This window comes from Antedon mediterranea, chromosome 1 (assembly GCF_964355755.1).
Source record: "Antedon mediterranea chromosome 1, ecAntMedi1.1, whole genome shotgun sequence".
NCBI lineage: Eukaryota > Metazoa > Echinodermata > Crinoidea > Comatulida > Antedonidae > Antedon > Antedon mediterranea.
The window spans coordinates 27529260-27601348 of NC_092670.1; positions in this window are offsets into that span (position 1 = coordinate 27529260).

Genomic DNA, 72089 nt, shown 5'->3' on the forward strand with positions numbered 1-72089 from the left:
ACAAGTTTTTTCGAAAATCACAAAATGGTCTAAAACGTCTCCAAATGCGATTTGAAGCTATTCTGTACACTTTGATGTCTTTTTGTTAACAAGTTTTTTCGAAAGTCACAAAATGGTCTAAAAAGTCTCCAAATGCGATTTTAAGGTATTCTAAGCACTTTGGTGTTTTTATGTTAACAAGTTTTATCGAAAATTACAAAATGGTGTAAAACGTCTCCAAATGCGATTTGAAGCTATTCTAAGCACTTTGGTGTTTTTATGTTAACAAGTTTTTTCGAAAATCACAAAATGGTGTAAAACGTCTCCAAATGCGATTTTAAGCTATTCTAAGCAATTTGGTGTTTTTATGTTAACAAGTTTTTTCGAAAATCACAAAATGGTCTAAAACGTCTCCAAATGCGATTTGAAGCTATTCTGTACACTTTGCTGTTTTGTGAGAATAATTTTTGTCGAAATGCTCAAAATGGTCAAAAACGTTTTTAAATACGATATTAAGCTATTTTGTGCTCTTTGATGTTTTTGTGTGAAAAGTTTTATCGAAATGCTCAAAATGGTCTAAAACGGTTTCTAATGTGATTTTAAGCACTTTGATGTTTTTATGTTAACAACTTTTTTAGAAATTTACAAAATGGTGTAAAACGTCTCCAAATGCGATTTGAAGCTATTCTAAGCAATTTCGTGTTTTTATGTTAACAAGTTTTTTCGAAAATCACAAAATGGTCTAAAACGTCTCCAAATGCGATTTGAAGCTATTCTAAGCACGTTTGTGTTTTTATGTTAACAAGTTTTTTCGAAAATCACAAAATGGTCTAAAATGTCTCCAAATGCGATTTTAAGGTATTCTAAGCACTTTGGTGTTTTTATGTTAACAAGTTTTTTCGAAAATCACAAAATGGTCTAAAACGTCTACAAATGCGATTTGAAGCTATTCTAAGCACTTTGGTGTTTTTATGTTAACAAGTTTTTTCGAAAATCACAAAATGGTATAAAACGTCTCCAAATGCGATTTGAAGATTTTCTAAGCACTTTGGTTTTTTTATGTTTACAAGTTTTTTCGAAAATCACAAAATGGTCTAAAACGTCTCCAAATGCGATTTGAAGCTATTCTGTACACTTTGCTGTTTTGTGTGAATAATTTTGTCAAAATGCTCAAAATCGTCAAAAACGTTTTTAAATACTATATTAAGCTATTTTGTGTTCTTTGATGTTTTTGTGTGAAAAGTTTTATCGAAATGCTCAAAATGGTCTAAAACGGTTTCTAATGAAATGATTTTAAGAACTTTGATGTTTTTATGTTAACAACTTTTTTAGAAAATCACAAAATGGTCTAAAACGTCTCCAAATGCGATTTGAAGCAATTCTAAGCACTTTGGTGTTTTTATGTTAACAAGTTTTTTCGAAAATCACAAAATGGTATAAAACCTCTCCAAATGCGATTTTAAGGTATTCTAAGCACTTTGGTGTTTTTATGTTAACAAGTTTTTTCGAAAATCACAAAATGGTCTAAAACGTCTACAAATGCGATTTGAAGCTATTCTAAGCACTTTGGTGTTTTTATGTTAACAAGTTTTTTCGAAAATCACAAAATGGTATAAAACGTCTCCAAATGCGATTTTAAGCTATTCTAAGCAATTTGGTGTTTTTATGTTAACAAGTTTTTTCGAAAATCACAAAATGGTCGAAAATGTCACAAAATGCGATTTGAAGCTATTCTAAGCACTTTGGTGTTATTATGTTAACAAGTTTTTTCGAAAATCACAAATTGGTCTAAAACGTCTCCAAATGCGATTTGAAGCTATTTTAAGCACTTTGGTGTTTTTGTGTAACCAAGTTTTTTCGAAAATCACAAAAGGGTCTAAAATGTCTCAAAATGCGATTTGAAGCTATTCTGTACACTTTGATGTTTTTTTGTTAACAAGTTTTTTCGAAAGTCACAAAATGGTCTAAAACGTCTCCAAATGCGATTTGAAGCTATTCTAAGCACTTTGGTGTTTTTATGTTAACAAGTTTTTTCGAAAATCACAAAATGGTGTAAAACGTCTCCAAATGCGATTTGAAGCTATTCTAAGCACTTTGGTGTTTTTATGTTAACAAGTTTTTTCGAAAATCACAAAATGGTGTAAAACTTCTCAGAATACGATTTTAAGCTATTCTAAGCAATTTCGTATTTTTATGTTAACAAGTTTTTTCAAAAATCACAAAATGGTCTAAAACGTCTCCAAATGCGATTTGAAGTTATTCTGTACACTTTGCTGTTTTGTGAGAATAATTTTTGTCGAAATGCTCAAAATGGTCAAAAACGTTTTTAAATACGATATTAAGCTATTTTGTGCTCTTTGATGTTTTTGTGTGAAAAGTTTTATCGAAATGCTCAAAATGGTCTAAAACGGTTTCTAATGTGATTTTAAGCACTTTGATGTTTTTATGTTAACAACTTTTTTAGAAAATTACAAAATGGTGTAAAACGTCTCCAAATGCGATTTGAAGCTATTCTAAGCAATTTCGTGTTTTTATGTTAACAAGTTTTTTCGAAAATCACAAAATGGTCTAAAACGTCTCCAAATGCGATTTGAAGCTATTCTAAGCACTTTTGTGTTTTTATGTTAACAAGTTTTTTCGAAAATCACAAAATGGTCTAAAATGTCTCCAAATGCGATTTTAAGGTATTCTAAGCACTTTGGTGTTTTTATGTTAACAAGTTTTTTCGAAAATCACAAAATGGTCTAAAACGTCTACAAATGCGATTTGAAGCTATTCTAAGCACTTTGGTGTTTTTATGTTAACAAGTTTTTTCGAAAATCACAAAATGGTATAAAACGTCTCCAAATGCGATTTGAAGATTTTCTAAGCACTTTGGTGTTTTTATGTTTACAAGTTTTTTCGAAAATCACAAAATGGTCTAAAACGTCTCCAAATGCGATTTTAAGGTATTCTAAGCACTTTGGTGTTTTTATGTTAACAAGTTTTTTCGAAAATCACAAAATGGTCTAAAACGTCTACAAATGCGATTTGAAGCTATTCTAAGCAATTTGGTGTTTTTATGTTAACAAGTTTTTTCGAAAATCACAAAATGGTCGAAAATGTCACAAAATGCGATTTTAAGCTATTGTAAGCACTTTGTTGTTTTTATGTTAACAAGTTTTTTTCGAAAATCACAAAATGGTCTAAAACCTCTCCAAATGCGATTTGAAGCTATTCTGTACACTTTGCTGTTTTGTGTGAATAATTTTTGTCGAAATGCTCAAAATGGTCAAAAACGTTTTTAAATACGATATTAAGCTATTTTGTGCTCTTTGATGTTTTTGTGTGAAAAGTTTTATCGAAATGCTCAAAATGGTCTAAAACGGTTTCTAATGTGATTTTAAGCACTTTGGTGTTTTTATGTTAACAAGTTTTTTCGAAAATCACAAAATGGTCTAAAACGTCTCCAAATGTGATTTGAAGCTATTCTAAACACTTTGGTGTTTTTATGTTAACAAGTTTTTTCGAAAATCACAAATTGGTCTAAAACGTCTCCAAATGCGATTTGAAGCTATTTTAAGCACTTTGGTGTTTTTGTGTAACCAAGTTTTTTCGAAAATCACAAAAGGGTCTAAAATGTCTCAAAATGCGATTTGAAGCTATTCTGTACACTTTGATGTTTTTTTGTTAACAAGTTTTTTCGAAAGTCACAAAATGCTCTAAAACGTCTCCAAATGCGATTTGAAGCTATTCTAAGCACTTTGCTGTTTTGTGTGAATAATTTTTGTCGAAATGCTCAAAATGGTCAAAAACGTTTTTAAATACGATATTAAGCTATTTTGTGCTCTTTGATGTTTTTGTGTGAAAAGTTTTATCGAAATGCTCAAAATGGTCTAAAACGGTTTCTAATGTGATTTTAAGCACTTTGATGTTTTTATGTTAACAACTTTTTTAGAAAATCACAAAATGGTCTAAAACGTCTCCAAATGCGATTTGAAGCAATTCTAAGCACTTTGGTGTTTTTATGGTAACGAGTTTTTTTGAATATCACAAAATGGTCTAAAATATCTCCAAATGCGATTTGAAGCTTTTCTAAGCACTTTGGTGTTTTTATGTTAACAAGTTTTTTCGAAAATCACAAAATGGTCTAAAACGTCTCCAAATGCGATTTGAAGCTTTTCTAAGCACTTTGGTGTTTTTATGTTAACAAGTTTTTTCGAAAATCACAAAATGGTCTAAAACGTCTCCAAATGCGATTTGAAGCTATTCTGTACACTTTGCTGTTTTGTGTGAATAATTTTTGTCGAAATGCTCAAAATGGTCAAAAACGTTTTTAAATACGATATTAAGCTATTTTGTGCTCTTTGATGTTTTTGTGTGAAAAGTTTTATCGAAATGCTCAAAATGGTCTAAAACGGTTTCTAATGTGATTTTAAGCACTTTGATGTTTTTATGTTAACAACTTTTTTAGAAAATCACAAAATGGTCTAAAACGTCTCCAAATGCGATTTGAAGCAATTCTAAGCACTTTGGTGTTTTTATGGTAACGAGTTTTTTTGAATATCACAAAATGGTCTAAAATGTCTCCAAATGCGATTTGAAGCTTTTCTAAGCACTTTGGTGTTTTTATGTTAACAAGTTTTTTCGAAAATCACAAAATGGTCTAAAACGTCTCCAAATGCGATTTGAAGCTATTCTGTACACTTTGCTGTTTTGTGTGAATAATTTTTGTCGAAATGCTCAAAATGGTCAAAAACGTTTTTAAATACGATATTAAGCTATTTTGTGCTCTTTGATGTTTTTGTGTGAAAAGTTTTATCGAAATGCTCAAAATGGTCTAAAACGGTTTCTAATGTGATTTTAAGCACTTTGATGTTTTTATGTTAACAACTTTTTTAGAAAATCACAAAATGGTCTAAAACGTCTCCAAATGCGATTTGAAGCAATTCTAAGCACTTTGGTGTTTTTATGGTAACGAGTTTTTTTGAATATCACAAAATGGTCTAAAATGTCTCCAAATGCGATTTGAAGCTTTTCTAAGCACTTTGGTGTTTTTATGTTTACAAGTTTTTTCGAAAATCACAAAATGGTCTAAAACGGCTCCAAATACGATTTGAAGCTATTCTAAGCACTTTGGTGTTTTTATGTTAACAAGTTTTTTCGAAAATCACAAAATGGTCTAAAACGTTTCCAAATGCGATTTGAAGCTATTCTAAGCACTTTGGTGTTTTTATGTTAACAAGTTTTTTCGAAAATCACAAAATGGTGTAAAACGTCTCCAAATGCGATTTGAAGCTATTCTAAGTAATTTTGTGTTTTTATGTTAACAAGTTTTTTCGAAAATCACAAAATAGTCTAAAACGTCTCCAAATGCGATTTGAAGCTATTCTAAGCACTTTTGTGTTTTTATGTTAACAAGTTTTTTCGAAAATCACAAAATGGTCTAAAATGTCTCAAAATGCGATTTGAAGCTATTCTGTACACTTTGCTGTTTTGTGTGAATAATTTTTGTCAAAATGCTCAAAATGGTCAAAAACGTTTTTAAATACTTTATTAAGCTATTTTGTGTTCTTTGATGTTTTTGTGTGAAAAGTTTTTTCGAAATGCTCAAAATGGTCTAAAACGGTTTCTAATGTGATTTTAAGCACTTTGATGTTTTTATGTTAACAACTTTTTTAGAAAATTACAAAATGGTCTAAAACGTCTCCAAATGCGATTTGAAGCAATTCTAAGCACTTTGGTGTTTTTATGTTAACAAGTTTTTTCGAAAATCACAAAATGGTCTAAAACGTCTCCAAATGCGATTTGAAGCTATTCTGTACACTTTGCTGTTTTGTGTGAATAATTTTTGTTGAAATGCTCAAAATGGTCAAAAACGTTTTTAAATACGATATTAAGCTATTTTGTGCTCTTTGATGTTTTTGTGTGAAAAGTTTTATCGAAATGCTAAAAATGGTCTAAAACGGTTTCTAATGTGATTTTAAGCACTTTGGTGTTTTTATGTTAACAAGTTTTTTCGAAAATCACAAAATGGTCTAAAATGTCTCCAAATGCGATTTGAAGCTTTTCTAAGCACTTTGGTGTTTTTATGTTAACAAGTTTTTTCGAAAATCACAAAATGGTCTAAAACGTCTCCAAATGTGATTTGAAGCTATTCTAAACACTTTGGTGTTTTTATGTTAACAAGTTTTTTCGAAAATCACAAATTGGTCTAAAACGTCTCCAAATGCGATTTGAAGCTATTTTAAGCACTTTGGTGTTTTTGTGTAACCAAGTTTTTTCGAAAATCACAAAAGGGTCTAAAATGTCTCAAAATGCGATTTGAAGCTATTCTGTACACTTTGATGTTTTTTTGTTAACAAGTTTTTTCGAAAGTCACAAAATGGTCTAAAAAGTCTCCAAATGCGATTTGAAGCTATTCTAAGCACTTTGGTGTTTTTATGTTAACAAGTTTTTTTGAAAATCACAAAATGGTCTAAAACGTCTACAAATGCGATTTGAAGCTATTCTAAGCACTTTGGTGTTTTTATGTTAACAAGTTTTTTCGAAAATCACAAAATGGTATAAAACGTCTCCAAATGCGATTTGAAGATTTTCTAAGCACTTTGGTGTTTTTATGTTTACAAGTTTTTTCGAAAATCACAAAATGGTCTAAAACGTCTCCAAATGCGATTTGAAGCTATTCTGTACACTTTGCTGTTTTGTTTGAATAATTTTGTCAAAATGCTCAAAATGGTCAAAAACGTTTTTAAATACTATATTAAGCTATTTTGTGTTCTTTGATGTTTTTGTGTGAAAAGTTTTATCGAAATGCTCAAAATGGTCTAAAACGGTTTCTAATGAAATGATTTTAAGAACTTTGATGTTTTTATGTTAACAACTTTTTTAGAAAATCACAAAATGGTCTAAAACGTCTCCAAATGCGATTTGAAGCAATTCTAAGCACTTTGGTGTTTTTATGTTAACAAGTTTTTTCGAAAATCACAAAATGGTATAAAACCTCTCCAAATGCGATTTTAAGGTATTCTAAGCACTTTGGTGTTTTTATGTTAACAAGTTTTTTCGAAAATCACAAAATGGTCTAAAACGTCTACAAATGCGATTTGAAGCTATTCTAAGCACTTTGGTGTTTTTATGTTAACAAGTTTTTTCGAAAATCACAAAATGGTATAAAACGTCTCCAAATGCGATTTTAAGGTATTCTAAGCACTTTGGTGTTTTTATGTTAACAAGTTTTTTCGAAAATCACAAAATGGTCGAAAATGTCACAAAATGCGATTTGAAGCTATTCTAAGCACTTTGGTGTTATTATGTTAACAAGTTTTTTCGAAAATCACAAATTGGTCTAAAACGTCTCCAAATGCGATTTGAAGCTATTTTAAGCACTTTGGTGTTTTTGTGTAACCAAGTTTTTTCGAAAATCACAAAAGGGTCTAAAATGTCTCAAAATGCGATTTGAAGCTATTCTGTACACTTTGATGTTTTTTTGTTAACAAGTTTTTTCGAAAGTTACAAAATGGACTAAAACGTCTCCAAATGCGATTTGAAGCTATTCTAAGCACTTTGGTGTTTTTATGTTAACAAGTTTTTTCGAAAATCACAAAATGGTGTAAAACGTCTCCAAATGCGATTTGAAGCTATTCTAAGCACTTTGGTGTTTTTATGTTAACAAGTTTTTTCGAAAATCACAAAATGGTGTAAAACTTCTCCAAATACGATTTTAAGCTATTCTAAGCAATTTGGTGTTTTTATGTTAACAAGTTTTTTTCGAAAATCACAAATGGTCTAAAACGTCTCCAAATGCGATTTGAAGTTATTCTGTACACTTTGCTGTTTTGTGAGAATAATTTTTGTCGAAATGCTCAAAATGGTCAAAAACGTTTTTAAATACGATATTAAGCTATTTTGTGCTCTTTGATGTTTTTGTGTGAAAAGTTTTATCGAAATGCTCAAAATGGTCTAAAACGGTTTCTAATGTGATTTTAAGCACTTTGATGTTTTTATGTTAACAACTTTTTTAGAAAATTACAAAATGGTGTAAAACGTCTCCAAATGCGATTTGAAGCTATTCTATGCAATTTGGTGTTTTTATGTTAACAAGTTTTTTCGAAATTCACAAAAGGGTCTAAAACGTCTCCAAATGCGATTTGAAGCTATTCTAAGCACTTTTGTGTTTTTATGTTAACAAGTTTTTTCGAAAATCACAAAATGGTCTAAAATGTCTCCAAATGCGATTTTAAGGTATTCTAAGCACTTTGGTGTTTTTATGTTAATAATTTTTGTCAAAATGCTCAAAATGGTCAAAAACGTTTTTAAATACTATATTAAGCTATTTTGTGTTCTTTGATGTTTTTGTGTGAAAAGTTTTATCGAAATGCTCAAAATGGTCTAAAACGGTTTCTAATGAAATGATTTTAAGAACTTTGATGTTTTTATGTTAACAACTTTTTTAGAAAATCACAAAATGGTCTAAAACGTCTCCAAATGCGATTTGAAGCAATTCTAAGCACTTTGGTGTTTTTATGTTAACAAGTTTTTTCGAAAATCACAAAATGGTATAAAACGTCTCCAAATGCGATTTTAAGGTATTCTAAGCACTTTGGTGTTTTTATGTTAACAAGTTTTTTCGAAAATCACAAAATGGTCTAAAACGTCTACAAATGCGATTTGAAGCTATTCTAAGCACTTTGGTGTTTTTATGTTAACAAGTTTTTTCGAAAATCACAAAATGGTCTAAAACGTCTCCAAATGCGATTTGAAGCTATTCTGTACACTTTGCTGTTTTGTGTGAATAATTTTTGTCGAAATGCTCAAAATGGTCAAAAACGTTTTTAAATACGATATTAAGCTATTTTGTGCTCTTTGATGTTTTTGTGTGAAAAGTTTTATCGAAATGCTCAAAATGGTCTAAAACGGTTTCTAATGTTAACAAGTTTTTTCGAAAATCACAAAATGGTCGAAAATGTCACAAAATGCGATTTTAAGCTATTCTAAGCACTTTGTTGTTTTTATGTTAACAAGTTTTTTTCGAAAATCACAAAATGGTCTAAAACCTCTCCAAATGCGATTTGAAGCTATTCTGTACACTTTGCTGTTTTGTGTGAATAATTTTTGTCGAAATGCTCAAAATGGTCAAAAACGTTTTTAAATACGATATTAAGCTATTTTGTGCTCTTTGATGTTTTTGTGTGAAAAGTTTTATCGAAATGCTCAAAATGGTCTAAAACGGTTTCTAATGTGATTTTAAGCACTTTGGTGTTTTTATGTTAACAAGTTTTTTTCGAAAATCACAAAATGGTCTAAAACGTCTCCAAATGTGATTTGAAGCTATTCTAAACACTTTGGTGTTTTTATGTTAACAAGTTTTTTCGAAAATCACAAATTGGTCTAAAACGTCTCCAAATGCGATTTGAAGCTATTTTAAGCACTTTGGTGTTTTTGTGTAACCAAGTTTTTTCGAAAATCACAAAAGGGTCTAAAATGTCTCAAAATGCGATTTGAAGCTATTCTGTACACTTTGATGTTTTTTTGTTAACAAGTTTTTTCGAAAGTCACAAAATGGTCTAAAACGTCTCCAAATGCGATTTGAAGCTATTCTAAGCACTTTGCTGTTTTGTGTGAATAATTTTTGTCGAAATGCTCAAAATGGTCAAAAACGTTTTTAAATACGATATTAAGCTATTTTGTGCTCTTTGATGTTTTTGTGTGAAAAGTTTTACCGAAATGCTCAAAATGGTCTAAAACGGTTTCTAATGTGATTTTAAGCACTTTGATGTTTTTATGTTAACAACTTTTTTAGAAAATCACAAAATGGTCTAAAACGTCTCCAAATGCGATTTGAAGCAATTCTAAGCACTTTGGTGTTTTTATGGTAACGAGTTTTTTTGAATATCACAAAATGGTCTAAAATGTCTCCAAATGCGATTTGAAGCTTTTCTAAGCACTTTGGTGTTTTTATGTTAACAAGTTTTTTCGAAAACCACAAAATGGTCTAAAACGTCTCCAAATGCGATTTGAAGCTTTTCTAAGCACTTTGGTGTTTTTATGTTAACAAGTTTTTTCGAAAATCACAAAATGGTCTAAAACGTCTCCAAATGCGATTTGAAGCTATTCTGTACACTTTGCTGTTTTGTGTGAATAATTTTTGTCGAAATGCTCAAAATGGTCAAAAACGTTTTTAAATACGATATTAAGCTATTTTGTGCTCTTTGATGTTTTTGTGTGAAAAGTTTTATCGAAATGCTCAAAATGGTCTAAAACGGTTTCTAATGTGATTTTAAGCACTTTGATGTTTTTATGTTAACAACTTTTTTAGAAAATCACAAAATGGTCTAAAACGTCTCCAAATGCGATTTGAAGCAATTCTAAGCACTTTGGTGTTTTTATGGTAACGAGTTTTTTTGAATATCACAAAATGGTCTAAAATGTCTCCAAATGCGATTTGAAGCTTTTCTAAGCACTTTGGTGTTTTTATGGTAACGAGTTATTTCGAAAATCACAAAATGGTCTAAAACGTCTCCAAATGCGATTTGAAGCTATTCTGTACACTTTGCTGTTTTGTGTGAATAATTTTTGTCAAAATGCTCAAAATGGTCAAAAACGTTTTTAAATACTATATTAAGCTATTTTGTGCTCTTTGATGTTTTTGTGTGAAAAGTTTTATCGAAATGCTCAAAATGGTCTAAAACGGTTTCTAATGTGATTTTAAGCACTTTGATGTTTTTATGTTAACAACTTTTTTAGAAAATTACAAAATGGTGTAAAACGTCTCCAAATGCGATTTGAAGCTATTCTAAGCAATTTGGTGTTTTTATGTTAACAAGTTTTTTCGAAAATCACAAAATGGTCTAAAACGTCTCCAAATGCGATTTGAAGCTATTCTAAGCACTTTTGTGTTTTTATGTTAACAAGTTTTTTCGAAAATCACAAAATGGTCTAAAATGTCTCCAATTGCGATTTGAAGCTTTTCTAAGCACTTTTGTGTTTTTATGTTTACAAGTTTTTTCGAAAATCACAAAATGGTCTAAAACGTCTCCAAATGCGATTTGAAGCTATTCTAAGCACTTTGGTGTTTTTATGTTAACAAGTTTTTTCGAAAATCACAAAATGGTCTAAAACGTCTCCAAATGTGATTTGAAGCTATTCTAAACACTTTGGTGTTTTTATGTTAACAAGTTTTTTCGAAAATCACAAATTGGTCTAAAACGTCTCCATATGCGATTTGAAGCTATTCTAAGCACTTTGCTGTTTTGTGTGAATAATTTTTGTCGAAATGCTCAAAATGGTCAAAAACGTTTTTAAATACGATATTAAGCTATTTTGTGCTCTTTGATGTTTTTGTGTGAAAAGTTTTATCGAAATACTCAAAATGGTCTAAAACGGTTTCTAATGTGATTTTAAGCACTTTGATGTTTTTATGTTAACAACTTTTTTAGAAAATCACAAAATGGTCTAAAACGTCTCCAAATGCGATTTGAAGCAATTCTAAGCACTTTGGTGTTTTTATGGTAACGAGTTTTTTTGAATATCACAAAATGGTCTAAAATGTCTCCAAATGCGATTTGAAGCTTTTCTAAGCACTTTGGTGTTTTTATGTTAACAAGTTTTTTCGAAAACCACAAAATGGTCTAAAACGTCTCCAAATGCGATTTGAAGCTTTTCTAAGCACTTTGGTGTTTTTATGTTAACAAGTTTTTTCGAAAATCACAAAATGGTCTAAAACGTCTCCAAATGCGATTTGAAGCTATTCTGTACACTTTGCTGTTTTGTGTGAATAATTTTTGTCGAAATGCTCAAAATGGTCAAAAACGTTTTTAAATACGATATTAAGCTATTTTGTGCTCTTTGATGTTTTTGTGTGAAAAGTTTTATCGAAATGCTCAAAATGGTCTAAAACGGTTTCTAATGTGATTTTAAGCACTTTGATGTTTTTATGTTAACAACTTTTTTAGAAAATCACAAAATGGTCTAAAACGTCTCCAAATGCGATTTGAAGCAATTCTAAGCACTTTGGTGTTTTTATGGTAACGAGTTTTTTTGAATATCACAAAATGGTCTAAAATGTCTCCAAATGCGATTTGAAGCTTTTCTAAGCACTTTGGTGTTTTTATGGTAACGAGTTATTTCGAAAATCACAAAATGGTCTAAAACGTCTCCAAATGCGATTTGAAGCTATTCTGTACACTTTGCTGTTTTGTGTGAATAATTTTTGTCAAAATGCTCAAAATGGTCAAAAACGTTTTTAAATACTATATTAAGCTATTTTGTGCTCTTTGATGTTTTTGTGTGAAAAGTTTTATCGAAATGCTCAAAATGGTCTAAAACGGTTTCTAATGTGATTTTAAGCACTTTGATGTTTTTATGTTAACAACTTTTTTAGAAAATTACAAAATGGTGTAAAACGTCTCCAAATGCGATTTGAAGCTATTCTAAGCAATTTGGTGTTTTTATGTTAACAAGTTTTTTCGAAAATCACAAAATGGTCTAAAACGTCTCCAAATGCGATTTGAAGCTATTCTAAGCACTTTTGTGTTTTTATGTTAACAAGTTTTTTCGAAAATCACAAAATGGTCTAAAATGTCTCCAATTGCGATTTGAAGCTTTTCTAAGCACTTTTGTGTTTTTATGTTTACAAGTTTTTTCGAAAATCACAAAATGGTCTAAAACGTCTCCAAATGCGATTTGAAGCTATTCTAAGCACTTTGGTGTTTTTATGTTAACAAGTTTTTTCGAAAATCACAAAATGGTCTAAAACGTCTCCAAATGTGATTTGAAGCTATTCTAAACACTTTGGTGTTTTTATGTTAACAAGTTTTTTCGAAAATCACAAATTGGTCTAAAACGTCTCCATATGCGATTTGAAGCTATTCTAAGCACTTTGCTGTTTTGTGTGAATAATTTTTGTCGAAATGCTCAAAATGGTCAAAAACGTTTTTAAATACGATATTAAGCTATTTTGTGCTCTTTGATGTTTTTGTGTGAAAAGTTTTATCGAAATGCTCAAAATGGTCTAAAACGGTTTCTAATGTGATTTTAAGCACTTTGATGTTTTTATGTTAACAACTTTTTTAGAAAATCACAAAATGGTCTAAAACGTCTCCAAATGCGATTTGAAGCAATTCTAAGCACTTTGGTGTTTTTATGGTAACGAGTTTTTTTGAATATCACAAAATGGTCTAAAATGTCTCCAAATGCGATTTGAAGCTTTTCTAAGCACTTTGGTGTTTTTATGTTAACAAGTTTTTTCGAAAACCACAAAATGGTCTAAAACGTCTCCAAATGCGATTTGAAGCTTTTCTAAGCACTTTGGTGTTTTTATGTTAACAAGTTTTTTCGAAAATCACAAAATGGTCTAAAACGTCTCCAAATGCGATTTGAAGCTATTCTGTACACTTTGCTGTTTTGTGTGAATAATTTTTGTCGAAATGCTCAAAATGGTCAAAAACGTTTTTAAATACGATATTAAGCTATTTTGTGCTCTTTGATGTTTTTGTGTGAAAAGTTTTATCGAAATGCTCAAAATGGTCTAAAACGGTTTCTAATGTGATTTTAAGCACTTTGATGTTTTTATGTTAACAACTTTTTTAGAAAATCACAAAATGGTCTAAAACGTCTCCAAATGCGATTTGAAGCAATTCTAAGCACTTTGGTGTTTTTATGGTAACGAGTTTTTTTGAATATCACAAAATGGTCTAAAATGTCTCCAAATGCGATTTGAAGCTTTTCTAAGCACTTTGGTGTTTTTATGGTAACGAGTTATTTCGAAAATCACAAAATGGTCTAAAACGTCTCCAAATGCGATTTGAAGCTATTCTGTACACTTTGCTGTTTTGTGTGAATAATTTTTGTCAAAATGCTCAAAATGGTCAAAAACGTTTTTAAATACTATATTAAGCTATTTTGTGCTCTTTGATGTTTTTGTGTGAAAAGTTTTATCGAAATGCTCAAAATGGTCTAAAACGGTTTCTAATGTGATTTTAAGCACTTTGATATTTTTATGTTAACAACTTTTTTAGAAAATTACAAAATGGTGTAAAACGTCTCCAAATGCGATTTGAAGCTATTCTAAGCAATTTGGTGTTTTTATGTTAACAAGTTTTTTCGAAAATCACAAAATGGTCTAAAACGTCTCCAAATGCGATTTGAAGCTATTCTAAGCACTTTTGTGTTTTTATGTTAACAAGTTTTTTCGAAAATCACAAAATGGTCTAAAATGTCTCCAATTGCGATTTGAAGCTTTTCTAAGCACTTTTGTGTTTTTATGTTTACAAGTTTTTTCGAAAATCACAAAATGGTCTAAAACGTCTCCAAATGCGATTTGAAGCTATTCTAAGCACTTTGGTGTTTTTATGTTAACAAGTTTTTTCGAAAATCACAAAATGGTCTAAAACGTCTCCAAATGTGATTTGAAGCTATTCTAAACACTTTGGTGTTTTTATGTTAACAAGTTTTTTCGAAAATCACAAATTGGTCTAAAACGTCTCCATATGCGATTTGAAGCTATTTTAAGCACTTTGGTGTTTTTGTGTAACCAAGTTTTTTCGAAAATCACAAAAGGGTCTAAAATGTCTCAAAATGCGATTTGAAGCTATTCTGTACACTTTGATGTTTTTATGTTAACAACTTTTTTAGAAAATCACAAAATGGTCTAAAACGTCTCCAAATGCGATTTGAAGCAATTCTAAGCACTTTGGTGTTTTTATGGTAACGAGTTTTTTTGAATATCACAAAATGGTCTAAAATGTCTCCAAATGCGATTTGAAGCTTTTCTAAGCACTTTGGTGTTTTTATGTTAACAAGTTTTTTCGAAAATCACAAAATGGTCTAAAACGTCTCCAAATGCGATTTGAAGCTATTCTGTACACTTTGCTGTTTTGTGTGAATAATTTTTGTCGAAATGCTCAAAATGGTCAAAAACGTTTTTAAATACGATATTAAGCTATTTTGTGCTCTTTGATGTTTTTGTGTGAAAAGTTTTATCGAAATGCTCAAAATGGTCTAAAACGGTTTCTAATGTGATTTTAAGCACTTTGATGTTTTTATGTTAACAACTTTTTTAGAAAATCACAAAATGGTCTAAAACGTCTCCAAATGCGATTTGAAGCAATTCTAAGCACTTTGGTGTTTTTATGGTAACGAGTTTTTTTGAATATCACAAAATGGTCTAAAACGTCTCCAAATGCGATTTGAAGCTATTCTGTACACTTTGCTGTTTTGTGTGAATAATTTTTGTCGAAATGCTCAAAATGGTCAAAAACGTTTTTAAATACGATATTAAGCTATTTTGTGCTCTTTGATGTTTTTGTGTGAAAAGTTTTATCGAAATGCTCAAAATGGTCTAAAACGGTTTCTAATGTGATTTTAAGCACTTTGATGTTTTTATGTTAACAACTTTTTTAGAAAATCACAAAATGGTCTAAAACGTCTCCAAATGCGATTTGAAGCAATTCTAAGCACTTTGGTGTTTTTATGGTAACGAGTTTTTTTGAATATCACAAAATGGTCTAAAATGTCTCCAAATGCGATTTGAAGCTTTTCTAAGCACTTTGGTGTTTTTATGGTAACGAGTTATTTCGAAAATCACAAAATGGTCTAAAACGTCTCCAAATGCGATTTGAAGCTATTCTGTACACTTTGCTGTTTTGTGTGAATAATTTTTGTCAAAATGCTCAAAATGGTCAAAAACGTTTTTAAATACTATATTAAGCTATTTTGTGCTCTTTGATGTTTTTGTGTGAAAAGTTTTATCGAAATGCTCAAAATGGTCTAAAACGGTTTCTAATGTGATTTTAAGCACTTTGATGTTTTTATGTTAACAACTTTTTTAGAAAATTACAAAATGGTGTAAAACGTCTCCAAATGCGATTTGAAGCTATTCTAAGCAATTTGGTGTTTTTATGTTAACAAGTTTTTTCGAAAATCACAAAATGGTCTAAAACGTCTCCAAATGCGATTTGAAGCTATTCTAAGCACTTTTGTGTTTTTATGTTAACAAGTTTTTTCGAAAATCACAAAATGGTCTAAAATGTCTCCAATTGCGATTTGAAGCTTTTCTAAGCACTTTTGTGTTTTTATGTTTACAAGTTTTTTCGAAAATCACAAAATGGTCTAAAACGTCTCCAAATGCGATTTGAAGCTATTCTAAGCACTTTGGTGTTTTTATGTTAACAAGTTTTTTCGAAAATCACAAAATGGTCTAAAACGTCTCCAAATGTGATTTGAAGCTATTCTAAACACTTTGGTGTTTTTATGTTAACAAGTTTTTTCGAAAATCACAAATTGGTCTAAAACGTCTCCATATGCGATTTGAAGCTATTTTAAGCACTTTGGTGTTTTTGTGTAACCAAGTTTTTTCGAAAATCACAAAAGGGTCTAAAATGTCTCAAAATGCGATTTGAAGCTATTCTGTACACTTTGATGTTTTTATGTTAACAACTTTTTTAGAAAATCACAAAATGGTCTAAAACGTCTCCAAATGCGATTTGAAGCAATTCTAAGCACTTTGGTGTTTTTATGGTAACGAGTTTTTTTGAATATCACAAAATGGTCTAAAATGTCTCCAAATGCGATTTGAAGCTTTTCTAAGCACTTTGGTGTTTTTATGTTAACAAGTTTTTTCGAAAATCACAAAATGGTCTAAAACGTCTCCAAATGCGATTTGAAGCTATTCTGTACACTTTGCTGTTTTGTGTGAATAATTTTTGTCGAAATGCTCAAAATGGTCAAAAACGTTTTTAAATACGATATTAAGCTATTTTGTGCTCTTTGATGTTTTTGTGTGAAAAGTTTTATCGAAATGCTCAAAATGGTCTAAAACGGTTTCTAATGTGATTTTAAGCACTTTGATGTTTTTATGTTAACAACTTTTTTAGAAAATCACAAAATGGTCTAAAACGTCTCCAAATGCGATTTGAAGCAATTCTAAGCACTTTGGTGTTTTTATGGTAACGAGTTTTTTTGAATATCACAAAATGGTCTAAAATGTCTCCAAATGCGATTTGAAGCTTTTCTAAGCACTTTGGTGTTTTTATGTTTACAAGTTTTTTCGAAAATCACAAAATGGTCTAAAACGGTTTCTAATGTGATTTTAAGCACTTTGGTGTTTTTATGTTAACAAGTTTTTTCGAAAATCACAAAATGGTCTAAAATGTCTCAAAATGCGATTTGAAGCTATTCTGTACACTTTGATGTTTTTATGTTAACAACTTTTTTAGAAAATCACAAAATGGTCTAAAACGTCTCCAAATGCGATTTGAAGCAATTCTAAGCACTTTGGTGTTTTTATGGTAACGAGTTTTTTTGAATATCACAAAATGGTCTAAAATGTCTCCAAATGCGATTTGAAGCTTTTCTAAGCACTTTGGTGTTTTTATGTTAACAAGTTTTTTCGAAAATCACAAAATGGTCTAAAACGTCTCCAAATGCGATTTGAAGCTATTCTGTACACTTTGCTATTTTGTGTGAATAATTTTTGTCGAAATGCTCAAAATGGTCAAAAACGTTTTTAAATACGATATTAAGCTATTTTGTGCTCTTTGATGTTTTTGTGTGAAAAGTTTTATCGAAATGCTCAAAATGGTCTAAAACGGTTTCTAATGTGATTTTAAGCACTTTGATGTTTTTATGTTAACAACTTTTTTAGAAAATCACAAAATGGTCTAAAACGTCTCCAAATGCGATTTGAAGCAATTCTAAGCACTTTGGTGTTTTTATGGTAACGAGTTTTTTTGAATATCACAAAATGGTCTAAAACGTCTCCAAATGCGATTTGAAGCTATTCTGTACACTTTGCTGTTTTGTGTGAATAATTTTTGTCAAAATGCTCAAAATGGTCAAAAACGTTTTTAAATACTATATTAAGCTATTTTGTGCTCTTTGATGTTTTTGTGTGAAAAGTTTTATCGAAATGCTCAAAATGGTCTAAAACGGTTTCTAATGTGATTTTAAGCACTTTGATGTTTTTATGTTAACAACTTTTTTAGAAAATCACAAAATGGTCTAAAACGTCTCCAAATGCGATTTGAAGCAATTCTAAGCACTTTGGTGTTTTTATGGTAACGAGTTTTTTTGAATATCACAAAATGGTCTAAAATGTCTCCAAATGCGATTTGAAGCTTTTCTAAGCACTTTGGTTTTTTTATGGTAACGAGTTATTTCGAAAATCACAAAATGGTCTAAAACGTCTCCAAATGCGATTTGAAGCTATTCTGTACACTTTGCTGTTTTGTGTGAATAATTTTTGTCAAAATGCTCAAAATGGTCAAAAACGTTTTTAAATACTATATTAAGCTATTTTGTGCTCTTTGATGTTTTTGTGTGAAAAGTTTTATCGAAATGCTCAAAATGGTCTAAAACGGTTTCTAATGTGATTTTAAGCACTTTGATGTTTTTATGTTAACAACTTTTTTAGAAAATTACAAAATGGTGTAAAACGTCTCCAAATGCGATTTGAAGCTATTCTAAGCAATTTGGTGTTTTTATGTTAACAAGTTTTTTCGAAAATCACAAAATGGTCTAAAACGTCTCCAAATGCGATTTGAAGCTATTCTAAGCACTTTTGTGTTTTTATGTTAACAAGTTTTTTCGAAAATCACAAAATGGTCTAAAATGTCTCCAAATGCGATTTGAAGCTTTTCTAAGCACTTTTGTGTTTTTATGTTTACAAGTTTTTTCGAAAATCACAAAATGGTCTAAAACGTCTCCAAATGCGATTTGAAGCTATTCTGTACACTTTGCTGTTTTGTGTGAATAATTTTTGTCAAAATGCTCAAAATGGTCAAAAACGTTTTTAAATACTATATTAAGCTATTTTGTGTTCTTTGATGTTTTTATGTGAAAAGTTTTATCGAAATGCTCAAAATGGTCTAAAACGGTTTCTAATGTGATTTTAAGAACTTTGATGTTTTTATGTTAAAAACTTTTTTAGAAAATCACAAAATGGTCTAAAACGTCTCCAAATGCGATTTGAAGCAATTCTAAGCACTTTGGTGTTTTTATGTTAACACGTTTTTTCGAAAATCACAAAATGGTCTACAACGTCTCCAAATGCGATTTGAAGCTATTCTAAGCACTTTGGTGTTTTTATGTTAACAAGTTTTTTCGAAAATCACAAAGTGGTATAAAACGTCTCCAAATGCGATTTTAAGGTATTCTAAGCACTTTGGTGTTTTTATGTTAACAAGTTTTTTCGAAAATCACAAAATGGTCTAAAACGTCTCCAAATGTGATTTGAAGCTATTCTAAACACTTTGGTGTTTTTATGTTAACAAGTTTTTTCGAAAATCACAAATTTGTCTAAAACGTCTCCAAATGCGATTTGAAGCTATTTTAAGCACTTTGGTGTTTTTGTGTAACCAAGTTTTTTCGAAAATCACAAAAGGGTCTAAAATGTCTCAAAATGCGATTTGAAGCTATTCTGTACACTTTGATGTTTTTATGTTAACAACTTTTTTAGAAAATCACAAAATGGTCTAAAACGTCTCCAAATGCGATTTGAAGCAATTCTAAGCACTTTGGTGTTTTTATGGTAACGAGTTTTTTTGAATATCACAAAATGGTCTAAAATGTCTCCAAATGCGATTTGAAGCTTTTCTAAGCACTTTGGTGTTTTTATGTTAACAAGTTTTTTCGAAAATCACAAAATGGTCTAAAACGTCTCCAAATGCGATTTGAAGCTATTCTGTACACTTTGCTGTTTTGTGTGAATAATTTTTGTCGAAATGCTCAAAATGGTCAAAAACGTTTTTAAATACGATATTAAGCTATTTTGTGCTCTTTGATGTTTTTGTGTGAAAAGTTTTATCGAAATGCTCAAAATGGTCTAAAACGGTTTCTAATGTGATTTTAAGCACTTTGATGTTTTTATGTTAACAACTTTTTTAGAAAATCACAAAATGGTCTAAAACGTCTCCAAATGCGATTTGAAGCAATTCTAAGCACTTTGGTGTTTTTATGGTAACGAGTTTTTTTGAATATCACAAAATGGTCTAAAATGTCTCCAAATGCGATTTGAAGCTTTTCTAAGCACTTTGGTGTTTTTATGTTTACAAGTTTTTTCGAAAATCACAAAATGGTCTAAAACGGCTCCAAATACGATTTGAAGCTATTCTAAGCACTTTGGTGTTTTTATGTTAACAAGTTTTTTCGAAAATCACAAAATGGTCTAAAACGTCTCCAAATGCGATTTGAAGCTATTCTAAGCACTTTGGTGTTTTTATGTTAACAAGTTTTTTCGAAAATCACAAAATGGTGTAAAACGTCTCCAAATGCGATTTGAAGCTATTCTAAGCAATTTTGTGTTTTTATGTTAACAAGTTTTTTCGAAAATCACAAAATGGTCTAAAACGTCTCCAAATGCGATTTGAAGCTATTCTAAGCACTTTTGTGTTTTTATGTTAACAAGTTTTTTCGAAAATCACAAAATGGTCTAAAATGTCTCAAAATGCGATTTGAAGCTATTCTGTACACTTTGCTGTTTTGTGTGAATAATTTTTGTCAAAATGCTCAAAATGGTCAAAAACGTTTTTAAATACTATATTAAGCTATTTTGTGTTCTTTGATGTTTTTGTGTGAAAAGTTTTTTCGAAATGCTCAAAATGGTCTAAAACGGTTTCTAATGTGATTTTAAGAACTTTGATGTTTTTATGTTAACAACTTTTTTAGAAAATCACAAAATGGTCTAAAACGTCTCCAAATGCGATTTGAAGCAATTCTAAGCACTTTGGTGTTTTTATGGTAACGAGTTTTTTTGAATATCACAAAATGGTCTAAAATGTCTCCAAATGCGATTTGAAGCTTTTCTAAGCACTTTGGTGTTTTTATGTTAACAAGTTTTTTCGAAAATCACAAAATGGTCTAAAACGTCTCCAAATGCGATTTGAAGCTATTCTGTACACTTTGCTGTTTTGTGTGAATAATTTTTGTCGAAATGCTCAAAATGGTCAAAAACGTTTTTAAATACGATATTAAGCTATTTTGTGCTCTTTGATGTTTTTGTGTGAAAAGTTTTATCGAAATGCTCAAAATGGTCTAAAACGGTTTCTAATGTGATTTTAAGCACTTTGATGTTTTTATGTTAACAACTTTTTTAGAAAATCACAAAATGGTCTAAAACGTCTCCAAATGCGATTTGAAGCAATTCTAAGCACTTTGGTGTTTTTATGGTAACGAGTTTTTTTGAATATCACAAAATGGTCTAAAACGTCTCCAAATGCGATTTGAAGCTATTCTGTACACTTTGCTGTTTTGTGTGAATAATTTTTGTCAAAATGCTCAAAATGGTCAAAAACGTTTTTAAATACTATATTAAGCTATTTTGTGCTCTTTGATGTTTTTGTGTGAAAAGTTTTATCGAAATGCTCAAAATGGTCTAAAACGGTTTCTAATGTGATTTTAAGCACTTTGATGTTTTTATGTTAACAACTTTTTTAGAAAATCACAAAATGGTCTAAAACGTCTCCAAATGCGATTTGAAGCAATTCTAAGCACTTTGGTGTTTTTATGGTAACGAGTTTTTTTGAATATCACAAAATGGTCTAAAATGTCTCCAAATGCGATTTGAAGCTTTTCTAAGCACTTTGGTTTTTTTATGGTAACGAGTTATTTCGAAAATCACAAAATGGTCTAAAACGTCTCCAAATGCGATTTGAAGCTATTCTGTACACTTTGCTGTTTTGTGTGAATAATTTTTGTCAAAATGCTCAAAATGGTCAAAAACGTTTTTAAATACTATATTAAGCTATTTTGTGCTCTTTGATGTTTTTGTGTGAAAAGTTTTATCGAAATGCTCAAAATGGTCTAAAACGGTTTCTAATGTGATTTTAAGCACTTTGATGTTTTTATGTTAACAACTTTTTTAGAAAATTACAAAATGGTGTAAAACGTCTCCAAATGCGATTTGAAGCTATTCTAAGCAATTTGGTGTTTTTATGTTAACAAGTTTTTTCGAAAATCACAAAATGGTCTAAAACGTCTCCAAATGCGATTTGAAGCTATTCTAAGCACTTTTGTGTTTTTATGTTAACAAGTTTTTTCGAAAATCACAAAATGGTCTAAAATGTCTCCAAATGCGATTTGAAGCTTTTCTAAGCACTTTTGTGTTTTTATGTTTACAAGTTTTTTCGAAAATCACAAAATGGTCTAAAACGTCTCCAAATGCGATTTGAAGCTATTCTGTACACTTTGCTGTTTTGTGTGAATAATTTTTGTCAAAATGCTCAAAATGGTCAAAAACGTTTTTAAATACTATATTAAGCTATTTTGTGTTCTTTGATGTTTTTATGTGAAAAGTTTTATCGAAATGCTCAAAATGGTCTAAAACGGTTTCTAATGTGATTTTAAGAACTTTGATGTTTTTATGTTAAAAACTTTTTTAGAAAATCACAAAATGGTCTAAAACGTCTCCAAATGCGATTTGAAGCAATTCTAAGCACTTTGGTGTTTTTATGTTAACACGTTTTTTCGAAAATCACAAAATGGTCTACAACGTCTCCAAATGCGATTTGAAGCTATTCTAAGCACTTTGGTGTTTTTATGTTAACAAGTTTTTTCGAAAATCACAAAGTGGTATAAAACGTCTCCAAATGCGATTTTAAGGTATTCTAAGCACTTTGGTGTTTTTATGTTAACAAGTTTTTTCGAAAATCACAAAATGGTCTAAAACGTCTCCAAATGTGATTTGAAGCTATTCTAAACACTTTGGTGTTTTTATGTTAACAAGTTTTTTCGAAAATCACAAATTTGTCTAAAACGTCTCCAAATGCGATTTGAAGCTATTTTAAGCACTTTGGTGTTTTTGTGTAACCAAGTTTTTTCGAAAATCACAAAAGGGTCTAAAATGTCTCAAAATGCGATTTGAAGCTATTCTGTACACTTTGATGTTTTTATGTTAACAACTTTTTTAGAAAATCACAAAATGGTCTAAAACGTCTCCAAATGCGATTTGAAGCAATTCTAAGCACTTTGGTGTTTTTATGGTAACGAGTTTTTTTGAATATCACAAAATGGTCTAAAATGTCTCCAAATGCGATTTGAAGCTTTTCTAAGCACTTTGGTGTTTTTATGTTAACAAGTTTTTTCGAAAATCACAAAATGGTCTAAAACGTCTCCAAATGCGATTTGAAGCTATTCTGTACACTTTGCTGTTTTGTGTGAATAATTTTTGTCGAAATGCTCAAAATGGTCAAAAACGTTTTTAAATACGATATTAAGCTATTTTGTGCTCTTTGATGTTTTTGTGTGAAAAGTTTTATCGAAATGCTCAAAATGGTCTAAAACGGTTTCTAATGTGATTTTAAGCACTTTGATGTTTTTATGTTAACAACTTTTTTAGAAAATCACAAAATGGTCTAAAACGTCTCCAAATGCGATTTGAAGCAATTCTAAGCACTTTGGTGTTTTTATGGTAACGAGTTTTTTTGAATATCACAAAATGGTCTAAAATGTCTCCAAATGCGATTTGAAGCTTTTCTAAGCACTTTGGTGTTTTTATGTTTACAAGTTTTTTCGAAAATCACAAAATGGTCTAAAACGGTTCCAAATACGATTTGAAGCTATTCTAAGCACTTTGGTGTTTTTATGTTAACAAGTTTTTTCGAAAATCACAAAATGGTCTAAAACGTCTCCAAATGCGATTTGAAGCTATTCTAAGCACTTTGGTGTTTTTATGTTAACAAGTTTTTTCGAAAATCACAAAATGGTGTAAAACGTCTCCAAATGCGATTTGAAGCTATTCTAAGCAATTTTGTGTTTTTATGTTAACAAGTTTTTTCGAAAATCACAAAATGGTCTAAAACGTCTCCAAATGCGATTTGAAGCTATTCTAAGCACTTTTGTGTTTTTATGTTAACAAGTTTTTTCGAAAATCACAAAATGGTCTAAAATGTCTCAAAATGCGATTTGAAGCTATTCTGTACACTTTGCTGTTTTGTGTGAATAATTTTTGTCAAAATGCTCAAAATGGTCAAAAACGTTTTTAAATACTATATTAAGCTATTTTGTGTTCTTTGATGTTTTTGTGTGAAAAGTTTTTTCGAAATGCTCAAAATGGTCTAAAACGGTTTCTAATGTGATTTTAAGCACTTTGATGTTTTTATGTTAACAACTTTTTTAGAAAATTACAAAATGGTCTAAAACGTCTCCAAATGCGATTTGAAGCAATTCTAAGCACTTTTGTGTTTTTATGTTAACAAGTTTTTTCGAAAATCACAAAATGGTCTAAAATGTCTCAAAATGCGATTTGAAGCTATTCTGTACACTTTGCTGTTTTGTGTGAATAATTTTTGTTGAAATGCTCAAAATGGTCAAAAACGTTTTTAAATACTATATTAAGCTATTTTGTGCTCTTTGTTGTTTTTGTGTGAAAAGTTTTATCGAAATGCTCAAAATGGTCTAAAACTGTTTCTAATGTGATTTTAAGCACTTTGGTGTTTTTATGTTAACAAGTTTTTTCGAAAATCACAAAATGGTCTAAAATGTCTCCAAATGCGATTTGAAGCTTTTCTAAGCACTTTGGTGTTTTTATGTTAACAAGTTTTTTCGAAAATCACAAAATGGCCTAAAACGTCTCCAAATGTGATTTGAAGCTATTCTAAACACTTTGGTGTTTTTATGTTAACAAGTTTTTTCGAAAATCACAAATTGGTCTAAAACGTCTCCAAATGCGATTTGAAGCTATTTTAAGCACTTTGGTGTTTTTGTGTAACCAAGTTTTTTCGAAAATCACAAAAGGGTCTAAAATGTCTCAAAATGCGATTTGAAGCTATTCTGTACACTTTGATGTTTTTTTGTTAACAAGTTTTTTCGAAAGTCACAAAATGGTCTAAAACGGCTCCAAATACGATTTGAAGCTATTCTAAGCACTTTGGTGTTTTTATGTTAACAAGTTTTTTCGAAAATCACAAAATGGTCTAAAACGTCTCCAAATGCGATTTGAAGCTATTCTAAGCACTTTGGTGTTTTTATGTTAACAAGTTTTTTCGAAAATCACAAAATGGTGTAAAACGTCTCCAAATGCGATTTGAAGCTATTCTAAGCAATTTTGTGTTTTTATGTTTACAAGTTTTTTCGAAAATCACAAAATGGTCTAAAACGTCTCCAAATGCGATTTGAAGCTATTCTAAGCACTTTTGTGTTTTTATGTTAACAAGTTTTTTCGAAAATCACAAAATGGTCTAAAATGTCTCAAAATGCGATTTGAAGCTATTCTGTACACTTTGCTGTTTTGTGTGAATAATTTTTGTCAAAATGCTCAAAATGGTCAAAAACGTTTTTAAATACTATATTAAGCTATTTTGTGTTCTTTGATGTTTTTGTGTGAAAAGTTTTTTCGAAATGCTCAAAATGGTCTAAAACGGTTTCTAATGTGATTTTAAGCACTTTGATGTTTTTATGTTAACAACTTTTTTAGAAAATTACAAAATGGTCTAAAACGTCTCCAAATGCGATTTGAAGCAATTCTAAGCACTTTTGTGTTTTTATGTTAACAAGTTTTTTCGAAAATCACAAAATGGTTTAAAATGTCTCAAAATGCGATTTGAAGCTATTCTGTACACTTTGCTGTTTTGTGTGAATAATTTTTGTTGAAATGCTCAAAATGGTCAAAAACGTTTTTAAATACTATATTAAGCTATTTTGTGCTCTTTGATGTTTTTGTGTGAAAGGTTTTATCGAAATGCTCAAAATGGTCTAAAACTGTTTCTAATGTGATTTTAAGCACTTTGGTGTTTTTATGTTAACAAGTTTTTTCGAAAATCACAAAATGGTCTAAAATGTCTCCAAATGCGATTTGAAGCTTTTCTAAGCACTTTGGTGTTTTTATGTTAACAAGTTTTTTCGAAAATCACAAAATGGCCTAAAACGTCTCCAAATGTGATTTGAAGCTATTCTAAACACTTTGGTGTTTTTATGTTAACAAGTTTTTTCGAAAATCACAAATTGGTCTAAAACGTCTCCAAATGCGATTTGAAGCTATTTTAAGCACTTTGGTGTTTTTGTGTAACCAAGTTTTTTCGAAAATCACAAAAGGGTCTAAAATGTCTCAAAATGCGATTTGAAGCTATTCTGTACACTTTGATGTTTTTTTGTTAACAAGTTTTTTCGAAAGTCACAAAATGGTCTAAAAAGTCTCCAAATGCGATTTGAAGCTATTCTAAGCACTTTGGTGTTTTTATGTTAACAAGTTTTATCGAAAATCACAAAATGGTGTAAAACGTCTCCAAATGCGATTTGAAGCTATTCTAAGCACTTTGGTGTTTTTATGTTAACAAGTTTTTTCGAAAATCACAAAATGGTGTAAAACGTCTCCAAATGCGATTTTAAGCTATTCTAAGCAATTTGGTGTTTTTATGTTAACAAGTTTTTTCGAAAATCACAAAATGGTCTAAAACGTCTCCAAATGCGATTTGAAGCTATTCTGTACACTTTGCTGTTTTGTGTGAATAATTTTTGTCGAAATGCTCAAAATGGTCAAAAACGTTTTTAAATACGATATTAAGCTATTTTGTGCTCTTTGATGTTTTTGTGTGAAAAGTTTTATCGAAATGCTCAAAATGGTCTAAAACGGTTTCTAATGTGATTTTAAGCACTTTGATGTTTTTATGTTAACAACTTTTTTAGAAAATTACAAAATGGTGTAAAACGTCTCCAAATGCGATTTGAAGCTATTCTAAGCAATTTCGTGTTTTTATGTTAACAAGTTTTTTCGAAAATCACAAAATGGTCTAAAACGTCTCCAAATGCGATTTGAAGCTATTCTAAGCACTTTTGTGTTTTTATGTTAACAAGTTTTTTCGAAAATCACAAAATGGTCTAAAATGTCTCCAAATGCGATTTTAAGGTATTCTAAGCACTTTGGTGTTTTTATGTTAACAAGTTTTTTCGAAAATCACAAAATGGTCTAAAACGTCTACAAATGCGATTTGAAGCTATTCTAAGCACTTTGGTGTTTTTATGTTAACAAGTTTTTTCGAAAATCACAAAATGGTATAAAACGTGTACAAATGCGATTTGAAGCTATTCTAAGCACTTTGGTGTTTTTATGTTAACAAGTTTTTTCGAAAATCACAAAATGGTCTAAAACGTCTCCAAATGCGATTTGAAGCTATTCTGTACACTTTGCTGTTTTGTGTGAATAATTTTTGTCGAAATGCTCAAAATGGTCAAAAACGTTTTTAAATACGATATTAAGCTATTTTGTGCTCTTTGATGTTTTTGTGTGAAAAGTTTTATCGAAATGCTCAAAATGGTCTAAAACGGTTTCTAATGTGATTTTAAGCACTTTGATGTTTTTATGTTAACAACTTTTTTAGAAAATCACAAAATGGTCTAAAACGTCTCCAAATGCGATTTGAAGTAATTCTAAGCACTTTGGTGTTTTTATGGTAACGAGTTTTTTTGAATATCACAAAATGGTCTAAAATGTCTCCAAATGCGATTTGAAGCTTTTCTAAGCACTTTAGTGTTTTTATGGTAACGAGTTATTTCGAAAATCACAAAATGGTCTAAAACGTCTCCAAATGCGATTTGAAGCTATTCTGTACACTTTGCTGTTTTGTGTGAATAATTTTTGTCAAAATGCTCAAAATGGTCAAAAACGTTTTTTAATACTATATTAAGCTATTTTGTGCTCTTTGATGTTTTTGTGTGAAAAGTTTTATCGAAATGCTCAAAATGGTCTAAAACGGTTTCTAATGTGATTTTAAGCACTTTGATGTTTTTATGTTAACAACTTTTTTAGAAAATTACAAAATGGTGGAAAACGTCTCCAAATGCGATTTGAAGCTATTCTAAGCACTTTGGTGTTTTTATGGTAACGAGTTTTTTTGAATATCACAAAATGGTCTAAAATGTCTCCAAATGCGATTTGAAGCTTTTCTAAGCACTTTGGTGTTTTTATGTTAACAAGTTTTTTCGAAAATCACAAAATGGTCTAAAACGTCTCCAAATGTGATTTGAAGCTATTCTAAACACTTTGGTGTTTTTATGTTAACAAGTTTTTTCGAAAATCACAAATTGGTCTAAAACGTCTCCAAATGCGATTTGAAGCTATTTTAAGCACTTTGGTGTTTTTGTGTAACCAAGTTTTTTCGAAAATCACAAAAGGGTCTAAAATGTCTCAAAAAGCGATTTGAAGCTATTCTGTACACTTTGATGTTTTTTTTATTAACAAGTTTTTTCGAAAGTCACAAAATGGTCTAAAACGTCTCCAAATGCGATTTGAAGCTATTCTAAGCACTTTGGTGTTTTTATGTTAACAAGTTTTTTCGAAAGTCACAAAATGGTCTAAAACGTCTCCAAATGCGATTTGAAGCTTTTCTAAGCACTTTGGTGTTTTTATGTTAACAAGTTTTTTCGAAAATCACAAAATGGTCTAAAACGTCTCCAAATGCGATTTGAAGCTATTCTAAGCACTTTGGTGTTTTTATGTTAACAAGTTTTTTCGAAAATCACAAAATGGTGTAAAACGTCTCCAAATGCGATTTTAAGCTATTCTAAGCAATTTGGTGTTTTTTTATGTTAACAAGTTTTTTCGAAAATCACAAAATGGTCTAAAACGTCTCCAAATGCGATTTGAAGCTATTCTGTACACTTTGCTGTTTTGTGAGAATAATTTTTGTCGAAATGCTCAAAATGGTCAAAAACGTTTTTAAATACGATATTAAGCTATTTTGTGCTCTTTGATGTTTTTGTGTGAAAAGTTTTATCGAAATGCTCAAAATGGTCTAAAACGGTTTCTAATGTGATTTTAAGCACTTTGATGTTTTTATGTTAACAACTTTTTTAGAAAATTACAAAATGGTGTAAAACGTCTCCAAATGCGATTTGAAGCTATTCTAAGCAATTTCGTGTTTTAATGTTAACAAGTTTTTTCGAAAATCACAAAATGGTCTAAAACGTCTCCAAATGCGATTTGAAATTATTCTGTACACTTTGCTGTTTTGTGAGAATAATTTTTGTCGAAATGCTCAAAATGGTCAAAAACGTTTTTAAATACGATATTAAGCTATTTTGTGCTCTTTGATGTTTTTGTGTGAAAAGTTTTATCGAAATGCTCAAAAGGGTCTAAAACGGTTTCTAATGTGATTTTAAGCACTTTGATGTTTTTATGTTAACAACTTTTTTAGAAAATTACAAAATGGTGTAAAACGTCTCCAAATGCGATTTGAAGCTATTCTAAGCAATTTCGTGTTTTTATGTTAACAAGTTTTTTCGAAAATCACAAAATGGTCTAAAATGTCTCCAAATGCGATTTTAAGGTATTCTAAGCACTTTGGTGTTTTTATGTTAACAAGTTTTTTCGAAAATCACAAAATGGTCTAAAACGTCTACAAATGCGATTTGAAGCTATTCTAAGCACTTTGGTGTTTTTATGTTAACAAGTTTTTTCGAAAATCACAAAATGGTATAAAATGTCTCAAAATGCGATTTGAAGCTATTCTGTACACTTTGATGTTTTTATGTTAACAACTTTTTTAGAAAATAACAAAATTGTCTAAAACGTCTACAAATGCGATTTGAAGCTATTCTAAGCACTTTGGTGTTTTTATGTTAACAAGTTTTTTCGAAAATCACAAAATGGTATAAAACGTCTCCAAATGCGATTTGAAGATTTTCTAAGCACTTTGGTGTTTTTATGTTTACAAGTTTTTTCGAAAATCACAAAATGGTCTAAAACGTCTCCAAATGCGATTTTAAGGTATTCTAAGCACTTTGCTGTTTTTATGTTAACAAGTTTTTTCGAAAATCACAAAATGGTCTAAAACGTCTACAAATGCGATTTGAAGCTATTCTAAGCAATTTGGTGTTTTTATGTTAACAAGTTTTTTCGAAAATCACAAAATGGTCGAAAATGTCACAAAATGCGATTTTAAGCTATTCTAAGCACTTTGTTGTTTTTATGTTAACAAGTTTTTTTCGAAAATCACAAAATGGTCTAAAACCTCTCCAAATGCGATTTGAAGCTATTCTGTACACTTTGCTGTTTTGTGTGAATAATTTTTGTCGAAATGCTCAAAATGGTCAAAAACGTTTTTAAATACGATATTAAGCTATTTTGTGCTCTTTGATGTTTTTGTGTGAAAAGATTTATCGAAATGCTCAAAATGGTCTAAAACGGTTTCTAATGTGATTTTAAGCACTTTGGTGTTTTTATGTTAACAAGTTTTTTCGAAAATCACAAAATGGTCTAAAACGTCTCCAAATGTGATTTGAAGCTATTCTAAACACTTTGGTGTTTTTATGTTAACAAGTTTTTTCGAAAATCACAAATTGGTCTAAAACGTCTCCAAATGCGATTTGAAGCTATTTTAAGCACTTTGGTGTTTTTGTGTAACCAAGTTTTTTCGAAAATCACAAAAGGGTCTAAAATGTCTCAAAATGCGATTTGAAGCTATTCTGTACACTTTGATGTTTTTTTGTTAACAAGTTTTTTCGAAAGTCACAAAATGGTCTAAAACGTCTCCAAATGCGATTTGAAGCTATTCTAAGCACTTTGCTGTTTTGTGTGAATAATTTTTGTCGAAATGCTCAAAATGGTCAAAAACGTTTTTAAATACGATATTAAGCTATTTTGTGCTCTTTGATGTTTTTGTGTGAAAAGTTTTATCGAAATGCTCAAAATGGTCTAAAACGGTTTCTAATGTGATTTTAAGCACTTTGATGTTTTTATGTTAACAACTTTTTTAGAAAATCACAAAATGGTCAAAAACGTCTCCAAATGCGATTTGAAGCAATTCTAAGCACTTTGGTGTTTTTATGGTAACGAGTTTTTTTGAATATCACAAAATGGTCTAAAACGTCTCCAAATGCGATTTGAAGATTTTCTAAGCACTTTGGTGTTTTTATGTTTACAAGTTTTTTCGAAAATCACAAAATGGTCCAAAACGTCTCCAAATGCGATTTGAAGCTTTTCTGTACACTTTGCTGTTTTGTGTGAATAATTTTGTCAAAATGCTCAAAATGGTCAAAAACGTTTTTAAATACTATATTAAGCTATTTTGTGTTCTTTGATGTTTTTGTGTGAAAAGTTTTATCGAAATGCTCAAAATGGTCTAAAACGGTTTCTAATGAAATGATTTTAAGAACTTTGATGTTTTTATGTTAACAACTTTTTTAGAAAATCACAAAATGGTCTAAAACGTCTCCAAATGCGATTTGAAGCAATTCTAAGCACTTTGGTGTTTTTATGTTAACAAGTTTTTTCGAAAATCACAAAATGGTATAAAACCTCTCCAAATGCGATTTTAAGGTATTCTAAGCACTTTGGTGTTTTTATGGTAACAAGTTATTTCGAAAATCACAAAATGGTCTAAAACGTCTCCAAATGCGATTTGAAGCTATTCTGTACACTTTGCTGTTTTGTGTGAATAATTTTTGTCAAAATGCTCAAAATGGTATAAAACGTCTCCAAATGCGATTTTAAGCTATTCTAAGCAATTTGGTGTTATTATGTTAACAAGTTTTTTCGAAAATCACAAATTGGTCTAAAACGTCTCCAAATGCGATTTGAAGCTATTTTAAGCACTTTGGTGTTTTTGTGTAACCAAGTTTTTTCGAAAATCACAAAAGGGTCTAAAATGTCTCAAAATGCGATTTGAAGCTATTCTGTACACTTTGATGTTTTTTTGTTAACAAGTTTTTTCGAAAGTCACAAAATGGTCTAAAACGTCTCCAAATGCGATTTGAAGCTATTCTAAACACTTTGGTGTTTTTATGTTAACAAGTTTTTTCGAAAATCACAAAATGGTGTAAAACGTCTCCAAATGCGATTTGAAGGTATTCTAAGCACTTTGGTGTTTTTATGTTAACAAGTTTTTTCGAAAATCACAAAATGGTGTAAAACTTCTCCAAATACGATTTTAAGCTATTCTAAGCAATTTGGTGTTTTTATGTTAACAAGTTTTTTCGAAAATCACAAAATGGTCTAAAACGTCTCCAAATGCGATTTGAAGTTATTCTGTACACTTTGCTGTTTTGTGAGAATAATTTTTGTCGAAATGCTCAAAATGGTCAAAAACGTTTTTAAATACGATATTAAGCTATTTTGTGCTCTTTGATGTTTTTGTGTGAAAAGTTTTATCGAAATGCTCAAAATGGTCTAAAACGGTTTCTAATGTGATTTTAAGCACTTTGATGTTTTTATGTTAACAACTTTTTTAGAAAATTACAAAATGGTGTAAAACGTCTCCAAATGCGATTTGAAGCTATTCTAAGCAATTTGGTGTTTTTATGTTAACAAGTTTTTTCGAAATTCACAAAAGTCTCCAAATGCGATTTGAAGCTATTCTAAGCACTTTTGTGTTTTTATGTTAACAAGTTTTTTCGAAAATCACAAAATGGTCTAAAACGTCTACAAATGCGATTTGAAGCTATTCTAAGCACTTTGGTGTTTTTATGTTAACAAGTTTTTTTCGAAAATCACAAAATGGTATAAAACGTCTCCAAATGCGATTTGAAGATTTTCTAAGCACTTTGGTGTTTTTATGTTTACAAGTTTTTTCGAAAATCACAAAATGGTCTAAAACGTCTCCAAATGCGATTTGAAGCTATTCTGTACACTTTGCTGTTTTGTTTGAATAATTTTTGTCAAAATGCTCAAAATGGTCAAAAACGTTTTTAAATACTATATTAAGCTATTTTGTGTTCTTTGATGTTTTTGTGTGAAAAGTTTTATCGAAATGCTCAAAATGGTCTAAAACGGTTTCTAATGTGATTTTAAGCACTTTGATGTTTTTATGTTAACAACTTTTTTAGAAAATCACAAAATGGTCTAAAACGTCTCCAAATGCGATTTGAAGCAATTCTAAGCACTTTGGTGTTTTTATGTTAACAAGTTTTTTCGAAAATCACAAAATGGTATAAAACGTCTCCAAATGCGATTTTAAGGTATTCTAAGCACTTTGGTGTTTTTATGTTAACAAGTTTTTTCGAAAATCACAAAATGGTCTAAAACGTCTACAAATGCGATTTGAAGCTATTCTAAGCACTTTGGTGTTTTTATGTTAACAAGTTTTTTCGAAAATCACAAAATGGTCTAAAACGTCTCCAAATGCGATTTGAAGCTATTCTGTACACTTTGCTGTTTTGTGTGAATAATTTTTGTCGAAATGCTCAAAATGGTCAAAAACGTTTTTAAATACGATATTAAGCTATTTTGTGCTCTTTGATGTTTTTGTGTGAAAAGTTTTATCGAAATGCTCAAAATGGTCTAAAACGGTTTCTAATGTGATTTTAAGCACTTTGATGTTTTTATGTTAACAACTTTTTTAGAAAATCACAAAATGGTCTAAAACGTCTCCAAATGCGATTTGAAGTAATTCTAAGCACTTTGGTGTTTTTATGGTAACGAGTTTTTTTGAATATCACAAAATGGTCTAAAATGTCTCCAAATGCGATTTGAAGCTTTTCTAAGCACTTTAGTGTTTTTATGGTAACGAGTTATTTCGAAAATCACAAAATGGTCTAAAACGTCTCCAAATGCGATTTGAAGCTATTCTAAGCAATTTGGTGTTTTTATGTTAACAAGTTTTTTCGAAATTCACAAAAGTCTCCAAATGCGATTTGAAGCTATTCTAAGCACTTTTGTGTTTTTATGTTAACAAGTTTTTTCGAAAATCACAAAATGGTCTAAAACGTCTACAAATGCGATTTGAAGCTATTCTAAGCACTTTGGTGTTTTTATGTTAACAAGTTTTTTTCGAAAATCACAAAATGGTATAAAACGTCTCCAAATGCGATTTGAAGATTTTCTAAGCACTTTGGTGTTTTTATGTTTACAAGTTTTTTCGAAAATCACAAAATGGTCTAAAACGTCTCCAAATGCGATTTGAAGCTATTCTGTACACTTTGCTGTTTTGTTTGAATAATTTTTGTCAAAATGCTCAAAATGGTCAAAAACGTTTTTAAATACTATATTAAGCTATTTTGTGTTCTTTGATGTTTTTGTGTGAAAAGTTTTATCGAAATGCTCAAAATGGTCTAAAACGGTTTCTAATGTGATTTTAAGCACTTTGATGTTTTTATGTTAACAACTTTTTTAGAAAATCACAAAATGGTCTAAAACGTCTCCAAATGCGATTTGAAGCAATTCTAAGCACTTTGGTGTTTTTATGTTAACAAGTTTTTTCGAAAATCACAAAATGGTATAAAACGTCTCCAAATGCGATTTTAAGGTATTCTAAGCACTTTGGTGTTTTTATGTTAACAAGTTTTTTCGAAAATCACAAAATGGTCTAAAACGTCTACAAATGCGATTTGAAGCTATTCTAAGCACTTTGGTGTTTTTATGTTAACAAGTTTTTTCGAAAATCACAAAATGGTCTAAAACGTCTCCAAATGCGATTTGAAGCTATTCTGTACACTTTGCTGTTTTGTGTGAATAATTTTTGTCGAAATGCTCAAAATGGTCAAAAACGTTTTTAAATACGATATTAAGCTATTTTGTGCTCTTTGATGTTTTTGTGTGAAAAGTTTTATCGAAATGCTCAAAATGGTCTAAAACGGTTTCTAATGTGATTTTAAGCACTTTGATGTTTTTATGTTAACAACTTTTTTAGAAAATCACAAAATGGTCTAAAACGTCTCCAAATGCGATTTGAAGTAATTCTAAGCACTTTGGTGTTTTTATGGTAACGAGTTTTTTTGAATATCACAAAATGGTCTAAAATGTCTCCAAATGCGATTTGAAGCTTTTCTAAGCACTTTAGTGTTTTTATGGTAACGAGTTATTTCGAAAATCACAAAATGGTCTAAAACGTCTCCAAATGCGATTTGAAGCTATTCTGTACACTTTGCTGTTTTGTGTGAATAATTTTTGTCAAAATGCTCAAAATGGTCAAAAACGTTTTTTAATACTATATTAAGCTATTTTGTGCTCTTTGATGTTTTTGTGTGAAAAGTTTTATCGAAATGCTCAAAATGGTCTAAAACGGTTTCTAATGTGATTTTAAGCACTTTGATGTTTTTATGTTAACAACTTTTTTAGAAAATTACAAAATGGTGGAAAACGTCTCCAAATGCGATTTGAAGCTATTCTAAGCACTTTGGTGTTTTTATGGTAACGAGTTTTTTTGAATATCACAAAATGGTCTAAAATGTCTCCAAATGCGATTTGAAGCTTTTCTAAGCACTTTGGTGTTTTTATGTTAACAAGTTTTTTCGAAAATCACAAAATGGTCTAAAACGTCTCCAAATGTGATTTGAAGCTATTCTAAACACTTTGGTGTTTTTATGTTAACAAGTTTTTTCGAAAATCACAAATTGGTCTAAAACGTCTCCAAATGCGATTTGAAGCTATTTTAAGCACTTTGGTGTTTTTGTGTAACCAAGTTTTTTCGAAAATCACAAAAGGGTCTAAAATGTCTCAAAAAGCGATTTGAAGCTATTCTGTACACTTTGATGTTTTTTTTATTAACAAGTTTTTTCGAAAGTCACAAAATGGTCTAAAACGTCTCCAAATGCGATTTGAAGCTATTCTAAGCACTTTGGTGTTTTTATGTTAACAAGTTTTTTCGAAAGTCACAAAATGGTCTAAAACGTCTCCAAATGCGATTTGAAGCTATTCTAAGCACTTTGGTGTTTTTATGTTAACAAGTTTTTTCGAAAATCACAAAATGGTCTAAAACGTCTCCAAATGCGATTTGAAGCTATTCTAAGCACTTTGGTGTTTTTATGTTAACAAGTTTTTTCGAAAATCACAAAATGGTGTAAAACGTCTCCAAATGCGATTTTAAGCTATTCTAAGCAATTTGGTGTTTTTTTATGTTAACAAGTTTTTTCGAAAATCACAAAATGGTCTAAAACGTCTCCAAATGCGATTTGAAGCTATTCTGTACACTTTGCTGTTTTGTGAGAATAATTTTTGTCGAAATGCTCAAAATGGTCAAAAACGTTTTTAAATACGATATTAAGCTATTTTGTGCTCTTTGATGTTTTTGTGTGAAAAGTTTTATCGAAATGCTCAAAATGGTCTAAAACGGTTTCTAATGTGATTTTAAGCACTTTGATGTTTTTATGTTAACAACTTTTTTAGAAAATTACAAAATGGTGTAAAACGTCTCCAAATGCGATTTGAAGCTATTCTAAGCAATTTCGTGTTTTTATGTTAACAAGTTTTTTCGAAAATCACAAAATGGTCTAAAACGTCTCCAAATGCGATTTGAAATTATTCTGTACACTTTGCTGTTTTGTGAGAATAATTTTTGTCGAAATGCTCAAAATGGTCAAAAACGTTTTTAAATACGATATTAAGCTATTTTGTGCTCTTTGATGTTTTTGTGTGAAAAGTTTTATCGAAATGCTCAAAAGGGTCTAAAACGGTTTCTAATGTGATTTTAAGCACTTTGATGTTTTTATGTTAACAACTTTTTTAGAAAATTACAAAATGGTGTAAAACGTCTCCAAATGCGATTTGAAGCTATTCTAAGCAATTTCGTGTTTTTATGTTAACAAGTTTTTTCGAAAATCACAAAATGGTCTAAAATGTCTCCAAATGCGATTTTAAGGTATTCTAAGCACTTTGGTGTTTTTATGTTAACAAGTTTTTTCGAAAATCACAAAATGGTCTAAAACGTCTACAAATGCGATTTGAAGCTATTCTAAGCACTTTGGTGTTTTTATGTTAACAAGTTTTTTCGAAAATCACAAAATGGTATAAAATGTCTCAAAATGCGATTTGAAGCTATTCTGTACACTTTGATGTTTTTATGTTAACAACTTTTTTAGAAAATAACAAAATTGTCTAAAACGTCTACAAATGCGATTTGAAGCTATTCTAAGCACTTTGGTGTTTTTATGTTAACAAGTTTTTTCGAAAATCACAAAATGGTATAAAACGTCTCCAAATGCGATTTGAAGATTTTCTAAGCACTTTGGTGTTTTTATGTTTACAAGTTTTTTCGAAAATCACAAAATGGTCTAAAACGTCTCCAAATGCGATTTTAAGGTATTCTAAGCACTTTGCTGTTTTTATGTTAACAAGTTTTTTCGAAAATCACAAAATGGTCTAAAACGTCTACAAATGCGATTTGAAGCTATTCTAAGCAATTTGGTGTTTTTATGTTAACAAGTTTTTTCGAAAATCACAAAATGGTCGAAAATGTCACAAAATGCGATTTTAAGCTATTCTAAGCACTTTGTTGTTTTTATGTTAACAAGTTTTTTTCGAAAATCACAAAATGGTCTAAAACATCTCCAAATGCGATTTGAAGCTATTCTGTACACTTTGCTGTTTTGTGTGAATAATTTTTGTCGAAATGCTCAAAATGGTCAAAAACGTTTTTAAATACGATATTAAGCTATTTTGTGCTCTTTGATGTTTTTGTGTGAAAAGATTTATCGAAATGCTCAAAATGGTCTAAAACGGTTTCTAATGTGATTTTAAGCACTTTGGTGTTTTTATGTTAACAAGTTTTTTCGAAAATCACAAAATGGTCTAAAACGTCTCCAAATGTGATTTGAAGCTATTCTAAACACTTTGGTGTTTTTATGTTAACAAGTTTTTTCGAAAATCACAAATTGGTCTAAAACGTCTCCAAATGCGATTTGAAGCTATTTTAAGCACTTTGGTGTTTTTGTGTAACCAAGTTTTTTCGAAAATCACAAAAGGGTCTAAAATGTCTCAAAATGCGATTTGAAGCTATTCTGTACACTTTGATGTTTTTTTGTTAACAAGTTTTTTCGAAAGTCACAAAATGGTCTAAAACGTCTCCAAATGCGATTTGAAGCTATTCTAAGCACTTTGCTGTTTTGTGTGAATAATTTTTGTCGAAATGCTCAAAATGGTCAAAAACGTTTTTAAATACGATATTAAGCTATTTTGTGCTCTTTGATGTTTTTGTGTGAAAAGTTTTATCGAAATGCTCAAAATGGTCTAAAACGGTTTCTAATGTGATTTTAAGCACTTTGATGTTTTTATGTTAACAACTTTTTTAGAAAATCACAAAATGGTCAAAAACGTCTCCAAATGCGATTTGAAGCAATTCTAAGCACTTTGGTGTTTTTATGGTAACGAGTTTTTTTGAATATCACAAAATGGTCTAAAACGTCTCCAAATGCGATTTGAAGATTTTCTAAGCACTTTGGTGTTTTTATGTTTACAAGTTTTTTCGAAAATCACAAAATGGTCCAAAACGTCTCCAAATGCGATTTGAAGCTTTTCTGTACACTTTGCTGTTTTGTGTGAATAATTTTGTCAAAATGCTCAAAATGGTCAAAAACGTTTTTAAATACTATATTAAGCTATTTTGTGTTCTTTGATGTTTTTGTGTGAAAAGTTTTATCGAAATGCTCAAAATGGTCTAAAACGGTTTCTAATGAAATGATTTTAAGAACTTTGATGTTTTTATGTTAACAACTTTTTTAGAAAATCACAAAATGGTCTAAAACGTCTCCAAATGCGATTTGAAGCAATTCTAAGCACTTTGGTGTTTTTATGTTAACAAGTTTTTTCGAAAATCACAAAATGGTATAAAACCTCTCCAAATGCGATTTTAAGGTATTCTAAGCACTTTGGTGTTTTTATGGTAACAAGTTATTTCGAAAATCACAAAATGGTCTAAAACGTCTCCAAATGCGATTTGAAGCTATTCTGTACACTTTGCTGTTTTGTGTGAATAATTTTTGTCAAAATGCTCAAAATGGTATAAAACGTCTCCAAATGCGATTTTAAGCTATTCTAAGCAATTTGGTGTTATTATGTTAACAAGTTTTTTCGAAAATCACAAATTGGTCTAAAACGTCTCCAAATGCGATTTGAAGCTATTTTAAGCACTTTGGTGTTTTTGTGTAACCAAGTTTTTTCGAAAATCACAAAAGGGTCTAAAATGTCTCAAAATGCGATTTGAAGCTATTCTGTACACTTTGATGTTTTTTTGTTAACAAGTTTTTTCGAAAGTCACAAAATGGTCTAAAACGTCTCCAAATGCGATTTGAAGCTATTCTAAGCACTTTGGTGTTTTTATGTTAACAAGTTTTTTCGAAAATCACAAAATGGTGTAAAACGTCTCCAAATGCGATTTGAAGGTATTCTAAGCACTTTGGTGTTTTTATGTTAACAAGTTTTTTCGAAAATCACAAAATGGTGTAAAACTTCTCCAAATACGATTTTAAGCTATTCTAAGCAATTTGGTGTTTTTATGTTAACAAGTTTTTTCGAAAATCACAAAATGGTCTAAAACGTCTCCAAATGCGATTTGAAGTTATTCTGTACACTTTGCTGTTTTGTGAGAATAATTTTTGTCGAAATGCTCAAAATGGTCAAAAACGTTTTTAAATACGATATTAAGCTATTTTGTGCTCTTTGATGTTTTTGTGTGAAAAGTTTTATCGAAATGCTCAAAATGGTCTAAAACGGTTTCTAATGTGATTTTAAGCACTTTGATGTTTTTATGTTAACAACTTTTTTAGAAAATTACAAAATGGTGTAAAACGTCTCCAAATGCGATTTGAAGCTATTCTAAGCAATTTGGTGTTTTTATGTTAACAAGTTTTTTCGAAATTCACAAAAGTCTCCAAATGCGATTTGAAGCTATTCTAAGCACTTTTGTGTTTTTATGTTAACAAGTTTTTTCGAAAATCACAAAATGGTCTAAAACGTCTACAAATGCGATTTGAAGCTATTCTAAGCACTTTGGTGTTTTTATGTTAACAAGTTTTTTTCGAAAATCACAAAATGGTATAAAACGTCTCCAAATGCGATTTGAAGATTTTCTAAGCACTTTGGTGTTTTTATGTTTACAAGTTTTTTCGAAAATCACAAAATGGTCTAAAACGTCTCCAAATGCGATTTGAAGCTATTCTGTACACTTTGCTGTTTTGTTTGAATAATTTTTGTCAAAATGCTCAAAATGGTCAAAAACGTTTTTAAATACTATATTAAGCTATTTTGTGTTCTTTGATGTTTTTGTGTGAAAAGTTTTATCGAAATGCTCAAAATGGTCTAAAACGGTTTCTAATGTGATTTTAAGCACTTTGATGTTTTTATGTTAACAACTTTTTTAGAAAATCACAAAATGGTCTAAAACGTCTCCAAATGCGATTTGAAGTAATTCTAAGCACTTTGGTGTTTTTATGGTAACGAGTTTTTTTGAATATCACAAAATGGTCTAAAATGTCTCCAAATGCGATTTGAAGCTTTTCTAAGCACTTTAGTGTTTTTATGGTAACGAGTTATTTCGAAAATCACAAAATGGTCTAAAACGTCTCCAAATGCGATTTGAAGCTATTCTGTACACTTTGCTGTTTTGTGTGAATAATTTTTGTCAAAATGCTCAAAATGGTCAAAAACGTTTTTTAATACTATATTAAGCTATTTTGTGCTCTTTGATGTTTTTGTGTGAAAAGTTTTATCGAAATGCTCAAAATGGTCTAAAACGGTTTCTAATGTGATTTTAAGCACTTTGATGTTTTTATGTTAACAACTTTTTTAGAAAATCACAAAATGGTCTAAAACGTCTCCAAATGCGATTTGAAGCTATTCTAAGCACTTTGGTGTTTTTATGGTAACGAGTTTTTTTGAATATCACAAAATGGTCTAAAATGTCTCCAAATGCGATTTGAAGCTTTTCTAAGCACTTTGGTGTTTTTATGTTAACAAGTTTTTTCGAAAATCACAAAATGGTCTAAAACGTCTCCAAATGTGATTTGAAGCTATTCTAAACACTTTGGTGTTTTTATGTTAACAAGTTTTTTCGAAAATCACAAATTGGTCTAAAACGTCTCCAAATGCGATTTGAAGCTATTTTAAGCACTTTGGTGTTTTTGTGTAACCAAGTTTTTTCGAAAATCACAAAAGGGTCTAAAATGTCTCAAAATGCGATTTGAAGCTATTCTGTACACTTTGATGTTTTTTTTGTTAACAAGTTTTTTCGAAAGTCACAAAATGGTCTAAAACGTCTCCAAATGCGATTTGAAGCTATTCTAAGCACTTTGGTGTTTTTATGTTAACAAGTTTTTTCGAAAATCACAAAATGGTCTAAAACGTCTCCAAATGCGATTTGAAGCTATTCTAAGCAATTTGGTGTTTTTATGTTAACAAGTTTTTTCGAAAATCACAAAATGGTCTAAAATGTCTCCAAATGCGATTTGAAGCTTTTCTAAGCACTTTGGTGTTTTTATGTTAACAAGTTTTTTCGAAAATCACAAAATGGTCTAAAACGTCTCCAAATGCGATTTGAAGCTATTCTGTACACTTTGCTGTTTTGTGTGAATAATTTTTGTCGAAATGCTCAAAATGGTCAAAAACGTTTTTAAATACGATATTAAGCTATTTTGTGCTCTTTGATGTTTTTGTGTGAAAAGTTTTATCGAAATGCTCAAAATGGTCTAAAACGGTTTCTAATGTGATTTTAAGCACTTTGATGTTTTTATGTTAACAACTTTTTTAGAAAATCACAAAATGGTCTAAAACGTCTCCAAATGCGATTTGAAGCAATTCTTAGCACTTTGGTGTTTTTATGGTAACGAGTTTTTTTGAATATCACAAAATGGTCTAAAATGTCTCCAAATGCGATTTGAAGCTTTTCTAAGCACTTTGGTGTTTTTATGGTAACGAGTTATTTCGAAAATCACAAAATGGTCTAAAACGTCTCCAAATGCGATTTGAAGCTATTCTGTACACTTTGCTGTTTTGTGTGAATAATTTTTGTCAAAATGCTCAAAATGGTCAAAAACGTTTTTAAATACTATATTAAGCTATTTTGTGCTCTTTGATGTTTTTGTGTGAAAAGTTTTATCGAAATGCTCAAAATGGTCTAAAACGGTTTCTAATGTGATTTTAAGCACTTTGATGTTTTTATGTTAACAACTTTTTTAGAAAATTACAAAATGGTGTAAAACGTCTCCAAATGCGATTTGAAGCTATTCTAAGCAATTTGGTGTTTTTATGTTAACAAGTTTTTTCGAAAATCACAAAATGGTCTAAAACGTCTCCAAATGCGATTTGAAGCAATTCTAAGCACTTTTGTGTTTTTATGTTAACAAGTTTTTTCGAAAATCACAAAATGGTCTAAAATGTCTCCAAATGCGATTTGAAGCTTTTCTAAGCACTTTTGTGTTTTTATGTTTACAAGTTTTTTCGAAAATCACAAAATGGTCTAAAACGTCTCCAAATGCGATTTGAAGCTATTCTGTACACTTTGCTGTTTTGTGTGAATAATTTTTGTCAAAATGCTCAAAATGGTCAAAAACGTTTTTAAATACTATATTAAGCTATTTTGTGTTCTTTGATGTTTTTATGTGAAAAGTTTTATCGAAATGCTCAAAATGGTCTAAAACGGTTTCTAATGTGATTTTAAGAACTTTGTTGTTTTTATGTTAAAAACTTTTTTAGAAAATCACAAAATGGTCTAAAACGTCTCCAAATGCGATTTGAAGCAATTCTAAGCACTTTGGTGTTTTTATGTTAACACGTTTTTTCGAAAATCACAAAATGGTCTACAACGTCTCCAAATGCGATTTGAAGCTATTCTAAGCACTTTGGTGTTTTTATGTTAATAAGTTTTTTCGAAAATCACAAAGTGGTATAAAACGTCTCCAAATGCGATTTTAAGGTATTCTAAGCACTTTGGTGTTTTTATGTTAACAAGTTTTTTCGAAAATCACAAAATGGTCTAAAACGTCTCCAAATGTGATTTGAAGCTATTCTAAACACTTTGGTGTTTTTATGTTAACAAGTTTTTTCGAAAATCACAAATTGGTCTAAAACGTCTCCAAATGCGATTTGAAGCTATTTTAAGCACTTTGGTGTTTTTTTGTAACCAAGTTTTTTCGAAAATCACAAAAGGGTCTAAAATGTCTCAAAATGCGATTTGAAGCTATTCTGTACACTTTGATGTTTTTATGTTAACAACTTTTTTAGAAAATAACAAAATGGTCTAAAACGTCTCCAAATGCGATTTGAAGCAATTCTAAGCACTTTGGTGTTTTTATGGTAACGAGTTTTTTTGAATATCACAAAATGGTCTAAAATGTCTCCAAATGCGATTTGAAGCTTTTCTAAGCACTTTGGTGTTTTTATGTTAACAAGTTTTTTCGAAAATCACAAAATGGTCTAAAACGTCTCCAAATGCGATTTGAAGCTATTCTGTACACTTTGCTGTTTTGTGTGAATAATTTTTGTCGAAATGCTCAAAATGGTCAAAAACGTTTTTAAATACGATATTAAGCTATTTTGTGCTCTTTGATGTTTTTGTGTGAAAAGTTTTATCGAAATGCTCAAAATGGTCTAAAACGGTTTCTAATGTGATTTTAAGCACTTTGATGTTTTTATGTTAACAACTTTTTTAGAAAATCACAAAATGGTCTAAAACGTCTCCAAATGCGATTTGAAGCAATTCTAAGCACTTTGGTGTTTTTATGGTAACGAGTTTTTTTGAATATCACAAAATGGTCTAAAATGTCTCCAAATGCGATTTGAAGCTTTTCTAAGCACTTTGGTGTTTTTATGTTTACAAGTTTTTTCGAAAATCACAAAATGGTCTAAAACGGCTCCAAATACGATTTGAAGCTATTCTAAGCACTTTGGTGTTTTTATGTTAACAAGTTTTTTCGAAAATCACAAAATGGTCTAAAACGTCTCCAAATGCGATTTGAAGCTATTCTAAGCACTTTGGTGTTTTTATGTTAACAAGTTTTTTCGAAAATCACAAAATGGTGTAAAACGTCTCCAAATGCGATTTGAAGCTATTCTAAGCAATTTTGTGTTTTTATGTTAAAAAGTTTTTTCGAAAATCACAAAATGGTCTAAAACGTCTCCAAATGCGATTTGAAGCTATTCTAAGCACTTTTGTGTTTTTATGTTAACAAGTTTTTTCGAAAATCACAAAATGGTCTAAAATGTCTCAAAATGCGATTTGAAGCTATTCTGTACACTTTGCTGTTTTGTGTGAATAATTTTTGTCAAAATGCTCAAAATGGTCAAAAACGTTTTTAAATACTATATTAAGCTATTTTGTGTTCTTTGATGTTTTTGTGTGAAAAGTTTTTTCGAAATGCTCAAAATGGTCTAAAACGGTTTCTAATGTGATTTTAAGCACTTTGATGTTTTTATGTTAACAACTTTTTTAGAAAAATACAAAATGGTCTAAAACGTCTCCAAATGCGATTTGAAGCAATTCTAAGCACTTTGGTGTTTTTATGTTAACAAGTTTTTTCGAAAATCACAAAATGGTCTAAAACGTCTCCAAATGCGATTTGAAGCTATTCTGTACACTTTGCTGTTTTGTGTGAATAATTTTTGTCGAAATGCTCAAAATGGTCAAAAACGTTTTTAAATACGATATTAAGCTATTTTGTGCTCTTTGATGTTTTTGTGTGAAAAGTTTTATCGAAATGCTCAAAATGGTCTAAAACGGTTTCTAATGTGATTTTAAGCACTTTGGTGTTTTTATGTTAACAAGTTTTTTCGAAAATCACAAAATGGTCTAAAACGTCTCCAAATGTGATTTGAAGCTATTCTAAACACTTTGGTGTTTTTATGTTAACAAGTTTTTTCGAAAATCACAAATTGGTCTAAAACGTCTCCAAATGCGATTTGAAGCTATTTTAAGCACTTTGGTGTTTTTGTGTAACCAAGTTTTTTCGAAAATCACAAAAGGGTCTAAAATGTCTCAAAATGCGATTTGAAGCTATTCTGTACACTTTGATGTTTTTTTGTTAACAAGTTTTTTCGAAACTCACAAAATGGTCTAAAACGTCTCCAAATCCGATTTGAAGCTATTCTAAGCACTTTGCTGTTTTGTGTGAATAATTTTTGTCGAAATGCTCAAAATGGTCAAAAACGTTTTTAAATACGATATTAAGCTATTTTGTGCTCTTTGATGTTTTTGTGTGAAAAGTTTTATCGAAATGCTCAAAATGGTCTAAAACGGTTTCTAATGTGATTTTAAGCACTTTGATGTTTTTATGTTAACAACTTTTTTAGAAAATCACAAAATGGTCTAAAACGTCTCCAAATGCGATTTGAAGCAATTCTAAGCACTTTGGTGTTTTTATGGTAACGAGTTTTTTTGAATATCACAAAATGGTCTAAAATGTCTCCAAATGCGATTTGAAGCTTTTCTAAGCACTTTGGTGTTTTTATGTTAACAAGTTTTTTCGAAAATCACAAAATGGTCTAAAACGTCTCCAAATGCGATTTGAAGCTATTCTGTACACTTTGCTGTTTTGTGTGAATAATTTTTGTCGAAATGCTCAAAATGGTCAAAAACGTTTTTAAATACGATATTAAGCTATTTTGTGCTCTTTGATGTTTTTGTGTGAAAAGTTTTATCGAAATGCTCAAAATGGTCTAAAACGGTTTCTAATGTGATTTTAAGCACTTTGATGTTTTTATGTTAACAACTTTTTTAGAAAATCACAAAATGGTCTAAAACGTCTCCAAATGCGATTTGAAGCAATTCTAAGCACTTTGGTGTTTTTATGGTAACGAGTTTTTTTGAATATCACAAAATGGTCTAAAATGTCTCCAAATGCGATTTGAAGCTTTTCTAAGCACTTTGGTGTTTTTATGGTAACGAGTTATTTCGAAAATCACAAAATGGTCTAAAACGTCTCCAAATGCGATTTGAAGCTATTCTGTACACTTTGCTGTTTTGTGTGAATAATTTTTGTCAAAATGCTCAAAATGGTCAAAAACGTTTTTAAATACTATATTAAGCTATTTTGTGCTCTTTGATGTTTTTGTGTGAAAAGTTTTATCGAAATGCTCAAAATGGTCTAAAACGGTTTCTAATGTGATTTTAAGCACTTTGATGTTTTTATGTTAACAACTTTTTTAGAAAATTACAAAATGGTGTAAAACGTCTCCAAATGCGATTTGAAGCTATTCTAAGCAATTTGGTGTTTTTATGTTAACAAGTTTTTTCGAAAATCACAAAATGGTATAAAACGTCTCCAAATGCGATTTGAAGCTATTCTAAGCACTTTTGTGTTTTTATGTTAACAAGTTTTTTCAAAAATCACAAAATGGTCTAAAATGTCTCCAAATGCGATTTGAAGCTTTTCTAAGCACTTTTGTGTTTTTATGTTTACAAGTTTTTTCGAAAATCACAAAATGGTCTAAAACGTCTCCAAATGCAATTTGAAGCTATTCTGTACACTTTGCTGTTTTGTGTGAATAATTTTTGTCAAAATGCTCAAAATGGTCAAAAACGTTTTTAAATACTATATTAAGCTATTTTGTGTTCTTTGATGTTTTTATGTGAAAAGTTTTATCGAAATGCTCAAAATGGTCTAAAACGGTTTCTAATGTGATTTTAAGAACTTTGATGTTTTTATGTTAAAAACTTTTTTAGAAAATCACAAAATGGTCTAAAACGTCTCCAAATGCGATTTGAAGCAATTCTAAGCACTTTGGTGTTTTTATGTTAACACGTTTTTTCGAAAATCACAAAATGGTCTACAACGTCTCCAAATGCGATTTGAAGCTATTCTAAGCACTTTGGTGTTTTTATGTTAACAAGTTTTTTCGAAAATCACAAAGTGGTATAAAACGTCTCCAAATGCGATTTTAAGGTATTCTAAGCACTTTGGTGTTTTTATGTTAACAAGTTTTTTCGAAAATCACAAAATGGTCTAAAACGTCTCCAAATGTGATTTGAAGCTATTCTAAACACTTTGGTGTTTTTATGTTAACAAGTTTTTTCGAAAATCACAAATTGGTCTAAAACGTCTCCAAATGCGATTTGAAGCTATTTTAAGCACTTTGGTGTTTTTGTGTAACCAAGTTTTTTCGAAAATCACAAAAGGGTCTAAAATGTCTCAAAATGCGATTTGAAGCTATTCTGTACACTTTGATGTTTTTATGTTAACAACTTTTTTAGAAAATCACAAAATGGTCTAAAACGTCTCCAAATGCAATTTGAAGCAATTCTAAGCACTTTGGTGTTTTTATGGTAACGAGTTTTTTTGAATATCACAAAATGGTCTAAAATGTCTCCAAATGCGATTTGAAGCTTTTCTAAGCACTTTGGTGTTTTTATGTTAACAAGTTTTTTCGAAAATCACAAAATGGTCTAAAACGTCTCCAAATGCGATTTGAAGCTATTCTGTACACTTTGCTGTTTTGTGTGAATAATTTTTGTCGAAATGCTCAAAATGGTCAAAAACGTTTTTAAATACGATATTAAGCTATTTTGTGCTCTTTGATGTTTTTGTGTGAAAAGTTTTATCGAAATGCTCAAAATGGTCTAAAACGGTTTCTAATGTGATTTTAAGCACTTTGATGTTTTTATGTTAACAACTTTTTTAGAAAATCACAAAATGGTCTAAAACGTCTCCAAATGCGATTTGAAGCAATTCTAAGCAATTTGGTGTTTTTATGGTAACGAGTTTTTTTGAATATCACAAAATGGTCTAAAATGTCTCCAAATGCGATTTGAAGCTTTTCTAAGCACTTTGGTGTTTTTATGTTTACAAGTTTTTTCGAAAATCACAAAATGGTCTAAAACGGCTCCAAATACGATTTGAAGCTATTCTAAGCACTTGGTGTTTTTATGTTAACAAGTTTTTTCGAAAATCACAAAATGGTCTAAAAAGTCTCCAAATGCGATTTGAAGCTATTCTAAGCACTTTGGTGTTTTTATGTTAACAAGTTTTTTCGAAAATCACAAAATGGTGTAAAACGTCTCCAAATGCGATTTGAAGCTATTCTAAGCAATTTTGTGTTTTTATGTTAACAAGTTTTTTCGAAAATCACAAAATGGTCTAAAACGTCTCCAAATGCGATTTGAAGCTATTCTAAGCACTTTTGTGTTTTTATGTTAACAAGTTTTTTCGAAAATCACAAAATGGTCTAAAATGTCTCAAAATGCGATTTGAAGCTATTCTGTACACTTTGCTGTTTTGTGTGAATAATTTTTGTCAAAATGCTCAAAATGGTCAAAAACGTTTTTAAATACTATATTAAGCTATTTTGTGTTCTTTGATGTTTTTGTGTGAAAAGTTTTTTTGAAATGCTCAAAATGGTCTAAAACGGTTTCTAATGTGATTTTAAGCACTTTGATGTTTTTATGTTAACAACTTTTTTAGAAAATTACAAAATGGTCTAAAACGTCTCCAAATGCGATTTGAAGCAATTCTAAGCACTTTGGTGTTTTTATGTTAACAAGTTTTTTCGAAAATCACAAAATGGTCTAAAACGTCTCCAAATGCTATTTGAAGCTATTCTGTACACTTTGCTGTTTTGTGTGAATAATTTTTGTTGAAATGCTCAAAATGGTCAAAAACGTTTTTAAATACGATATTAAGCTATTTTGTGCTCTTTGATGTTTTTGTGTGAAAAGTTTTATCTAAATGCTCAAAATGGTCTAAAACGGTTTCTCATGTGATTTTAAGCACTTTGGTGTTTTTATGTTAACAAGTTTTTTCGAAAATCACAAAATGGTCTAAAATGTCTCCAAATGCGATTTGAAGCTTTTCTAAGCACTTTGGTGTTTTTATGTTAACAAGTTTTTTCGAAAATCACAAAATGGTCTAAAACGTCTCCAAATGTGATTTGAAGCTATTCTAAACACTTTGGTGTTTTTATGTTAACAAGTTTTTTCGAAAATCACAAATTGGTCTAAAACGTCTCCAAATGCGATTTGAAGCAATTCTAAGCACTTTGGTGTTTTTATGTTAACAAGTTTTTTTCGAAAATCACAAAATGGTCTAAAACCTCTCCAAATGCGATTTGAAGCTATTCTGTACACTTTGCTTTTTTGTGTGAATAATTTTTGTCGAAATGCTCAAAATGGTCAAAAACGTTTTTAAATACGATATTAAGCTATTTTGTGCTCTTTGATGTTTTTGTGTGAAAAGTTTTATCGAAATGCTCAAAATGGTCTAAAACGGTTTCTAATGTGATTTTAAGCACTTTGGTGTTTTTATGTTAACAAGTTTTTTCGAAAATCACAAAATGGTCTAAAACGTCTCCAAATGTGATTTGAAGCTATTCTAAACACTTTGGTGTTTTTATGTTAACAAGTTTTTTCGAAAATCACAAATTGGTCTAAAACGTCTCCAAATGCGATTTGAAGCTATTTTAAGCACTTTGGTGTTTTTGTGTAACCAAGTTTTTTCGAAAATCACAAAAGGGTCTAAAATGTCTCAAAATGCGATTTGAAGCTATTCTGTACACTTTGATGTTTTTTTGTTAACAAGTTTTTTCGAAAGTCACAAAATGGTCTAAAACGTCTCCAAATGCGATTTGAAGCTATTCTAAGCACTTTGCTGTTTTGTGTGAATAATTTTTGTCGAAATGCTCAAAATGGTCAAAAACGTTTTTAAATACGATATTAAGCTATTTTGTGCTCTTTGATGTTTTTGTGTGAAAAGTTTTATCGAAATGCTCAAAATGGTCTAAAACGGTTTCTAATGTGATTTTAAGCACTTTGATGTTTTTATGTTAACAACTTTTTTAGAAAATCACAAAATGGTCTAAAACGTCTCCAAATGCGATTTGAAGCAATTCTAAGCACTTTGGTGTTTTTATGGTAACGAGTTTTTTTGAATATCACAAAATGGTCTAAAATGTCTCCAAATGCGATTTGAAGCTTTTCTAAGCACTTTGGTGTTTTTATGTTAACAAGTTTTTTCGAAAATCACAAAATGGTCTAAAACGTCTCCAAATGCGATTTGAAGCTATTCTGTACACTTTGCTGTTTTGTGTGAATAATTTTTGTCGAAATGCTCAAAATGGTCAAAAACGTTTTTAAATACGATATTAAGCTATTTTGTGCTCTTTGATGTTTTTGTGTGAAAAGTTTTATCGAAATGCTCAAAATGGTCTAAAACGGTTTCTAATGTGATTTTAAGCACTTTGATGTTTTTATGTTAACAACTTTTTTAGAAAATCACAAAATGGTCTAAAACGTCTCCAAATGCGATTTGAAGCAATTCTAAGCACTTTGGTGTTTTTATGGTAACGAGTTTTTTTGAATATCACAAAATGGTCTAAAATGTCTCCAAATGCGATTTGAAGCTTTTCTAAGCACTTTGGTGTTTTTATGGTAACGAGTTATTTCGAAAATCACAAAATGGTCTAAAACGTCTCCAAATGCGATTTGAAGCTATTCTGTACACTTTGCTGTTTTGTGTGAATAATTTTTGTCAAAATGCTCAAAATGGTCAAAAACGTTTTTAAATACTATATTAAGCTATTTTGTGCTCTTTGATGTTTTTGTGTGAAAAGTTTTATCGAAATGCTCAAAATGGTCTCAAACGGTTTCTAATGTGATTTTAAGCACTTTGATGTTTTTATGTTAACAACTTTTTTAGAAAATTACAAAATGGTGTAAAACGTCTCCAAATGCGATTTGAAGCTATTCTAAGCAATTTGGTGTTTTTATGTTAACAAGTTTTTTCGAAAATCACAAAATTGTCTAAAACGTCTCCAAATGCGATTTGAAGCTATTCTAAGCACTTTTGTGTTTTTATGTTAACAAGTTTTTTCGAAAATCACAAAATGGTCTAAAATGTCTCCAAATGCGATTTGAAGCTTTTCTAAGCACTTTTGTGTTTTTATGTTTACAAGTTTTTTCGAAAATCACAAAATGGTCTAAAACGTCTCCAAATGCGATTTGAAGCTATTCTGTACACTTTGCTGTTTTGTGTGAATAATTTTTGTCAAAATGCTCAAAATGGTCAAAAACGTTTTTAAATACTATATTAAGCTATTTTGTGTTCTTTGATGTTTTTATGTGAAAAGTTTTATCGTAATGCTCAAAATGGTCTAAAACGGTTTCTAATGTGATTTTAAGAACTTTGATGTTTTTATGTTAAAAACTTTTTTAGAAAATCACAAAATGGTCTAAAACGTCTCCAAATGCGATTTGAAGCAAATCTAAGCACTTTGGTGTTTTTATGTTAACACGTTTTTTCGAAAATCACAAAATGGTCTACAACGTCTCCAAATGCGATTTGAAGCTATTCTAAGCACTTTGGTGTTTTTATGTTAACAAGTTTTTTCGAAAATCACAAAGTGGTATAAAACGTCTCCAAATGCGATTTTAAGGTATTCTAAGCACTTTGGTGTTTTTATGTTAACAAGTTTTTTCGAAAATCACAAAATGGTCTAAAACGTCTCCAAATGTGATTTGAAGCTATTCTAAACACTTTGGTGTTTTTATGTTAACAAGTTTTTTCGAAAATCACAAATTGGTCTAAAACGTCTCCAAATGCGATTTGAAGCTATTTTAAGCACTTTGGTGTTTTTGTGTAACCAAGTTTTTTCGAAAATCACAAAAGGGTCTAAAATGTCTCAAAATGCGATTTGAAGCTATTCTGTACACTTTGATGTTTTTATGTTAACAACTTTTTTAGAAAATCACAAAATGGTCTAAAACGTCTCCAAATGCGATTTGAAGCAATTCTAAGCACTTTGGTGTTTTTATGGTAACGAGTTTTTTTGAATATCACAAAATGGTCTAAAATGTCTCCAAATGCGATTTGAAGCTTTTCTAAGCACTTTGGTGTTTTTATGTTAACAAGTTTTTTCGAAAATCACAAAATGGTCTAAAACGTCTCCAAATGCGATTTGAAGCTATTCTGTACACTTTGCTGTTTTGTGTGAATAATTTTTGTCGAAATGCTCAAAATGGTCAAAAACGTTTTTAAATACGATATTAAGCTATTTTGTGCTCTTTGATGTTTTTGTGTGAAAAGTTTTATCGAAATGCTCAAAATGGTCTAAAACGGTTTCTAATGTGATTTTAAGCACTTTAATGTTTTTATGTTAACAACTTTTTTAGAAAATCACAAAAGGGTCTAAAATGTCTCAAAATGCGATTTGAAGCTTTTCTAAGCACTTTGGTGTTTTTATGGTAACGAGTTATTTCGAAAATCACAAAAGGGTCTAAAATGTCTCAAAATGCGATTTGAAGCTTTTCTAAGCACTTTGGTGTTTTTATGGTAACGAATTATTTCGAAAATCACAAAATGGTCTAAAACGTCTCCAAATGCGATTTGAAGCTATTCTGTACACTTTGCTGTTTTGTGTGAATAATTTTTGTCAAAATGCTCAAAATGGTCAAAAACGTTTTTAAATACTATATTAAGCTATTTTGTGCTCTTTGATGTTTTTGTGTGAAAAGTTTTATCGAAATGCTCAAAATGGTCTAAAACGGTTTCTAATGTGATTTTAAGCACTTTGATGTTTTTATGTTAACAACTTTTTTAGAAAATTACAAAATGGTGTAAAACGTCTCCAAATGCGATTTGAAGCTATTCTAAGCAATTTCGTGTTTTTATGTTAACAAGTTTTTTCGAAAATCACAAAATGGTCTAAAACGTCTCCAAATGCGATTTGAAGCTATTCTAAGCACTTTTGTGTTTTTATGTTAACAAGTTTTTTCGAAAATCACAAAATGGTCTAAAATGTCTCCAAATGCGATTTGAAGCTTTTCTAAGCACTTTTGTGTTTTTATGTTTACAAGTTTTTTCGAAAATCACAAAATGGTCTAAAACGTCTCCAAATGCGATTTGAAGCTATTCTGTACACTTTGCTGTTTTGTGTGAATAATTTTTGTCAAAATGCTCAAAATGGTCAAAAACGTTTTTAAATACTATATTAAGCTATTTTGTGTTCTTTGATGTTTTTATGTGAAAAGTTTTATCGAAATGCTCAAAATGGTCTAAAACGGTTTCTAATGTGATTTTAAGAACTTTGATGTTTTTATGTTAAAAACTTTTTTAGAAAATCACAAAATGGTCTAAAACGTCTCCAAATGCGATTTGAAGCAATTCTAAGCACTTTGGTGTTTTTATGTTAACACGTTTTTTCGAAAATCACAAAATGGTCTACAACGTCTCCAAATGCGATTTGAAGCTATTCTAAGCACTTTGGTGTTTTTATGTTAACAAGTTTTTTCGAAAATCACAAAGTGGTATAAAACGTCTCCAAATGCGACTTTAAGGTATTCTAAGCACTTTGGTGTTTTTATGTTAACAAGTTTTTTCGAAAATCACAAAATGGTCTAAAACGTCTCCAAATGTGATTTGAAGCTATTCTAAACACTTTGGTGTTTTTATGTTAACAAGTTTTTTCGAAAATCACAAATTGGTCTAAAACGTCTCCAAATGCGATTTGAAGCTATTTTAAGCACTTTGGTGTTTTTGTGTAACCAAGTTTTTTCGAAAATCACAAAAGGGTCTAAAATGTCTCAAAATGCGATTTGAAGCTATTCTGTACACTTTGATGTTTTTATGTTAACAACTTTTTTAGAAAATCACAAAATGGTCTAAAACGTCTCCAAATGCGATTTGAAGCAATTCTAAGCACTTTGGTGTTTTTATGGTAACGAGTTTTTTTGAATATCACAAAATGGTCTAAAATGTCTCCAAATGCGATTTGAAGCTTTTCTAAGCACTTTGGTGTTTTTATGTTAACAAGTTTTTTCGAAAATCACAAAATGGTCTAAAACGTCTCCAAATGCGATTTGAAGCTATTCTGTACACTTTGCTGTTTTGTGTGAATAATTTTTGTCGAAATGCTCAAAATGGTCAAAAACGTTTTTAAATACGATATTAAGCTATTTTGTGCTCTTTTTGTGTGAAAAGTTTTATCGAAATGCTCAAAATGGTCTAAAACGGTTTCTAATGTGATTTTAAGCACTTTAATGTTTTTATGTTAACAACTTTTTTAGAAAATCACAAAATGGTCTAAAACGTCTCCAAATGCGATTTGAAGCAATTCTAAGCACTTTGGTGTTTTTATGGTAACGAGTTTTTTTGAATATCACAAAATGGTCTAAAATGTCTCCAAATGCGATTTAAAGCTTTTCTAAGCACTTTGGTGTTTTTATGTTTACAAGTTTTTTCGAAAATCACAAAATGGTCTAAAACGGCTCCAAATACGATTTGAAGCTATTCTAAGCACTTTGGTGTTTTTATGTTAACAAGTTTTTTCGAAAATCACAAAATGGTCTAAAACGTCTCCAAATGCGATTTGAAGCTATTCTAAGCACTTTGGTGTTTTTATGTTAACAAGTTTTTTCGAAAATCACAAAATGGTGTAAAACGTCTCCAAATGCGATTTGAAGCTATTCTAAGCAATTTTGTGTTTTTATGTTAACAAGTTTTTTCGAAAATCACAAAATGGTCTAAAACGTCTCCAAATGCGATTTGAAGCTATTCTAAGCACTTTTGTGTTTTTATGTTAACAAGTTTTTTCGAAAATCACAAAATGGTCTAAAATGTCTCAAAATGCGATTTGAAGCTATTCTGTACACTTTGCTGTTTTGTGTGAATAATTTTTGTCAAAATGCTCAAAATGGTCAAAAACGTTTTTAAATACTATATTAAGCTATTTTGTGTTCTTTGATGTTTTTGTGTGAAAAGTTTTTTCGAAATGCTCAAAATGGTCTAAAACGGTTTCTAATGTGATTTTAAGCACTTTGATGTTTTTATGTTAACAACTTTTTTAGAAAATTACAAAATGGTCTAAAACGTCTCCAAATGCGATTTTAAGGTATTCTAAGCACTTTGGTGTTTTTATGTTAACAAGTTTTTTCGAAAATCACAAAATGGTCTAAAACGTCTACAAATGCGATTTGAAGCTATTCTAAGCACTTTGGTGTTTTTATGTTAACAAGTTTTTTCGAAAATCACAAAATGGTATAAAACGTCTCCAAATGCGATTTGAAGATTTTCTAAGCACTTTGGTGTTTTTATGTTTACAAGTTTTTTCGAAAATCACAAAATGGTCTAAAACGTCTCCAAATGCGATTTGAAGCTATTCTGTACACTTTGCTGTTTTGTGTGAATAATTTTGTCAAAATGCTCAAAATGGTCAAAAACGTTTTTAAATACTATATTAAGCTATTTTGTGTTCTTTGATGTTTTTGTGTGAAAAGTTTTATCGAAATGCTCAAAATGGTCTAAAACGGTTTCTAATGAAATGATTTTAAGAACTTTGATGTTTTTATGTTAACAACTTTTTTAGAAAATCACAAAATGGTCTAAAACGTCTCCAAATGCGATTTGAAGCAATTCTAAGCACTTTGGTGTTTTTATGTTAACAAGTTTTTTCGAAAATCACAAAATGGTATAAAACGTCTCCAAATGCGATTTTAAGGTATTCTAAGCACTTTGGTGTTTTTATGTTAACAAGTTTTTTCGAAAATCACAAAATGGTCTAAAACGTCTACAAATGCGATTTGAAGCTTTTCTAAGCACTTTGGTGTTTTTATGTTAACAAGTTTTTTCGAAAATCACAAAATGGTATAAAACGTCTCCAAATGCGATTTTAAGCTATTCTAAGCAATTTGGTGTTTTTATGTTAACAAGTTTTTTTGAAAATCACAAAATCGTCTAAAACGTCTCCAAATGCGATTTGAAGCTATTCTGTACACTTTGCTGTTTTGTGTGAATAATTTTTGTCGAAATGCTCAAAATGGTCAAAAACGTTTTTAAATACGATATTAAGCTATTTTGTGCTCTTTGATGTTTTTGTGTGAAAAGTTTTATCGAAATGCTCAAAATGGTCTAAAACGGTTTCTAATGTGATTTTAAGCACTTTGATGTTTTTATGTTAACAACTTTTTTAGAAAATCACAAAATGGTCTAAAACGTCTCCAAATGCGATTTGAAGTAATTCTAAGCACTTTGGTGTTTTTATGGTAACGAGTTTTTTTGAATATCACAAAATGGTCTAAAATGTCTCCAAATGCGATTTGAAGCTTTTCTAAGCACTTTAGTGTTTTTATGGTAACGAGTTATTTCGAAAATCACAAAATGGTCTAAAACGTCTCCAAATGCGATTTGAAGCTATTCTGTACACTTTGCTGTTTTGTGTGAATAATTTTTGTCAAAATGCTCAAAATGGTCAAAAACGTTTTTTAATTTACAAGTTTTTTCGAAAATCACAAAATGGTCTAAAACGGCTCCAAATACGATTTGAAGCTATTCTAAGCACTTTGGTGTTTTTATGTTAACAAGTTTTTTCGAAAATCACAAAATGGTCTAAAACGTCTCCAAATGCGATTTGAAGCTATTCTAAGCACTTTGGTGTTTTTATGTTAACAAGTTTTTTCGAAAATCACAAAATGGTGTAAAACGTCTCCAAATGCGATTTGAAGCTATTCTAAGCAATTTTGTGTTTTTATGTTAACAAGTTTTTTCGAAAATCACAAAATGGTCTAAAACGTCTCCAAATGCGATTTGAAGCTATTCTAAGCACTTTTGTGTTTTTATGTTAACAAGTTTTTTCGAAAATCACAAAATGGTCTAAAATGTCTCAAAATGCGATTTGAAGCTATTCTGTACACTTTGCTGTTTTGTGTGAATAATTTTTGTCAAAATGCTCAAAATGGTCAAAAACGTTTTTAAATACTATATTAAGCTATTTTGTGTTCTTTGATGTTTTTGTGTGAAAAGTTTTTTCGAAATGCTCAAAATGGTCTAAAACGGTTTCTAATGTGATTTTAAGCACTTTGATGTTTTTATGTTAACAACTTTTTTAGAAAATTACAAAATGGTCTAAAACGTCTCCAAATGCGATTTGAAGCAATTCTAAGCACTTTGGTGTTTTTATGTTAACAAGTTTTTTCGAAAATCACAAAATGGTCTAAAACGTCTCCAAATGCGATTTGAAGCTATTCTGTACACTTTGCTGTTTTGTGTGAATAATTTTTGTTGAAATGCTTAAAATGGTCAAAAACGTTTTTAAATACGATATTAAGCTATTTTTTGCTCTTTGATGTTTTTGTGTGAAAAGTTTTATCGAAATGCTCAAAATGGTCTAAAACGGTTTCTAATGTGATTTTAAGCACTTTGGTGTTTTTATGTTAACAATTTTTTTCGAAAATCACAAAATGGTCTAAAATGTCTCCAAATGCGATTTGAAGCTTTTCTAAGCACTTTGGTGTTTTTATGTTAACAAGTTTTTTCGAAAATCACAAAATGGTCTAAAACGTCTCCAAATGTGATTTGAAGCTATTCTAAACACTTTGGTGTTTTTATGTTAACAAGTTTTTTCGAAAATCACAAATTGGTCTAAAACGTCTCCAAATGCGATTTGAAGCTATTTTAAGCACTTTGGTGTTTTTGTGTAACCAAGTTTTTTCGAAAATCACAAAAGGGTCTAAAATGTCTCAAAATGCGATTTGAAGCTATTCTGTACACTTTGATGTTTTTTTGTTAACAAGTTTTTTCGAAAGTCACAAAATGGTCTAAAAAGTCTCCAAATGCGATTTGAAGCTATTCTAAGCACTTTGGTGTTTTTATGTTAACAAGTTTTATCGAAAATCACAAAATGGTGTAAAACGTCTCCAAATGCGATTTGAAGCTATTCTAAGCACTTTGGTGTTTTTATGTTAACAAGTTTTTTCGAAAATCACAAAATGGTGTAAAACGTCTCCAAATGCGATTTTAAGCTATTCTAAGCAATTTGGTGTTTTTATGTTAACAAGTTTTTTCGAAAATCACAAAATGGTCTAAAACGTCTCCAAATGCGATTTGAAGCTATTCTGTACACTTTGCTGTTTTGTGAGAATAATTTTTGTCGAAATGCTCAAAATGGTCAAAAACGTTTTTAAATACGATATTAAGCTATTTTGTGCTCTTTGATGTTTTTGTGTGAAAAGTTTTATCGAAATGCTCAAAATGGTCTAAAACGGTTTCTAATGTGATTTTAAGCACTTTGATGTTTTTATGTTAACAACTTTTTTAGAAAATTACAAAATGGTGTAAAACGTCTCCAAATGCGATTTGAAGCTATTCTAAGCAATTTCGTGTTTTTATGTTAACAAGTTTTTTCGAAAATCACAAAATGGTCTAAAACGTCTCCAAATGCGATTTGAAGCTATTCTAAGCACTTTTGTGTTTTTATGTTAACAAGTTTTTTCGAAAATCACAAAATGGTCTAAAATGTCTCCAAATGCGATTTTAAGGTATTCTAAGCACTTTGGTGTTTTTATGTTAACAAGTTTTTTCGAAAATCACAAAATGGTCTAAAACGTCTACAAATGCGATTTGAAGCTATTCTAAGCACTTTGGTGTTTTTATGTTAACAAGTTTTTTCGAAAATCACAAAATGGTATAAAACGTCTCCAAATGCGATTTGAAGATTTTCTAAGCACTTTGGTGTTTTTATGTTTACAAGTTTTTTCGAAAATCACAAAATGGTCTAAAACGTCTCCAAATGCGATTTGAAGCTATTCTGTACACTTTGCTGTTTTGTGTGAATAATTTTGTCAAAATGCTCAAAATGGTCAAAAACGTTTTTAAATACTATATTAAGCTATTTTGTGTTCTTTGATGTTTTTGTGTGAAAAGTTTTATCGAAATGCTCAAAATGGTCTAAAACGGTTTCTAATGAAATGATTTTAAGAACTTTGATGTTTTTATGTTAACAACTTTTTTAGAAAATCACAAAATGGTCTAAAACGTCTCCAAATGCGATTTGAAGCAATTCTAAGCACTTTGGTGTTTTTATGTTAACAAGTTTTTTCAAAAATCACAAAATGGTATAAAACGTCTCCAAATGCGATTTTAAGGTATTCTAAGCACTTTGGTGTTTTTATGTTAACAAGTTTTTTCGAAAATCACAAAATGGTCTAAAACGTCTACAAATGCGATTTGAAGCTATTCTAAGCACTTTGGTGTTTTTATGTTAACAAGTTTTTTCGAAAATCACAAAATGGTATAAAACGTCTCCAAATGCGATTTTAAGCTATTCTAAGCAATTTGGTGTTTTTATGTTAACAAGTTTTTTCGAAAATCACAAAATGGTCGAAAATGTCACAAAATGCGATTTGAAGCTATTCTAAGCACTTTGGTGTTATTATGTTAACAAGTTTTTTCGAAAATCACAAATTGGTCTAAAACGTCTCCAAATGCGATTTGAAGCTATTTTAAGCACTTTGGTGTTTTTGTGTAACCAAGTTTTTTCGAAAATCACAAAAGGGTCTAAAATGTCTCAAAATGCGATTTGAAGCTATTCTGTACACTTTGATGTTTTTTTGTTAACAAGTTTTTTCGAAAGTCACAAAATGGTCTAAAACGTCTCCAAATGCGATTTGAAGCTATTCTAAGCACTTTGGTGTTTTTATGTTAACAAGTTTTTTCGAAAATCACAAAATGGTGTAAAACGTCTCCAAATGCGATTTGAAGCTATTCTAAGCACTTTGGTGTTTTTATGTTAACAAGTTTTTTCGAAAATCACAAAATGGTGTAAAACTTCTCCAAATACGATTTTAAGCTATTCTAAGCAATTTGGTGTTTTTATGTTAACAAGTTTTTTCGAAAATCACAAAATGGTCTAAAACGTCTCCAAATGCGATTTGAAGCTATTCTGTACACTTTGCTGTTTTGTGTGAATAATTTTTGTTGAAATGCTCAAAATGGTCAAAAACGTTTTTAAATACTATATTAAGCTATTTTGTGTTCTTTGATGTTTTTGTGTGAAAAGTTTTATCGAAATGCTCAAAATGGTCTAAAACAGTTTCTAATGTGATTTTAAGCACTTTGATGTTTTTATGTTAACAACTTTTTTAGAAAATCACAAAATGGTCTAAAACGTCTCCAAATGCGATTTGAAGCAATTCTAAGCACTTTGGTGTTTTTATGTTAACAAGTTTTTTCGAAAATCACAAAATGGTATAAAACGTCTCCAAATGCGATTTTAAGGTATTCTAAGCACTTTGGTGTTTTTATGTTAACAAGTTTTTTCGAAAATCACAAAATGGTCTAAAACGTCTCCAAATGCGATTTGAAGCTATTCTGTACACTTTGCTGTTTTGTGTGAATAATTTTTGTCGAAATGCTCAAAATGGTCAAAAACGTTTTTAAATACGATATTAAGCTATTTTGTGCTCTTTGATGTTTTTGTGTGAAAAGTTTTATCGAAATGCTCAAAATGGTCTAAAACGGTTTCTAATGTGATTTTAAGCACTTTGATGTTTTTATGTTAACAACTTTTTTAGAAAATCACAAAATGGTCTAAAACGTCTCCAAATGCGATTTGAAGCAATTCTAAGCACTTTGGTGTTTTTATGGTAACGAGTTTTTTTGAATATCACAAAATGGTCTAAAATGTCTCCAAATGCGATTTGAAGCTAATCTGTACACTTTGATGTTTTTTTGTTAACAAGTTTTTTCGAAAGTCACAAAATGGTCTAAAACGTCTCCAAATGCGATTTGAAGCTATTCTAAGCACTTTGGTGTTTTTATTTTAACAAGTTTTTTCGAAAATCACAAAATGGTGTAAAACGTCTCCAAATGCGATTTGAAGCTATTCTAAGCACTTTGGTGTTTTTATGTTAACAAGTTTTTTCGAAAATCACAAAATGGTGTAAAACTTCTCCAAATACGATTTTAAGCTATTCTAAGCAATTTGGTGTTTTTATGTTAACAAGTTTTTTCGAAAATCACAAAATGGTCTAAAACGTCTCCAAATGCGATTTGAAGCTATTCTGTACACTTTGCTGTTTTGTGTGAATAATTTTTGTTGAAATGCTCAAAATGGTCAAAAACGTTTTTAAATACTATATTAAGCTATTTTGTGTTCTTTGATGTTTTTGTGTGAAAAGTTTTATCGAAATGCTCAAAATGGTCTAAAACAGTTTCTAATGTGATTTTAAGCACTTTGATGTTTTTATGTTAACAACTTTTTTAGAAAATCACAAAATGGTCTAAAACGTCTCCAAATGCGATTTGAAGCAATTCTAAGCACTTTGGTGTTTTTATGTTAACAAGTTTTTTCGAAAATCACAAAATGGTATAAAACGTCTCCAAATGCGATTTGAAGCAATTCTAAGCACTTTGGTGTTTTTATGTTAACAAGTTTTTTCGAAAATCACAAAATGGTATAAAACGTCTCCAAATGCGATTTTAAGGTATTCTAAGCACTTTGGTGTTTTTATGTTAACAAGTTTTTTCGAAAATCACAAAATGGTCTAAAACGTCTCCAAATGCGATTTGAAGCTATTCTGTACACTTTGCTGTTTTGTGTGAATAATTTTTGTCGAAATGCTCAAAATGGTCAAAAACGTTTTTAAATACGATATTAAGCTATTTTGTGCTCTTTGATGTTTTTGTGTGAAAAGTTTTATCGAAATGCTCAAAATGGTCTAAAACGGTTTCTAATGTGATTTTAAGCACTTTGATGTTTTTATGTTAACAACTTTTTTAGAAAATCACAAAATGGTCTAAAACGTCTCCAAATGCGATTTGAAGCAATTCTAAGCACTTTGGTGTTTTTATGGTAACGAGTTTTTTTGAATATCACAAAATGGTCTAAAATGTCTCCAAATGCGATTTGAAGCTAATCTGTACACTTTGATGTTTTTTTGTTAACAAGTTTTTTCGAAAGTCACAAAATGGTCTAAAACGTCTCCAAATGCGATTTGAAGCTATTCTAAGCACTTTGGTGTTTTTATTTTAACAAGTTTTTTCGAAAATCACAAAATGGTGTAAAACGTCTCCAAATGCGATTTGAAGCTATTCTAAGCACTTTGGTGTTTTTATGTTAACAAGTTTTTTCGAAAATCACAAAATGGTGTAAAACTTCTCCAAATACGATTTTAAGCTATTCTAAGCAATTTGGTGTTTTTATGTTAACAAGTTTTTTCGAAAATCACAAAATGGTCTAAAACGTCTCCAAATGCGATTTGAAGCAATTCTAAGCACTTTGGTGTTTTTATGTTAACAAGTTTTTTCGAAAATCACAAAATGGTATAAAACGTCTCCAAATGCGATTTTAAGGTATTCTAAGCACTTTGGTGTTTTTATGTTAACAAGTTTTTTCGAAAATCACAAAATGGTCTAAAACGTCTCCAAATGCGATTTGAAGCTATTCTGTACACTTTGCTGTTTTGTGTGAATAATTTTTGTCGAAATGCTCAAAATGGTCAAAAACGTTTTTAAATACTATATTAAGCTATTTTGTGCTCTTTGATGTTTTTGTGTGAAAAGTTTTATCGAAATGCTCAAAATGGTCTAAAACGGTTTCTAATGTGATTTTAAGCACTTTGATGTTTTTATGTTAACAACTTTTTTAGAAAATTACAAAATGGTGTAAAACGTCTCCAAATGCGATTTGAAGCTATTCTAAGCAATTTGGTGTTTTTATGTTAACAAGTTTTTTCGAAAATCACAAAATGGTCTAAAACGTCTCCAAATGCGATTTGAAGCTATTCTAAGCACTTTTGTGTTTTTATGTTAACAAGTTTTTTCGAAAATCACAAAATGGTCTAAAATATCTCCAAATGCGATTTGAAGCTTTTCTAAGCACTTTTGTGTTTTTATGTTTACAAGTTTTTTCGAAAATCACAAAATGGTCTAAAACGTCTCCAAATGCGATTTGAAGCTATTCTGTACACTTTGCTGTTTTGTGTGAATAATTTTTGTCAAAATGCTCAAAATGGTCAAAAACGTTTTTAAATACTATATTAAGCTATTTTGTGTTCTTTGATGTTTTTATGTGAAAAGTTTTATCGAAATGCTCAAAATGGTCTAAAACGGTTTCTAATGTGATTTTAAGAACTTTGATGTTTTTATGTTAAAAACCTTTTTTAGAAAATCACAAAATGGTCTAAAACGTCTCCAAATGCGATTTGAAGCAATTCTAAGCACTTTGGTGTTTTTATGTTAACATGTTTTTTCGAAAATCACAAAATGGTCTACAACGTCTCCAAATGCGATTTGAAGATATTCTAAGCACTTTGGTGTTTTTATGTTAACAAGTTTTTTCGAAAATCACAAAGTGGTATAAAACGTCTCCAAATGCGATTTTAAGGTATTCTAAGCACTTTGGTGTTTTTATGTTAACAAGTTTTTTCGAAAATCACAAAATGGTCTAAAACGTCTCCAAATGTGATTTGAAGCTATTCTAAACACTTTGGTGTTTTTATGTTAACAAGTTTTTTCGAAAATCACAAATTGGTCTAAAACGTCTCCAAATGCGATTTGAAGCTATTTTAAGCACTTTGGTGTTTTTGTGTAACCAAGTTTTTTCGAAAATCACAAAAGGGTCTAAAATGTCTCAAAATGCGATTTGAAGCTATTCTGTACACTTTGATGTTTTTATGTTAACAACTTTTTTAGAAAATCACAAAATGGTCTAAAACGTCTCCAAATGCGATTTGAAGCAATTCTAAGCACTTTGGTGTTTTTATGGTAACGAGTTTTTTTGAATATCACAAAATGGTCTAAAATGTCTCCAAATGCGATTTGAAGCTTTTCTAAGCACTTTGGTGTTTTTATGTTAACAAGTTTTTTCGAAAATCACAAAATGGTCTAAAACGTCTCCAAATGCGATTTGAAGCTATTCTGTACACTTTGCTGTTTTGTGTGAATAATTTTTGTCGAAATGCTCAAAATGGTCAAAAACGTTTTTAAATACGATATTAAGCTATTTTGTGCTCTTTGATGTTTTTGTGTGAAAAGTTTTATCGAAATGCTCAAAATGGTCTAAAACGGTTTCTAATGTGATTTTAAGCACTTTGATGTTTTTATGTTAACAACTTTTTTCGAAAATCACAAAATGGTCTAAAACGTCTCCAAATGCGATTTGAAGCTATTCTAAGCACTTTGGTGTTTTTATGTTGACAAGTTTTTTCGAAAATCACAAAATGGTGTAAAACGTCTCCAAATGCGATTTGAAGCTATTCTAAGCAATTTTGTGTTTTTATGTTAACAAGTTTTTTCGAAAATCACAAAATGGTCTAAAACGTCTCCAAATGCGATTTGAAGCTATTCTAAGCACTTTTGTGTTTTTATGTTAACAAGTTTTTTCGAAAATCACAAAATGGTCTAAAATGTCTCAAAATGCGATTTGAAGCTATTCTGTACACTTTGCTGTTTTGTGTGAATAATTTTTGTCAAAATGCTCAAAATGGTCAAAAACGTTTTTAAATACTATATTAAGCTATTTTGTGTTCTTTGATGTTTTTGTGTGAAAAGTTTTTTCGAAATGCTCAAAATGGTCTAAAACGGTTTCTAATGTGATTTTAAGCACTTTGATGTTTTTATGTTAACAACTTTTTTAGAAAATTACAAAATGGTCTAAAACGTCTCCAAATGCGATTTGAAGCAATTCTAAGCACTTTGGTGTTTTTATGTTAACAAGTTTTTTCGAAAATCACAAAATGGTCTAAAATGTCTCCAAATGCGATCTGAAGCTTTTCTAAGCACTTTGGTGTTTTTATGTTAACAAGTTTTTTCGAAAATCACAAAATGGTCTAAAACGTCTCCAAATGTGATTTGAAGCTATTCTAAACACTTTGGTGTTTTTATGTTAACAAGTTTTTTCGAAAATCACAAATTGGTCTAAAACGTCTCCAAATGCGATTTGAAGCTATTTTAAGCACTTTGGTGTTTTTGTGTAACCAAGTTTTTTCGAAAATCACAAAAGGGTCTAAAATGTCTCAAAATGCGATTTGAAGTTATTCTGTACACTTTGATGTTTTTTTGTTAACAAGTTTTTTCGAAAGTCACAAAATGGTCTAAAAAGTCTCCAAATGCGATTTGAAGCTATTCTAAGCACTTTGGTGTTTTTATGTTAACAAGTTTTATCGAAAATCACAAAATGGTGTAAAACGTCTCCAAATGCGATTTGAAGCTATTCTAAGCACTTTGGTGTTTTTATGTTAACAAGTTTTTTCGAAAATCACAAAATGGTGTAAAACGTCTCCAAATGCGATTTTAAGCTATTCTAAGCAATTTGGTGTTTTTATGTTAACAAGTTTTTTCGAAAATCACAAAATGGTCTAAAACGTCTCCAAATGCGATTTGAAGCTATTCTGTACACTTTGCTGTTTTGTGAGAATAATTTTTGTCGAAATGCTCAAAATGGTCAAAAACGTTTTTAAATACGATATTAAGCTATTTTGTGCTCTTTGATGTTTTTGTGTGAAAAGTTTTATCGAAATGCTCAAAATGGTCTAAAACGGTTTCTAATGTGATTTTAAGCACTTTGATGTTTTTATGTTAACAACTTTTTTAGAAAATTACAAAATGGTGTAAAACGTCTCCAAATGCGATTTGAAGCTATTCTAAGCAATTTCGTGTTTTTATGTTAACAAGTTTTTTCGAAAATCACAAAATGGTCTAAAACGTCTCCAAATGCGATTTGAAGCTATTCTAAGCACTTTTGTGTTTTTATGTTAACAAGTTTTTTCGAAAATCACAAAATGGTCTAAAACGTCTCCAAATGCGATTTGAAGCTATTCTGTACACTTTGCTGTTTTGTGTGAATAATTTTTTGTCGAAATGCTCAAAATGGTCAAAAACGTTTTTAAATACGATATTAAGCTATTTTGTGCTCTTTGATGTTTTTGTGTGAAAAGTTTTATCGAAATGCTCAAAATGGTCTAAAACGGTTTCTAATGTGATTTTAAGCACTTTGATGTTTTTATGTTAACAACTTTTTTAGAAAATCACAAAATGGTCTAAAACGTCTCCAAATGCGATTTGAAGCAATTCTAAGCACTTTGGTGTTTTTATGGTAACGAGTTTTTTTGAATATCACAAAATGGTCTAAAACGTCTCCAAATGCGATTTGAAGCTTTTCTAAGCACTTTGGTGTTTTTATGTTTACAAGTTTTTTCGAAAATCACAAAATGGTCTAAAACGGCTCCAAATACGATTTTAAGCTATTCTAAGCACTTTGGTGTTTTTATGTTAACAAGTTTTTTCGAAAATCACAAAATGGTCTAAAACGTTTCCAAATGCGATTTGAAGCTATTCTAAGCACTTTGGTGTTTTTATGTTAACAAGTTTTTTCGAAAATCACAAAATGGTGTAAAACGTCTCCAAATGCGATTTGAAGCTATTCTAAGCAATTTTGTGTTTTTATGTTAACAAGTTTTTTCGAAAATCACAAAATGGTCTAAAACGTCTCCAAATGCGATTTGAAGCTATTCTAAGCACTTTTGTGTTTTTATGTTAACAAGTTTTTTCGAAAATCACAAAATGGTCTAAAATGTCTCAAAATGCGATTTGAAGCTATTCTGTTCACTTTGCTGTTTTGTGTGAATAATTTTTGTCAAAATGCTCAAAATGGTCAAAAACGTTTTTAAATACTATATTAAGCTATTTTGTGTTCTTTGATGTTTTTGTGTGAAAAGTTTTTTCGAAATGCTCAAAATGGTCTAAAACGGTTTCTAATGTGATTTTAAGCACTTTGATGTTTTTATGTTAACAACTTTTTTAGAAAATTACAAAATGGTCTAAAACGTCTCCAAATGCGATTTGAAGCAATTCTAAGCACTTTGGTGTTTTTATGTTAACAAGTTTTTTCGAAAATCACAAAATGGTCTAAAACGTCTCCAAATGCGATTTGAAGCTATTCTGTACACTTTGCTGTTTTGTGTGAATAATTTTTGTTGAAATGCTCAAAATGGTCAAAAACGTTTTTAAATACGATATTAAGCTATTTTGTGCTCTTTGATGTTTTTGTGTGAAAAGTTTTATCGAAATGCTCAAAATGGTCTAAAACGGTTTCTAATGTGATTTTAAGCACTTTGATGTTTTTATGTTAACAACTTTTTTAGAAAATTACAAAATGGTGTAAAACGTCTCCAAATGCGATTTGAAGCTATTCTAAGCAATTTCGTGTTTTTATGTTAACAAGTTTTTTCGAAAATCACAAAATGGTCTAAAACGTCTCCAAATGCGATTTGAAGCTATTCTAAGCACTTTTGTGTTTTTATGTTAACAAGTTTTTTCGAAAATCACAAAATGGTCTAAAACGTCTCCAAATGCGATTTGAAGCTATTCTGTACACTTTGCTGTTTTGTGTGAATAATTTTTTGTCGAAATGCTCAAAATGGTCAAAAACGTTTTTAAATACGATATTAAGCTATTTTGTGCTCTTTGATGTTTTTGTGTGAAAAGTTTTATCGAAATGCTCAAAATGGTCTAAAACGGTTTCTAATGTGATTTTAAGCACTTTGATGTTTTTATGTTAACAACTTTTTTAGAAAATCACAAAATGGTCTAAAACGTCTCCAAATGCGATTTGAAGCAATTCTAAGCACTTTGGTGTTTTTATGGTAACGAGTTTTTTTGAATATCACAAAATGGTCTAAAACGTCTCCAAATGCGATTTGAAGCTTTTCTAAGCACTTTGGTGTTTTTATGTTTACAAGTTTTTTCGAAAATCACAAAATGGTCTAAAACGGCTCCAAATACGATTTGAAGCTATTCTAAGCACTTTGGTGTTTTTATGTTAACAAGTTTTTTCGAAAATCACAAAATGGTCTAAAACGTCTCCAAATGCGATTTGAAGCTATTCTAAGCACTTTGGTGTTTTTATGTTAACAAGTTTTTTCGAAAATCACAAAATGGTGTAAAACGTCTCCAAATGCGATTTGAAGCTATTCTAAGCAATTTTGTGTTTTTATGTTAACAAGTTTTTTCGAAAATCACAAAATGGTCTAAAACGTCTCCAAATGCGATTTGAAGCTATTCTAAGCACTTTTGTGTTTTTATGTTAACAAGTTTTTTCGAAAATCACAAAATGGTCTAAAATGTCTCAAAATGCGATTTGAAGCTATTCTGTTCACTTTGCTGTTTTGTGTGAATAATTTTTGTCAAAATGCTCAAAATGGTCAAAAACGTTTTTAAATACTATATTAAGCTATTTTGTGTTCTTTGATGTTTTTGTGTGAAAAGTTTTTTCGAAATGCTCAAAATGGTCTAAAACGGTTTCTAATGTGATTTTAAGCACTTTGATGTTTTTATGTTAACAACTTTTTTAGAAAATTACAAAATGGTCTAAAACGTCTCCAAATGCGATTTGAAGCAATTCTAAGCACTTTGGTGTTTTTATGTTAACAAGTTTTTTCGAAAATCACAAAATGGTCTAAAACGTCTCCAAATGCGATTTGAAGCTATTCTGTACACTTTGCTGTTTTGTGTGAATAATTTTTGTTGAAATGCTCAAAATGGTCAAAAACGTTTTTAAATACGATATTAAGCTATTTTGTGCTCTTTGATGTTTTTGTGTGAAAAGTTTTATCGAAATGCTCAAAATGGTCTAAAACGGTTTCTAATGTGATTTTAAGCACTTTGGTGTTTTTATGTTAACAAGTTTTTTCGAAAATCACAAAATGGTCTAAAATGTCTCCAAATGCGATTTGAAGCTTTTCTAAGCACTTTGGTGTTTTTATGTTAACAAGTTTTTTCGAAAATCACAAAATGGTCTAAAACGTCTCCAAATGTGATTTGAAGCTATTCTAAACACTTTGGTGTTTTTATGTTAACAAGTTTTTTCGAAAATCACAAATTGGTCTAAAACGTCTCCAAATGCGATTTGAAGCTATTTTAAGCACTTTGGTGTTTTTGTGTAACCAAGTTTTTTCGAAAATCACAAAAGGGTCTAAAATGTCTCAAAATGCGATTTGAAGCTATTCTGTACACTTTGATGTTTTTTTGTTAACAAGTTTTTTCGAAAGTCACAAAATGGTCTAAAAAGTCTCCAAATGCGATTTGAAGCTATTCTAAGCACTTTGGTGTTTTTATGTTAACAAGTTTTATCGAAAATCACAAAATGGTGTAAAACGTCTCCAAATGCGATTTGAAGCTATTCTAAGCACTTTGGTGTTTTTATGTTAACAAGTTTTTTCGAAAATTACAAAATGGTATAAAACGTCTCCAAATGCGATTTTAAGCTATTCTAAGCAATTTGGTGTTTTTATGTTAACAAGTTTTTTCGAAAATCACAAAATGGTCGAAAATGTCACAAAATGCGATTTGAAGCTATTCTAAGCACTTTGGTGTTATTATGTTAACAAGTTTTTTCGAAAATCACAAATTGGTCTAAAACGTCTCCAAATGCGATTTGAAGCTATTTTAAGCACTTTGGTGTTTTTGTGTAACCAAGTTTTTTCGAAAATCACAAAAGGGTCTAAAATGTCTCAAAATTCGATTTGAAGCTATTCTGTACACTTTGATGTTTTTTTGTTAACAAGTTTTTTCGAAAGTCACAAAATGGTCTAAAACGTCTCCAAATGCGATTTGAAGCTATTCTAAGCACTTTGGTGTTTTTATGTTAACAAGTTTTTTCGAAAATCACAAAATGGTGTAAAACGTCTCCAAATGCGATTTGAAGCTATTCTAAGCACTTTGGTGTTTTTATGTTAACAAGTTTTTTCGAAAATCACAAAATGGTGTAAAACTTCTCCAAATACGATTTTAAGCTATTCTAAGCAATTTGGTGTTTTTATGTTAACAAGTTTTTTCGAAAATCACAAAATGGTCTAAAACGTCTCCAAATGCGATTTGAAGTTATTCTGTACACTTTGCTGTTTTGTGAGAATAATTTTTGTCGAAATGCTCAAAATGGTCAAAAACGTTTTTAAATACGATATTAAGCTATTTTGTGCTCTTTGATGTTTTTGTGTGAAAAGTTTTATCGAAATGCTCAAAATGGTCTAAAACGGTTTCTAATGTGATTTTAAGCACTTTGGTGTTTTTATGTTAACAAGTTTTTTCGAAAATCACAAAATGGTCTAAAACGTCTCCAAATGTGATTTGAAGCTATTCTAAACACTTTGGTGTTTTTATGTTAACAAGTTTTTTCGAAAATCACAAATTGGTCTAAAACGTCTCCAAATGCGATTTGAAGCTATTTTAAGCACTTTGGTGTTTTTGTGTAACCAAGTTTTTTCGAAAATCACAAAAGGGTCTAAAATGTCTCAAAATGCGATTTGAAGCTATTCTGTACACTTTGATGTTTTTTTGTTAACAAGTTTTTTCGAAAGTCACAAAATGGTCTAAAACGTCTCCAAATGCGATTTGAAGCTATTCTAAGCACTTTGGTGTTTTTATGTTAACAAGTTTTTTCGAAAATCACAAAATGGTGTAAAACGTCTCCAAATGCGATTTGAAGCTATTCTAAGCACTTTGGTGTTTTTATGTTAACAAGTTTTTTCGAAAATCACAAAATGGTGTAAAACTCCTCCAAATACGATTTTAAGCTATTCTAAGCAATTTGGTGTTTTTATGTTAACAAGTTTTTTCGAAAATCACAAAATGGTCTAAAACGTCTCCAAATGCGATTTGAAGCTATTCTGTACACTTTGCTGTTTTGTGTGAATAATTTTTGTTGAAATGCTCAAAATGGTCAAAAACGTTTTTAAATACTATATTAAGCTATTTTGTGTTCTTTGATGTTTTTGTGTGAAAAGTTTTATCGAAATGCTCAAAATGGTCTAAAACGGTTTCTAATGTGATTTTAAGCACTTTGGTGTTTTTATGTTAACAAGTTTTTTCGAAAATCACAAAATGGTCTAAAATGTCTCCAAATGCGATTTGAAGCTTTTCTAAGCACTTTGGTGTTTTTATGTTAACAAGTTTTTTCGAAAATCACAAAATGGTCTAAAACGTCTCCAAATGTGATTTGAAGCTATTCTAAACACTTTGGTGTTTTTATGTTAACAAGTTTTTTCGAAAATCACAAATTGGTCTAAAACGTCTCCAAATGCGATTTGAAGCTATTTTAAGCACTTTGGTGTTTTTGTGTAACCAAGTTTTTTCGAAAATCACAAAAGGGTCTAAAATGTCTCAAAATGCGATTTGAAGCTATTCTGTACACTTTGATGTTTTTTTGTTAACAAGTTTTTTCGAAAGTCACAAAATGGTCTAAAAAGTCTCCAAATGCGATTTGAAGCTATTCTAAGCACTTTGGTGTTTTTATGTTAACAAGTTTTATCGAAAATCACAAAATGGTGTAAAACGTCTCCAAATGCGATTTGAAGCTATTCTAAGCACTTTGGTGTTTTTATGTTAACAAGTTTTTTCGAAAATCACAAAATGGTATAAAACGTCTCCAAATGAGATTTTAAGGTATTCTAAGCACTTTGGTGTTTTTATGTTAACAAGTTTTTTCGAAAATCACAAAATGGTCTAAAACGTCTACAAATGCGATTTGAAGCTATTCTAAGCACTTTGGTGTTTTTATGTTAACAAGTTTTTTCGAAAATCACAAAATGGTCTAAAACGTCTCCAAATGCGATTTGAAGCTATTCTGTACACTTTGCTGTTTTGTGTGAATAATTTTTGTCGAAATGCTCAAAATGGTCAAAAACGTTTTTAAATACAATATTAAGCTATTTTGTGCTCTTTGATGTTTTTGTGTGAAAAGTTTTATCGAAATGCTCAAAATGGTCTAAAACGGTTTCTAATGTGATTTTAAGCACTTTGATGTTTTTATGTTAACAACTTTTTTAGAAAATCACAAAATGGTCTAAAACGTCTCCAAATGCGATTTGAAGTAATTCTAAGCACTTTGGTGTTTTTATGGTAACGAGTTTTTTTGAATATCACAAAATGGTCTAAAATGTCTCCAAATGCGATTTGAAGCTTTTCTAAGCACTTTAGTGTTTTTATGGTAACGAGTTATTTCGAAAATCACAAAATGGTCTAAAACGTCTCCAAATGCGATTTGAAGCTATTCTGTACACTTTGCTGTTTTGTGTGAATAATTTTTGTCAAAATGCTCAAAATGGTCAAAAACGTTTTTTAATACTATATTAAGCTATTTTGTGCTCTTTGATGTTTTTGTGTGAAAAGTTTTATCGAAATGCTCAAAATGGTCTAAAACGGTTTCTAATGTGATTTTAAGCACTTTGATGTTTTTATGTTAACAACTTTTTTAGAAAATTACAAAATGGTGTAAAACGTCTCCAAATGCGATTTGAAGCTATTCTAAGCACTTTGGTGTTTTTATGTTAACGAGTTTTTTTGAATATCACAAATTGGTCTAAAATGTCTCCAAATGCGATTTGAAGCTTTTCTAAGCACTTTGGTGTTTTTATGTTAACAAGTTTTTTCGAAAATCACAAAATGGTCTAAAACGTCTCCAAATGCGATTTGAAGCTATTCTGTACACTTTGCTGTTTTGTGTGAATAATTTTTGTTGAAATGCTCAAAATGGTCAAAAACGTTTTTAAATACGATATTAAGCTATTTTGTGCTCTTTGATGTTTTTGTGTGAAAAGTTTTATCGAAATGCTCAAAATGGTCTAAAACGGTTTCTAATGTGATTTTAAGCACTTTGGTGTTTTTATGTTAACAAGTTTTTTCGAAAATCACAAAATGGTCTAAAATGTCTCCAAATGCGATTTGAAGCTTTTCTAAGCACTTTGGTGTTTTTATGTTAACAAGTTTTTTCGAAAATCACAAATTGGTCTAAAACGTCTCCAAATGCGATT